The following is a 58,312-nucleotide window of genomic DNA, read 5'->3' as shown; positions in this document are numbered from 1 at the left end:
TGATACAGAATGACGTATCATGATATCAACAGATTTAATTCAAATTCAAATTTCCATTATTATTTTTAAAAATATCCAGTATAGAGTCTGTACACACACGTATACAGACGCGAAAAAGAGGACACGACCTTTACAACAATACAGACATGTCAGCACAACTAAAAAAAGAAACATAACAACTTTCCAAACACACGTAAGCATGTCATCAAACCCTAATGACCTAACCCAACCGTCTGCCAACACATCCCATGAAAGGACATGACTTTCTATATTATTTATAAAACATAACGGTACTGTAGAATAGTTCAGTCTCACCTACTGGCCAGGCTTCACTACAACACCATTCGGTGTGCCCCATGACATTTCTTACTTGAGTTTTTGTTTGGTTCATTTATGTTCAACCGTTTTCATATTGGTGGTAATGAACGTTTTGTCTGGTACAGGCAACATATCTTGGTGGCTATTTTGAATACGGTGACCGATAAGAAAATTCGTTTGCCACAGCGCTTTTTAGTTTTCAAAGATCTATCGAACGAGGTACTACTCGCCCCTTGTTTCCATTTAAAATTTTAAAGTTTGGCCCCGGGCCCCTATGAAGGACGGCCCTGGGTGGCACCGTGACATCACCATTCGATTTGTCTCATAGTATTTCCTATTTGAGTTTTTGTTCGGTTCATTTATGTTCAACCGTTTTCGAGATATTTCCGTGGAAATGATTAAAATGGGCCACCCTGTATAAAGGAAAATGAATCCCGTAAACGTCTCCCCAATGAAGAAGAAGGTGCTGTAAACACTGTCTCTTTACACAGCGATAAACAGATTGACTTTAGGGGAGTTTCTGAAGAACAGAACACATGGATTATAATTTCCTCAAATATGCACATTGTGTGTTTACTCTTTCACTTATACGGAATATCATCTCGCGTATAAAAACCAAGTTTTGGGAATAATTGTCATCCTCAGCCAACGACGGTTGTCGGATCTTAGCACCTGAGAAAAACTTATTTCTTTATGGTTTCATGGATAGATACTTAGACGAGGAATACGTCATAAAGTTGTGGGTCGAATTTGAAGTTTCCTGAATTTAACGGGAATTGATTTCTTCGAACTTCTTAAGTAGGTCGCGATAACTCGCTCCACATCTTCAAACATGAAGATCTACTATTGTCTTTGCCCTTCCAAATCCAACTCCTTACCTAGAACTGTGTGTATTACCTTATAATAGAATTGTCAGACGATGCATCTTCCACATAACGCATACGAAAATATCGTTACACAACAACTGTAAGGGAACTCGTTAAGTCTTTGTCTTGACATTCAAGGACACTAAAAAAAACCTTTCACTAACAATATCAGCGATACTGCACAGTTGCAGAACTACCACCCAGAGACAGAATGTGGAAACAGAGGTACCGAAACAAGTTACGAAACATGTATAGTTACGCTACAGTTGCATGCATTTCCATTAGCTGTTTCAATCAGCCATCTAACTCAACAATGAAAAAGCCATCAATCATTTTGGAAAACCCTGTATTTGGGATACTAAATTCATATCAGAAAACCATTTCCCGGCGGGAGCTCATGTAATTTGGATTCCACGTTAATTAAAAGGTTCCGTCTCATATAGCCTCGCTGCTGAAATTGACGTTAAACTCAAAATCCACTGAATTCAACTCGTTATGCCTTATCATTTTCGCCCTCTGATAACTGTTGGCAGTCAAACGGACGGACGTACATATCCATTGTATAAGGCTTCTTATACTTATGAACAGCAAGGAAAAATCCCTCCATAAATGAATGGATTGTAAAGCCAAAAGATGGTGAATTTTCTCAACCGTCTTATTTCGTTAGTTATAGCTTACGTATAGCATTAAATTGTGATTTTTTCTTTCTGAGACACTGGAACTCGGTTGTTGTGAGAAAAAGATCGTTTAGCTATGATGGCATTTGCAAATGGCTACTCTGGTCTGAAGCAATGTCCGCAGAAGTCGTTTACCTTAACGTTTCTGCACTACACGAAGGTTACTAACCATTTTTAAGACCGACAACTATGAATTTATGCTGATCATTTCTTGAAAGAGCATTAAGATACACATAAACACTTTTGGATGCATTCGAGGAGAAGTAAGATAAAATAATTCAGATGAACTTCAGCATTCTGCAAATTGCAAAGCGTTCCTTTGCACACAAGAAACAAGTTCAAAGTCTGTTCTGTATGTAAAACATCCATCGTCCGGTTAACGAACTTGTATCAAGGTTCTTGATTAATTGCTCCAAGTTAATCTTCAACGACTCCATTTATTAAGTAGTATGTCAGAGAAAGATTTAAAAACAATATGTCCGGTACAAATTAATTTAAGCTCGGAGATTAACGTTTTATGTAATGATTTGTCCCAACTTGTCGTTATAAATAACCATGAATGTATTGTGAATGGTCGTGGAAACGTTTTCCTTTAACAAATATGTAGAGTCTTGATAATAAAAAAAAATGCTTTTGAAACTACACTAAGTGAGGATTTTACATTATTATTATTATTATTATTATTATTATTATTATTATTATTATTAATGCGGGCAAAGTGGCTCAGTGGTAGAACGCTCGCCTCTGGTGCGTGAGGTTCCTAGTTCGACCCCAGCCAAATATTTTTGTGCTGAATAACATCGTGTCCGTGGATTTTCTCGAGATACTCCCGTTTCCTCCCACATTGTCATTCCACAAATTCTTCCATCATCATCATCATCATCATCCATTTGTCTTAATCATTCATCTCCCTTAGCTTAAAGCTCATAATCATGGGACGTTAAACTGAAAGATATTATTTCGTTTTTGTTATTATTATTATTATTATTATTATTATTATTATTATGAGGTAACTCAGGCTTATTCACGATGTAATAATTTCTAGGGTAAACCTAATTGAATATCTATATATTAGAGTTGTTGAGTTGATTTTAGTTTAGCGTCCCTTTCAGCAGCAAGGCTATATGAGACGTGGACCTACTGATTAACGTGGAATCCGAACCACATGAGCTCCCGCCGGGAATCGAACCCGGGTCTCCCACGCCAAAGGCGCGTACGCTTACCGCTTAGCCACAGGAGCTCTATCTATATATTAGAGTTTCTTCGCATAACCCCAAGCAAGGGCGCCGATTTCTCTGTAACTTTGGGGGAGCATTCATAAAATATATAATAACAATATATATAACAATAAAAATACATATAAAATATATATCCTTAAAAATACATGGGAGCCCACATGAGCTTTGGGGAGGCCCGGGCACCCTCGGCCCCCCAGGGTCGGCGCCCTCGACCCCCAGGGACTTGGTTCTCCGCTATTGAGAATTGATCTACTCAATGTAAATTTTGCACTACTTTAAAAAAAAAAACAATATTTAGAATGTATTATCAAGTAAATATATAAATTCACCGTTGTTCCGTCTGGTATATTGTCTATGAAATTCCAGTTGGCCGTTTATTTTTTATCTAATCATGCTCTTTGTTATATATATTTCTTAGAAATTTTATTTAATTTTATCATTGTTCATTATATTTTACTCTGTTATAGCTACATTACATCACAGTGTTCAATTTAATAGATATTTGAATGGATGGAGGTAATGTTGAAATTTTATTTTGTAATCTAAGCTTATATTAAGTTCATGTATAACGTATAATTTTGTACCTGGTTGAAATATTTTGATCTATCATTTCTTTTTTAATTTGTTTATTCTGTTTTATTTAGCATTTACTTTTTATGTAATCCTCCATTGCATATCCTTTGTATATTTGTGACCATTAATGGCATAGGCTGTGTGTGGTCACTACCATCAAGAAATTATTATTATTATTATTATTATTATTATTATTATTATTATTATTATTATTATTATTATTATTATTATTATTATTATTATTATTATCAGAGCAAGTGATGCAGTAATACACGGGCATCCAAGTATATTTCATATATCTCTATGTTTTCCGTTTACTCTAAACCTTGCAGGAAGTTTATTTCAATTCTGTATGCGTCTTATATTATGCTCTTCTGTATCTTTATGTTTGTTTTCTTCAATTCCAACTCTTTCAAGTGCCATCTTGTTCTCCACTCCGATACAAAATATTATTACTATTGGTATTATTTTTACATTTTTGGTCTTTCGTTTTCTCTTACGTTTGATTGTTCTAATTGTTTATATTTTTTCTTTACGTGATTACTATTATTATTATTATTATTATTATTATTATTATTATTATTATTATTATTATTATTATTATTTTACTTTCGTGTTAGTTTTACTCTTAGCTTAAGAATAATTAATTCCTAATCTAAATTATATTATTTTTCCTATCTTTTTTTTTTTTTTTTTTTTTTTTTTTTTTTTTTTTTTTTTTTTTTACAGGTAAATGGTATTTCTTAGTGGAAATCTAATAACGTCTTGAACTTGGATTTGTTCGCGATCTGGCTACACTATTGAACAATTGATTGCGTTAGTATCTCGTGCTTATGTAGCTGTGTATTTCGTGTCCTCAATTTGTGTCACGGCATGGGAGGAGGTAACACCTCTCATCATATACTTTTCTATTATATACTTTTAATATTTTATTATGTAGAACATTTTTATTAATTTATTATACGCTTAACACACTTAATAACTGACAACGATGTTTCTAGCCTAGGTCATTAAACTGGTGAAAAAGGAAAAGAATATATATATTTTTTTATTTCTGGTGTCAGCAAATATCTTGATGGAGAGGAAGTGCAGAATGTCCTCTGGAAATTGATATTTAGATTTGAGTGACGTTAAGGAAGATAACGAAAGTATTTCTTATCAGGAAAGCGAAAAATAAGCTAATTAGGAAAATAGTCTCATAAGTAGTGAATCCAGCGATAAATTTTATTCTAAAAATGGACTGTGTACAGTACCTACATCGCCAAGCCAACACGAAAGTTCAGATTGTAACATAACACATACTCGTGCTTTTAATATAAGCATTCTCATATGTATGTATACATAATTTATAATAAATGTAAAGTAAAACAACTTCATAGGTTTCTATTGTTTAGTTTAGTACAAAATATTATCCAAGGGCGCCGACTTTATGGTCCTACGGTCCTCGATCACCACCAAGAATTTTTATGGAGACCTCGGCACCAACGCAAAATAGAGAAAAGAGACAAAGGGGAAACTTCTAATTTTTCGCCATATTTCCTAAATGATAGTAGACCAATATCGTACCGTGGGGAAGAGGGGGCGTGCGGGGCGATGGCGCCGGGCGCCGAAGTAAGGGGGCCCAAAATTCGGGAGGAAAAAAGAAAAGAGATATATAAAATGGAAGAAAAGTAATAGAAAGTTATCAAAATCAAGGAAAAGCAGGGTTTAGTTTTAAAAATTTTCTTACGCTACACGTCAATCGTGATGGCGCTTCGCGGCTCGTTTATCGAACTCACTCATATGACAACAGATTCAATTGAAACGCCCTGACAAGCTGGAATAATGTGTTCTCTTCCTTTATAACAATGTGACATGCAACACTGCTCGCCAAACACTCCAGCAACTGGTAGCCCACGGCTTTGCATCGATCCAACATATTTTTTATTCACAAGACTTAGCATCTGTTTGCTGTAATGAAGACACATGTGAAGAGTAAACATTTCCGCAGGGACTAGACTGTTATGTAGCTGATTATTTTTCAGTTGGTTTGAGAAACTGGGACACCGATGAAAAAGATGCTTTCACGAACTGCAGAAGAGGACTATGTAAAAGATATAAATTTTCATCTCGTCTTCCCTCCATTTTCATCTGCACAACGTAATGAACAAAGAATATTTCTAGCACAATAATATTTAAGCAGCCTATGGAATTCTTTCAATATGAGTGATTTTATTTTAAAAAGGAAATATATCACTTGTTCTAAAGTTTATTTGAAGTGAGAGGGCAAATATTATTTTTTTTCAAAATTCCGTGGAAAAATGAGTTCTTATACATCCATTTGGTTCCTGGAGGGAGTTAATTTGGTTCGAGTTTCATGTTTATCTTCAGAAGTGCATATTGTGTAGCCTCAGTGTTGAGAATAGGAATTAAATTCCAGATCAACCAAGTTACGAACTACCGGTATTTATTTTCTAAGATGAACTGATAGATACGAGTACATAGATATTTTTTTAAAAAATTCAATTCTGTATTTTTTAAGTGAATTAGTTTCCTGGAAACTATTACGAACCTAAACACAACTTTAAATAATCAAAAGTTTACTAAATGTTACATAAAATTAGCTGAAAAGGTACAGATATATCAGTAAAGTAAAGAGAGAAATCCTGTATGCTGACAAGTAATATTTTCTTACGTGGTTGGATATACCACTAGTTTTTACTGTCGGCCTTTTACTACTCTCTCGCGGTTGTTTCTCATTGCTACGTGAACTCTAGTGCGAGTAACACGTATTTACAAAGGCTGCACCTATTTAGAATCCCGCCAAATATGAAGTGGGGTTCTTCGTAAAGCACAAGGTCCAGAGGACATTCAGAAAGCTCTTGTTCCCGTTTCTTGCTGGACAATGCTTCCACGACGATGAAGACATCAAGAAAAAAGTTGAAAGGTGGTTTCAGGAGCAGGTGCTAGAATTCTGACTGTGGGGTAGTACAGAAGCTATACCAACTTAGCTAGGAATGAGGAATGTGTGGTAATTTTAATATTTGGAGTTGGCAACTGTGCAGAGTTTCAGCAACAACGGCGCTAGTTGTAGATAAATACAAATGGCGACTTATTTGGGAAACTGGTCTCCGAAGAAGTCCTCTCAGTTATTTGATTTCTGTGGGGGAAACATTTAACCAAGGGTGGAATTCACCGGCAGCAGGTAGAGCTTTACGGAAAGACTGCAAATGTTTCTCGCAAAATAATCTAATGAATAAACTATTTGTTAGCTGTATTGATTATCACTGATCACTACTTTGTAGCAGAAATTTTGCCAAACATGTTTTTATTTTTAACGAATACTAGCCGGTCGGTGTAACCTTACTTTCCGGCCTGCCTTGTATAATCCATCCTTGTTGACTCGCTAAATATTTGCTAAAGGTACTTATTCTGACTATATGTAGTCTTCCTATATGAAATAAAAATAGCATAAAATAACCTGTTTTATAAAGTTTACAAAAAGTAAAAAAAAAAAAAAAAAAAAAAAAAAGGAAAGAAAAACATTAAAGCAGTTTTTCTTGTTGTTTTTGACGGAAAGAAAAATCAATTAATGCAAAAGTAGAGAGAGACAAAGACATAACTTTCTCTCTGAAGAAGAAACAAATATACTTCTCTTTTTATAAGTAAAATAATGAAAGTAAAACCGTCTGGAAAACAAAGTCTTTGTTTTCTCCATACATTTAGTATATTCGCAACTCTTTCCTTAACATCAATTGAAGTTTATTGTTTTGTAGTATGTATGTAGTAAATTTTAATCTAAAAATTAATGAAAATGACGGATAATGATAAAAGTTGATCGAAGAATCTCTGTTCTTGGAAGACTAACATCTAAGAGTTATCTGCCTGCTGTATATTTTTAAAAAGAGAAATGAGTTATGTCATACTATAGATTTGTTAATCAGGGTGTCTATCAGTCACGAAAGTCACGAATGTCACGAAAAAGTCACGAAATCAGAAAACGGTCACTAAAGTCACGAAAAAGTCACGAAATTTAGCTTTTGGGTCACGATTTTTTTTAACTGTACAAATGTAAGTACAGATTGGAAAATTTTGTTCTATAAAACGTCAAAATTCACCACCAAAAATCTCTATGGTCGGGTTTAGACGCTGCTAAATCGTAAGCAAAGTACGTTTCCATCGTATGAATGAAAATTCGGCCTAATTCGCACCCAAATTTGCTCTTCAAAATGTTAGAAAATTTTATGATTTGGTAAAGAAAAGGTCACGAAAAAGTCACGAAATTTCATTTTGGAATTTTAGTAGACACCCTGTTAATGAAATATTTATTTATAAGATATTGAAAAAGAATCGCCCGAAAGGAATTTACTCACAAAAGTAAACCACTTAACCTATATTTACCTACAAAAGTGTGTTATACACTTTATTATAATATTAATAATCGAATACTGATTTAGGAAATGTAAACAAGATCATTAGAGGCGTTTTCGACAATACTGTAAATTTTGATTTTCATCTTCCAGTTGACTTCCCTTACTTTTCGGAATAGAAAATTCAAAACTCTAACCGAAAAACTTTATAAAAATTCCAAGTTTAAATTTGCTTTATATACATTGAACAACGTGATCTCTAGCATGTGTATTCATAGTATCATGTATACACGACTCCAAAAGTGCATTACCGCTAGCAATTCTTCTTTTCCTGCAATAATAGGCAACAACAACAAATTGAGTCGTTGGGTTGGTTGAGAATTAGAAAGGCGTTGGACCAAACCTCAATTTTGTTACAAATATATTAGTGTGGCAAACTGCAAATTAGAGAACAAAATAAATTGTTAAGAATTACGGTTTATTATTGAGAGGGGAATAAATGACAAACAAGTTACAATATGATCTTACTTAAACAGTACAAATAAGATGAATGGTGAGATATAGATATAAGAGGAAAGCAATTTCTTTCCTTTTTCAAAAAAAAAAAAACTCGTAAAAAAGAGAAAGGTTAAATAATGTAAAGGTTTAATATAAAAGCCTAACAGCACAACAAACATCCACAAGAAACGGAAAGAGAAACAAACATAGCTAAGGGACACAATTGGCGTAGCAAACTTGCGGGCCTCCCATGCAAAATAAAGAGATGGGACCCAAGTCGTGAGCCCAATTCATTTATTATTATTATTATTATTATTATTATTGTTGTTGTTGTTGAAAACTCGTTTCCTTTCCAAATCTCTGATTCTGCCTAAGAGTATGTCTGCATATAGCGATCATGTACGCACTTTTTGTCAATGAGCGATCTTAAAGGCTAAATGGGATGGAAATCTCCGAGAAAGAGGAAAAAAGTTCTTATGATAAATTCTAGAACAAAGTTCGAAGCACTTGCTTTTTACAGATGCTTTTTTCTTTCTTTTTTCGGGAACAACATGTTTTGGCGCGTAAGAAATTACAGTATATAATATTGCAAATTTGCAAGTGGGTTTATTTACATTGGAATTTCTGGTAATAAAGAAATTGTCATTGGAAGACATTACTGTAAAAAATGTGGATTTATTTACATTGGAATGTGTGGTAATAAAGAAATTTTCATTGGAAAACTTTACTGTAAAAATTGTGGATTTATTTACATTAGAATTTGAGGTAATAAAGAAAGTGTAATTGGAAGACATTACAGTAAAAATTAAGTTTTGTTTCTTCATCCATCGCAAGTATTAGGGGCCCTATGCCTAACCCTCCGAAAGATGCCCTGAAAGATATTTTAGTATATGATGTTCTTCCATCTAATCGTCTGTTTGAAGGTGATCATACAACTAAAGCTGCCAAACATACTTTAATTTCTGAACTTGAGAAAAATCTAACAGTGGATGATTACAATAATTTAATCAGCATCCTGAATCAATGAAAACAGCGGTACTAGTGGATTTCATGTCTCAAATTCGAAAGCAGAAAATATCTCACACAGCATTTGGAGTGTCAGTGAAATCAACTATATACAACTCCAAGAAAGTATGATTGGCTGATAAAAATACTTTTCACATTCGATAGTTACATTGAACAATCCGTCAAACGAGAAGACTTAGGAAAGCTGGGCATTATGGAACCGTTGAACTAGCAAGCATTTCTTATAATACAAGAGTTCCACTTCAGTTAGACAATTCTGTTCCTCATCTCAAAACAAAACAAAACTTCAAGTATTTGCTTGCCAATTCATTCCGTCATTATTCAAAGAATCTCAACTACCTGTAATTCTATTTGGAAGTGTGGTTGATGATTACGTTTACCCTGTTGTTCTAACCCTGAATAATGACGACCAGATTAAGGAACTAAATAATAGCATTAACGAATTGTCACGCATACGAATTGGGCTATTGAAATGAAATGAAATTTTTGAGTTTTACGTCCCACGATTATGCCGACTAGGCTAAAGGAGACGGATGAATTGGTCTATTGAGCAAGGTAATAAACGTGTCGTCATTTTGTCCAATGACACAGACGTTATAACATTGTTACCCAGATGCATGATAACTTTCTGTAGCAAATGTGTTTATGAATATGTAGGTAACATTTGGAAGTGGAAATAAGAAAAGAACCATTCCTTTGCATAAACTCCTACATAAGCTTGGACCTCCACTCTGTATGTACACAGTAGTGTCATTATTAAATTCCACATTTTAACCGATAGTGATGCCTTAAGTAAGATCAGTACAAAACAAGCAACTATTAGAGCAGAACCAGTGAAGTATCTCGAGCAGTTTGCTGAAAACGATAATTTATCACAAGAAAAGATCGCTACAGTACGAAACTATCTTGAAAAAATTTCGTCACCAAAAGCAAACGTTGAAAGATTTGATGATCTCACATTTGATTTACATACCCAAAATCAGACAGTCCTTGATATACTTCCATCAACATTATCCTCAATTCTAGGGCACATTCACAAAGAGCGTTTCTATGCATAAGAAACTTCTTGACACTATTATCTCAAAATAAGGCATCATTAAATCCTGTGGACCATGGCTGGAAAGAAACAGACGGACATTTAATACCCTGAACATTTCTAAATCATTTGCAAGATGACGTTGTAAGAGTGTGTGGGTGCAAAATTAAGGCATGTAAATGCAGAAAAGTTAGAGTATTTGTACAGTGTTCTGTAAATGCAACAAAAAATGTGAAAATTCAGTGTAAAAATTTATTAGTGATATTCGTGCCAGTATATTGAAGACAATTTTTTTAAAAAATAAAATCATATCTGTAACACATGTAATTCTATTGAAAATGGTGAGAGTAAGATTAATTGAAAAATTACAAGTGATCCTATTAAACAATCGTATATTATTGTGTAAGTTAAAGTATTTCGTCAAGATTACTAATAAAACTCCAACTGACCAAAGCAGTATTTGCAGTTTCGGCTATGTAAAATAATCTTCCTCAGACAGATAATGTATCTGAGGAAGGTTATGTTACATACTGTAACACAAATATATAATTTTAAAATATATATATTGCTTTTGGTCAGTTGGAGTTTTATTAGTAATTTGAATTTTCCAAAGCTACAATGAATAATTTACAAGTATTTTGTCAACTAAAGTCATATTATCTTATTTAAAAAGAACCTCTAGAACTTGAAAAAGGGTTGAACACACTAGGTAAATTCCTTTGAAAGATTACCTTTTATGTTTTCCGTTTCAGATATACTCCGTTCAGACACGAACATCACTATTGTAGTGAAGTCATATGGTTCAATTTTTTATATGGGTATTTCGAAAATAATGAATATAGTACAAAAAAATATTGTCACGAAAAAATAGTCAATTTTTAATTATCTCCCCCAAAAAGATACATTTACGCAATAATTATGAGCACCAGTGGCGTATTTACGATTTTCTTTCGGGGGGGGCTTTGCTAACTTTCGGGGAGGGCTTTGCCTGAAAATGTGAAAATTCTGCAAGATATTTCATATACTTTACTATAGTAAGTAAGATTTCGGGGGGGGCTTAAGCCCGGAAGCCCCCCCCCTAAATACGCCACTGATGAGCACTGTCTGTGAATTTTCTACGTTCTATTTATCCTATCCGTCATTCTGAAGTAGCGAATATGACAAAAATGCTCTTATATAAACAGAATAACTTTGTATTTCAATTTGTGTGTCTCGTAAATATATAATTAGAGACTATGATCAGTATAATAAGTAAATTTGTAATTTCTCTAGTTTTGGGTTCCACCATTTTGGAAAATGGCAAATATCTTAAAAGCTACTACTCTGATTCGTAATTCCCAGCCTCAAAAACATACATTTCGACACCAAGATGGCCATTCTATGCCAATTTTCAAGTTTCATGTTTCGTGTCCACCATTTTGGAAAATGTCGAATATTATAAAAACTACTTTTCTGACTGATAAAAAATCATCTTTGTTTCGTATTCTACATCCTCGGAAACATATATTTCCACACTAAGATGATCATTTTAAGCCAATTTTTAAAATTTCATTTTCCGTGTCCGCCATTTTGAAAAATAGGATTTACTGGGAAAACGTCCCAAACCTGCAATGTCTACCCCCCCCAAAAAAATAATAATCGTGTATGTCCCTAAAATAAATTCCACAAATAAAATTCTCTGCATATATATATATATATATATATATATATATATATATATATATATAGATAGATAGATAGATAGATAGATAGATAGATAGATAGATAGATAGATAGATAGATATAGATATTTTACGGGACTATATGATGGTTCCTGGATTACGACACCCGTGGACACACATAGTAGCGATAACTGAAAATGTTATTGTCATCCATTACTTGTATTTTATCCCTAAAAACGTTTTAGCGCTATAATTTTTTAAAATTACCAGCGGAACCACTTATATTAATTCACCGTCTAAAATTTTGTTCACATTAATATTATTATCTATTGATTCGTATATATATCATTCTTACACAATATTATGGGAAACAAAGAATATTAGTAAGTTTAAGAATTAATTATAATTTTTAGCCAGGGGAGTAAATAAGGGCCCCACAGGCCACGCATTGCGGGGGGCCAAGCCATCACGGGGCTCCCAAATCGTGATGTAGGACGTAGAGAAGGGGCCCCATTCCACGTTGTCTGCGGGGTGGCTCCCAAGCCCTTACTTACACCACTGTTTTTAGCTGTGCCTCATTAAGAGTAATGTGTACTCTTTTCTTGCTGCACTGTGGCTCAGTGGTATAACGTTCATCTCTAGTGCATGAGGTCCTTGATTTGATCCTAGCTCGCGCTAAGTGAGCTTTGAGGTGGACAAACACCGTGTGCGTGGGTTTTCTCGAGGTTCTTCCATTTCCTCCCACTTTCTTCATTCCACCATTTCCTTCATTTCTGAATATCGCTGTCTCCTAGCCTAGACAGCATAAACGTGAAACGTAAAGCTTAAAGATTTCATTTCTTTTCTTGCTAGTGACGTCCCACATTTATGCCCGTTAGACTATAGGAGAGGAATGATTAAAGGAAGTGAATGATGATAGAAAAATAGGTGGAATGAGAAAGCAGGAATACTCCGATAAAACCCACGGACACAAGTTGTCCTTGGAACACAAATTTACTTGGTCGGAGATTCCTTTCTGATACATGTGTCAATTACTTAAATATGTGCATCATTTTATCTCCATATAGTCAATCAAAGGATCAAGTATTTTATATGTTATAGGCTATATAATCAAGATTGATTTCTTTGTCTCTCTCTCCTTGTATAGTTTAAGATGTCTTCAACATTGTTACTTGTTTATTTTAGTGTTTATTTTATATGTAATAAGTTTCATTTTCACCCTTCATGTTTTATTTTCTGTATTGTTCTGTATGTCTGTAACTTTTTAACGTGCCTAAGTGTATATCCTTTTTATTCTCATTGTAAAGAAAAAAAAACTATTATGAGATCCGACTGTAAAAGAAAAATGTAAATGGTTAAGTGGAAGAAAAGGTTATGCCTTAACTCCGCCATTTTAAATAAATAAATAAATAAATAATAATAATAATAATAATAATAATAATAATAATAATAATAATAATAATAATAATAATAATAATAATAATAATAATAATAATAATAACCAAGGACTACACAAACCAGAGATAAACGCTATACCACTGTGTGTCCTCTAATGATGTATTAAAAGGCTTGACGAGAGCATACTGAAAAATGAGTTTTTATCTTAATTTGTGGCATGGATGTCGTACATCAATTACTAGATTTACAAAAACTTTTTTTTTTTTAAATTATCCGTCGGTATTTACATTCACCCATATCATTTTGATTAGAACAATGAAATCTATTCATCGACGCAACTAAGCTAGTTGTCGCCCGGGCAAGAACTCGCCTTAGCACCCCTTCCCCTCCCCCTTCTTGGCCAACCAAACCAAAACGCTCCCCGACTACACTTGATATTGGCATCACATAGTAATTATCCTATTCCATTTTCTCTTGAAGTGGTAAAGCTTGATTTCAAAATTGCAGTACATAGTTTAATTTTTAGTACAAGATAAGACATCAAACTAATTAGTATCTGATTGCCACATAACCTGAGAGTAGCATGCTATATATTATAGTCTTATCATAATAACTCCAAATCTCAATGTTTTGGAATTCGGGATGTGCATATATGCAGAATGAATCAACAGTCTATTGCTTTACAATATAATATTAAATTATGACAGTCAAGCTGTTGTCTCGAGTATTATACTTGGACATTTTGCAAATCTTTTAAATCGATGTAAGTTAAATGAAAATACAAAAAGCTGGAACTAAAATTTAGCATTGTGACCTCTTCTCACTGCAAAGGTTTTACGTCCTCAAAAGATAATTTTGAAGTTAACTTGTGATTTATGGATATGATCCTAAGGTTTGTGAGTCGCTGTTGTCCTGTTAAGTTTCTGAGATAATTTTGTATGATTTTTAGTTTGCTAAAACTCTTTTGCTTGCCTTTTAGTGAAAAATATTTGCCAAGTTTTGAGGCCCCCAATCCGGCACCCGGGACACAAGCCCCGTTTGCCCCCCCCCCTAGTTATGTCACTGGATCTATCGCTAGTATATGTCTCATATTTGGATACTTTTTTCTTCTATTAAACGCTTCTAATATTGCATTTATTATCATTATCAAGATTTGAACTAGCTTTATGCTATCGTTTCGTTCACGTATTCTTTTCTTCTTGTTAATCCATAATGACGTTAGTGAATGGATAATGTAATATATAGACGTCATAAGAACATGCCTGCATGTACCCCCTGTGGAGAAAACCATTGAACCGTGTCCCCCACCTAGCAATTGCTTCATTGTGTGGAGTAGATACATGACTCATACTGGTAATACCTGAATATTAAGGGAGAGAAATGCTGGCAATCCATGTTTCCATTTATGCTTTCTCTTCTATCTATAAAGGACATCTGCTTCCAAGCAAGAGTTTTTGTTGCTACACATTTTTGCATATTATCCTACAGTTATTTCTTCTACATATTAAATGCAAATTCGAAACTATATAGTATAAAATGAATGCCTGTGCGTCCTGTTTCCAAAGCATATCTCTCTGTTTTAGCGCCTCAGAGTCAATTCTGTAGACTTGTATTCATTCAATGTATGGCTTAACACAGTGTTTCTCAAATTATGGTCCACGGACAAGAAGTGCTCCTCGATGTATCCTCTTAAATTGAACATCAGTCCTAAAAAAAAAAAAAAAAAGAAAAAGAAAGAAATACAGAAGCAAACAACAACATTCAGCTAAGTTGTGTATCACAAAATATATTGTGGTTGAAAATCTCAAACACATAATATAATAAAGTAATTACACAAATTCTAATAGCTTATATAGCTATATTTATTATGAAATCGCGGAACTAACGGAACTTTTGTAAGAACTAACAGGAATTAACGAGGAACTAACGATTTATGGCGAAAAATGTGGGAAAGCTTGTTGGGTACGTCAGCTTCACATGTGAAGTTGGCCTACCCATTGGTTTTTGTGTATAATTTGTTTAAAAACGCGGAACTAACGTAATTTTAGTAAGAACTAACAGGAACTAACAGGAACTAACGGGGAAGTAACGGCTCATGTAGATAAAAGTGGGTAAGCTAATTTGGGTAGGCCAAATTTACAGACCTCAGGAGACGATTTCTTCCTCTGTGGAGTTGGTTGCTACTAGCTACATTTTAATTCATTTCATGCTTAAAAAAAAAAAAAAAAAAAAAAAAAAAAAAGCCGAAAAGACGGCATCGGTGGATGAAGAAAGTGTTTGTAAATTAACACATCTACAGTTCATCTCAAAAAACATTTCACTTTATAAGCGGATTATATTAAGAATTGTCGATTGTCAGGATCTCTGCACTTCCAAGGAACACGTAACAATTGATCAACGCAAGTCCTTCTTCTCACGACCACTCCATGACTAAACTAGTGATGGGCAGTGGGAATATTCCCGGTGGGAAGGAATTTAAAAAATGGGAATATTCCCGGGTTTTTTCCCTGGCCTATAAATTCCCGGGAAGGAATTTATTTCCATTTCTTTACTTTATCTTCCAAATTATAAGAATATGACTAACTAATTTATTTTGATATATTATGATTTACTTCTAGGTTGTAAAGAATTTGGAGGTTAAAAAATTTAAAATTCTTTGACTACTTTATATAAGTAATATGATTTTTTAAGTTCCATTTCCATTTGCACTAAAAGTAGGGTAATTGTTTAGTATTGGGGGTCAAAACTAGCAAAAAGTAGGATGATTTACGGAAGAAATGAGTTGATAGTGGTGTTCAAGTAGTCAAGAAAGTATCGAACACAATTTTTTTTTTATGGCAGTAGGGAATTTGTACAAACCGTAAAGGTGAGTGGAAGTGATTTATGTGAGAAAAGAAAGTGAATTGTTGGTAACGAAGATAAACAGCGTGCCGTGCGGGGCTCTAACCCACCTTCACTCGCTTACGCTCATTCGGCAATGCTGTCTGAATTTAATGATGGTAATTTAATTTAACGTATGAAACCATAAAACAACCGCATGGGAATAGAATATCACAAAAAAGTAGGTGCAAAATCTTCCCCCACCCCGAAAGCTAAACAATAGCCTAAAGTAGCAAAGTACCGGTACTAATTTACAAATGATGAAAAGGATCCATTTTGTAAAGTAATGTAAAATTATGTAGAAATAGAGATGAACTACTATTAATAAACCCTGAAGCACTGTTAGTAATAGACGTAGGTCTGTCTCCTCTCTCTGACTCGAACTTCTGAAGAGGTACTCAGACTTCTTTTACATGTGAATTAACTCATGAAATTTCGAGAAATGGGCAGGAAGAAAGGTCATGTGTGGCAATGTTACATGCAAAATTATAAAGATAGGAAAGTATCTTACAAATATTGTGAACATACATATTTATGCGCAAATATTGACAAAATGGTAGGATGTGTCTTCTGGCAGTTATCCAACCTAATTTGTTTAATATTTAAAAAAAATAATATGTTTGTATTATCAGTAGTAGAGTCAAGTTAGAAAATCCACTTACATATAAATTTAAACTGTTTAGCGGTGTAAAAGTATGTGTACTTACTATACCATTTTTGAAACTTATTTACTTTCATAGAACATATTGGAAATAAATATCCATTTATGCATACTCTCTAAATATAATAAAATATTAATAAAATAACATCGTTCAGAATATACATTTTAAAGACTCCTCTGGAAACAACAGTAAGAGATGTGCGTCTACGCGTAAAAAACGATAGTTTACGTTTACGTGTCAACTATGCGTAGACAATGCAAACAACGTAGACTATGTAGAATATGTCAACAACACGTAATTTAATATGGCATCGCGGACAATAAAGGAGCTTTATTTTGTAGTTACCTTGCGAAATTGCATACAAAATAAAATACCTAGAGCAGCGAATAGTAACTTTCGAATACTTAGTTTCGTCTTGATGAAGGAAAATGAAAAATATTATGCATTTTGTAAAATATGCAAGAAAAAATTGGCAAATACAGCATAATCAAGACTGAAAGCTCCCAGGTGAGAATTAGTTTTGTAAATTTCATTATAAAAGCAGTGCTCGAAGTGGAAAATCTAAGGAAGTGGTATGTGCAGAGCAGAGTAAACATACAGATTAGATAATTCCCTCTACTTTTTATATGTTACTCGTTTCCCTAATCTTTCGCTGCACGCATATTTGCGGATCCCAAAAGTTTCAGATATCCTCTGATCTGATTGGTCGATACAGATACGATATCACAAGACATGACATACATATAGCACAAAGTAAAGGATAAATCGTGTCGGGTCTGGTAGCTGAGTGGGCTAGCGCAACATACTAATTAAGGAAATGTTTTTGCCTTGGGTTCAAATCCTGCCTACGGACAGCTTTTTTTTTTTTTACTACTTTCAAAAATTTTTATAACACTTCTTTCGTTAAAATAAGATTAAAAATAATATTCAAAAAGTGATTTAACGATCATTTTTTTAAAATTTTCATTAAACTTCTTTTATTAAAATAAGTTTGCCCTTGTACTATATAGATCCACAGCAAATGTAGTACTAGTAGTAATAGGAACTGGTTAGAAGCCCTGCAGGGGATGTTTGGGTTCTGTTCTCGACATCAATTTGGCAAGAATGCTGAAACTTTTGGGATCGGCAAAAATGCTCGCTGCACCGAAGCGAAACAACTGAATGAGGAAATATGAACAAACGAGCAACGAAATTGTTCCTTACATTTGATAGTGGTTGTCTACATAGTCTACACGGGAAAAGGTGTAATGTAGATTATGTATAGATTACAGTAGACAATCGCGTAGACGTAAAATTATAGTTTACGGCACATCACTGTAATATACTGTGATATAAAAACGAATTTAACTTTCAAATTATAATATAGTAATAGAATGCAATTTTCTTTGTGATTGTAAATAAATTCCCAGAAAATTTCCATTTTTTTGAATCTTCCCGCGAATATTTCCTGGGAATATTCCCGAAAAATATCTTCCCGGGAATTTACCCATCACTAGACTGAACACATAAATGATTGCATGTGTGGGTTGATATTACGTGTGCATGCGTGTATGTGCGGATAGTGTCAAGACTAGCAAAGCTTCTTAACACGTAACATTCTTTTGAGTGAGGGGAAAAGACCGATTCCACTCTGAACACAACAGCACAGATCATCGGAACTTGATTTGTTATGCGACAACTTATATAACTCAATATTATGTTTTACTTAATTGATTACAAGCAAGGCGCCGATTTCTTTGCAAATTTGGGGAGCTCATTCAGATGCAGAAAGCATATATGAGGATTTTTTTTAACACAAATTGCATTCAAATTATGCCAATTATAAATCTACAAATACAATGATCGAGCCCACATGAGTTTGGGGGGCCCGGGCCCCCTCGCCCCACCAGGATCGGCGCCCTTGATTAGAATGGTACGATGGCTCAGTGGTAGAGCGTTATCTCTGGTCCGTGGGGTACCTGGTTCGATCTCCGGCCATGTAAGTTCGTGGCGGATATTCTCGGGTACTTCAATTTCCTCCCCATTATCGTTTCACCAATTCTCCCATCATCATTCACTTGCCTTAATCATTGTTTCCCTTAGCTTAAGGGGCATAAACGTGAGATGTTAAACTGAAATATTTAATTTCATGTTTTCAATTGATTCAATCATTAACCAATGTTTACCAGGCATGTAATGGACTCTCGCTGCCCTCGTGAACCCACGGCATTGATTGATTACTTAGAAAATGAAACGAAAGATAAATCGATTTATCAATGTCATTGTGTGAGAGTATGACGCAACGGCTATTCAACGGAATGATGACTGATGATAGCTGGTGACATGATTTAACAAGGCTACAGTGCAGATGGAGAGGAATATATAAACACAAATATACTCTACTTACGTTACAGTGAGTGGGTTACTTACCTAATTACTTATTCGTTTTATGTTTCCCACCCTAAGCACGTGTACACAACATTCACAACTTTCACAAGGAAAAACTGCACTAAAATTCAGTTGCCCTTGGCTACCAGTTAGTTGTCATTTTGGATAAGTGTTCAGCATAAGTTACAGAGAGAGAGTGAAAATTAGAGAGAGCCACTTTAGATATAGCAGATTTCGGGCAACTTAATTACATATTTTTTTTATTAAGTTTATAAAGAAGATACATATTGACATATGCAAGGGCGCCAATTTCTCTGTAAATTTGGGAGGGGGATTTTTACATGAGGATTTTACGACAAATTATGCATTCAAATTATGTCAAATATTGTATATTCATAAATACAATGTGGGGGCCCACATGAGCTTTGGGGGGGGGGCGGACCCCTGAAATCGGCGCCCTTGGGAGGAGGACCGAGATTTATCCATCATCTTTCATCACCATTACATCGTTTTCATCTAAATTTTACATTAAAATTACTAAATTTCAAGACAATTATTGATAACAGAACTCATTGATATGGGACATAGTTCTGCACCTAAAGATATAAAACCTCAATTGGGGTTAGAAAAGGAAAAAAAGAATTTTTTAAAATAACATATATTATTAGCTTATGACTTTTTAAATATCAGATGAATGAGAGTAACACCTTGGTGATACTTGGGTTCAGATTTCAACACCCAGTTAAATTATTTGACTCGGTAAAATTTCACTACTGACTCGGATATCCCTTTCAGCAGTAGGTCCTGTCTGATACAGCTTAGCTACAGAAAAGAATGCTAAATGTCAATCAATTAATAATTCAGATAATGCAGGGTCTGTAGCTTAAAAGGCAACCAATTATTACTGGGAGTTTACGCGCATAACGCATTTGGGTAGACATATATTTAGGTTACGCGCGTAATGCGACCCATACACTGTGCGTAAATTTACGTCTGCAAACTAAGCAGCTACTTTCCAGTCTTTCGGTTGCTTTCTGAATAGATTGATATAAACAGAGTTGCCAACTTAGAAAACAAAATTATCGATTTTCGTATTTAAAATTATCGTAAATTACAAAAATTATTGTATATTCATTATGCATGTGATAATTGTAGAAACAAGATAATACTACTAATAATAGCAATAATACTTAATAAACTTATCCAGTAATCTTCAGTTTCGAACTCCATATCGGCGTTGCTCTCCTCACCATTTTCAAAGTCCTTATTAATCAGTACTGCGAACAACATTGTTATTTCCAAATTCTCGCAAGCGAAATTAAACTTAAGGAATGGATGCAGTGTTGCCATTTGCCAAAATTCTCAAATCGTATTGATTTATTTTAAACCAGCGTTTCCCAACCTTTTTCAACTTGTGGCACACTACGGGTGTTACTTGAATTCTCGTGGCACGCTTATATGTAAATATAATTATGTAAATATAAAATACAGTGATATTTTTTCTGTGATTATTGATCTTCTCACAGAGAAGAAAGCTCGAACACTTGTTTTTCCCCGTGGTAAATCATTATGCTTATTTTTCATTCTAATTTAAAAATAGAAAATAATTGCAATGACATATTGGACTCAGGCTTTTAAAAATACGCTTTTTAAAAACTGTATCCAACCTTTTTACTAAGAAGGGAGATCACTAAATAACGAACGAACAAACAAATTTCCTTTATTCTTAAAACACAAATGTAGGTAATTTGTCGAAAGGATTGAATGATATTTTAAATTTTCAAGTTACGAAATAGTCTGCAACAATAAAGAAGTAATAATGCTCATAACAATGATAACAAATACTTTTTTTCAACATTAGAAATGCACAGAACAGTAACACGGTATGAAACTTAAAATTGTAGATTCATAGTAATATGAAATACAAATATACATTTTCCCCCACGTTTTGCAATTTTATTGCTATAAAATCAATAATTTTGTTCGATTCCTCGCGGCACACCAGCGGCCTATTCACGGCACACCGGTTGGGAAACGCTGTTTTAGACTGTTAGAAACCTCAGTATGTGCAGTGTTTCTTCCATACATGATTTTTGAGGCACTGCCCCATTGAAGCCCCGAGAGTGTCCTACGGAGATCAAAATAATACGTCTATAATATAATAGTAAATAGAATAGTACCAGCAGTGCCCCCCTGAGATACTAAGTGTTCCCCCAGGAACACTATTTCTGAAAGAAACACTGAGCGTGTGTGTTTTGTGCACAGCTACAAATTGTTTACACTTTCACAAACTGAAAAAAAAAAACCTCTGCGTTCTAAAATTATCGTATAGGCCTATTCACCTACTATCTCAAGGGCATTATCGTATACGGCATTAATGCTTAAATTATCGTATATCACGATCAATTATCGTACGGTGGCCAAGCCTGGATATAAAGCAATGTTTTTATGTGAGGCGCTCTAAACGTTGTGTTGTTGAGAAAAATAATAAAGAAACGACGCAAAAAATTACGCGTACACTGAGAAAAAAGATTGTAAGTGGCGTACTTAAAAAGATAGGTTACATGCGTAATTACTGTAGTTTTTGGACAACGTACAGCAGACGTATAACTGAAAACGCGTTTTATAATACTTTCTGTATGAAACCATGTAGGTGGTCAGGATCTCACATACAAATGGACGTATATAACATATAGCTGACGAAGGTAACATAAGTATATGCATGTGATATACGGAAAACTGTTAGATGTCGGACATCCTGCAACGGCATAATGTAACATCTAAGGGCAGTGCCTATGTGGCATACGGATAACGTATGCTCCGTACTGATTTCTATAGTAAGCAAGAGGGTACCGTATATTTGTACAATATACCGCTGTTCCGAGAACGTATTTTTCTCTGTGTATGTGTACAAGAATATGGATTTTAGGGAGGGCACCACGAGCCCAAACAAGAATTTCGACTAATTAACATTAATGCAGATAGAAATTTCATCAGAATGGACGAAGAAGATTTTAAGATTTTATTCGTCCTTGTTAAATCCTAAAGTTCGAAAAAGAGGTATACTAATAAAAATTATTATTTAGCATTCAACAAGTTTTATTTTTATACATTTATTTAAATACATCCACTCAAAATTAATCTTGTACTGGATTTTTTAAAAATTATTTATACCTTACTCTTTCGAAGATTTTTTTTTTTTTTTTTTAACGTAGGCTTGTTAATTTTCCTCAATATTTATGAGAGGTTACAAATTTGCGGATACAAAATCAATCCTCACACTCACCACCGCACAATCTCAAGTTCAAGGAATGTAAGAAATGAGAGTACACCATGCCGTAAGCGTCGGTGGACCACTGATGAGCAACTAGCGATATCTCACCAAAAATTATACCACGACCGCTGGGGCCTCACTTTCGTTTAGAAAATTATACCACCAGCGGCAGAGATGCGACCAGACGCCAATGAACCACAAAATTACTCCTCCAAAATATGTTAAATTGCCTATATGAGTAATTTCTTTACATTAAGGTGAGTCTAAAAGACACGAAAAAAGTACCCAGGACTGGGCACGGACCACCAACTTTTTAATTATTAGGAGCGTGCTGTTCCGACTACCCCACGTAGGCGATAAAGAAAATGTCGCTTGTAAAGGGATAAATCACTGAGGTCTTTTTAATTTGGCTAATCAGAGTGCTCCTGTAACCGTGTATATTCGACGATAACCGTTTGGGATCAGATGAAATCCATTTGACATGTAATTATATAGCAAAACGATGCGCATATATTTACTTATTTCATAGTTCTCCCATATTCACTTTCAAATGATCGGCGACAGTTCCCATCTAAATTCATACAATTATACTCACTCATCTCAAGATCTTTCACTTCATGATGTAGAGGCAGGGGTTACATTTGACCCCTGGAGCTCACTTTAGAAACAATTCATTAGGAAAAAATAATATATACAAATAACCGCATGCACATGACAGGTGATAGTTTGTGTTGGTCACTCCGCGATTCTCCGCGACGAATCGAAGCAGCGCAGACCAAAATGAAGTCCTCCCTGCTACGTGGTGGTAGCTTTAACACCCCGAATCTAGATATCTCTTTCGACTAGACGAAACCCTGGTGCTAGTGGCACACTAGTGGCAATCCTTCGACGCGTTCGTATAGCAACGATCGACATTCACCATCAAGTGGGCCATTACGTGTTGGCGACGTTTATGGCATGGGGTAAGTAAGTCCAATGACCCGTACACTTTATTTATTTCAGATGAAGAAAACAACTGCTGGAAGAAGTTGGAGATGGAACGTACTCTTGGGCCGTTTAATAAATGCAGAAAATTTCTATTCGCTATAAATTATAGTTTTTGTTCCATTGTGGTAAATATTGAAACCCGAAATTCTTACCTTCTACCACTTCCATTTTGAATAGAATCTGAATGGAGGAATGGGGAACAATTCTTTAGGCGCTGAAACAATTCCAAAAGACCGTTTCTCACTATATCTGATCATTTTTGCTCTATTTTGATCAGCGTTAAAATCGGAAGTTACTTCTTAATTTCTACCACTTCCAGTTTAAAGTAGATGGTTAACGAAATAAACGGAACTTATCCTTGGGACACTGAATTGATTTTTATAAGAACAAATTTGTGCTGTGCAATTGACATCAATGTGTTCAAGTTCAGATTCTATTTATTCTGCTCTGCTCTCTGCTTTCCTAATTTGGTGATTATGTTTGTTGAATGAACCACAGCATTAAAATTATGAAAAAGTGTACCCTGAAAATGCATCAATGGCCTAGTAACACTTTCAAACTTTCTGTGTTAAGCATACCAGAAGCTTGCTCTATGTAAAAATACGTATGGAACAACAATAGAAGAGCTATGGGGAACAGACAGTGTCAGTTTCTTGGGCTGATGTTCAAATTGTTACCTTTAAGTTCTTATGTACACTAATGAAACTTAGAAATTCAGAAATTAGAAAAGTTCTTGTTGAATATGTGTCATATCTAAAATATGTGATGAACTGTATTCTGTGGATCATGTGTATCTAATACAAACGGGACGTACGCTAATATGCAGAGAAATTTAAAGCCCTATTCTATCTTTTGCAATTATACAAAGTACATAATTCTTGTTTAACACATCTTTTTTGACACATATAAGTTTTATGTGGAATGAAGCACATACCTGTATTCGAAATCAAATGAGATGGAGAAAAAATATATGTATTTGACTTGCTCGATTCGAGTTCCCAAATAGTTATTGTGCACAAGTAACTCCCCTAAGCTGAATAGGATGCCAATTTCTCCTCTCAACTGGAATACCATATCAAGTACAGTTTCGTGCACACCTAAACCAAGTATGCATACTCTTGACGAAATTAACTTTCCGGAACTAATATATAAGTTCCGTGTGAGAGTTGACAGTGGTAATAATCTTTCATCAGTTACTTCAAATAGATACATCTAGTAGTATTTTTACTTAAAAGACAGATAACTGCGATCATTATTCTCAGTTGTCGTTGTTCAATACAGCAAATATCAATGGATATCTTTGCATCTCATTCTACAAATCGAATGGAGAATATAACTGGTGAGCGATATGTTACTTCTTATATGTTTAATTTTATTGAGAGTGTTACTCAGATTTGCAATTTCACTGATTCTCAAGAGCAACATAACTTTCCTGATAAAAACGTAATACATCAAACCACACCACAGTCTATCGTTATACAGGTTGATAGCTTTTGAATATTGTCTATCGTGTAACACTGAAATAGTGTTTGAGATCTAAGATAAACTAGTGTTACCCACGAGACTCCAAAGCGTTTCTCGTGGAGGAAGGTCTCTACCTAGCATTGTTTCATCTCGTAATTTAAGGGTTTCTGTTTGGTTTGGTATATAAGCTTCGAATATTCAAACTCGCAGTCAACATGCAGAAAAGAACCTACTACACTCATTGCAAAACGTATCAAACCACTCAATTACAAAAATATTGGCCAGTGAGGGGATCGAACCCACGACCTTCGCGTTATTAGGACGACGCTCTAACCAACTGAGCTAACCGGCCTCGTTAAAAAGAAGTTGGACTTCCTTTTCTTAAAGTGGGAAAAATGTACTTATTCGATGAAATTGTATATTTGTTTTACTTTTTGTACAGCCTATTTAAATACCTACCATATTCAGTATAAAGAATGATTATTTGAATACCAGAAACAGTTAATCAGATTATTCAAAGCATTAATATTTGTCTTTTGAAGTAAAAACGAATACATTATCGCCCGAATAGGGACTCGAACCCTGGACCGTTAGGTTAAAAACCTAACGCTCTACCGACTTTTTTTTAAACAACTTTTTTATTAACTAATAGAGTTGGATACATACGATCATTAACACAACTGCAGAAAAATATAAATATATACAGCTAATAATGCACAATGTAACTCAAGGGAAGAGAAAAAAACTGCTTATGGAGCATAGATACAAGTTGTACATTTTGTGCGTTTTTTTTTTTTAAAGAACGTATGTAGCATATACACAATTTTACAAATGACTAAAAACTCATTGGAATAACAAAGGAGTACAAATTAATTACGCATATATGGTATTGTCGAGAAAACGAGCAAAAGTACAAGTTTTCATAATGGAGCTCATTTTGTCATAATTAGTTTGAAGATATTCAGTATAAAACGAAGAATTACCTGCAGTTTCCACTGAGAGTACATACGTAATTGTTTGCGCTATAAGCCAGGTAACAGTATTGTGTTTCGTTTTGGGATACAGAGAATATTCCGGTCGTAACAGGAGATTGACCTCGATTGAGCGACGAGGTTGGCGCATAATAAGACCCAAAAATCGCTGCAATTGGTACCAGATTTGTTTGCTGTTCACACAAGTTGTTAATCTATGACTCAAGGAATCAGCAGCACCGCAGAAAGAACATATTATATCAGCACTAAACCCACATTTATTTCGTTTTACTTTCGTATCTACAATGTCATTCACTACTATGTACCAGAAGGATTTATTTTCTGCTGTTAAATATTTTGAGTGTATATCACGAAATATTATATGCCAATTGTGTTCTGGTTCTCTTTCTATTAATTTGCATGGTGATAACTGTTGTAGGTGGTGCCTGTACCATTGTTTACTTGTTAAAGTCAAAACATCGGGAGTTCGCTGACATTGATAGATATAGGCACACAAGACATTAGTTAAGTAAGAGCAACTGGAGGGGAGGGAAGCGATCGCCAACGGCAGTGTTGGATCGATCGTATCCAATAAATATCGTAGCAAGTGTCTAGTGGGAGAGGGTACATCTTCAACTAAGGCAGTCAAGTTACGTCTTATAAACAAACTCTCAGCCTTGAACTGCACGTGAGTCATGTTAATGCCTCCGTTCGCTACCGATAAACAGATGTCATTATAGCGAACACGAAACACACAATTGTTCCACAAAAACCAACCACAAACACTTTGTAGTTTTTTGCCTGCTGTAGAAGGCAGGGCAAAGACGTTAGCAACATACCACAGTTTACTCAAAATATAAACGTTGAGAAGTCGAGCACGAGACAATAAACATAGTGACCTACATTTATGCAAGAGACTTAAATGCCTGATTTTATTAATGACAAGGTCATAATTATATTTTACTGTTTCAACAAGATTACTCATAAATGATATTTCTAGTATTTTAATCCTCGATTGAAATGCAATGTCCTGAATTTTACTATACTCCTCAGAATTATATATTATAAGACCGGTTGATTTTTTCTATTCAAGAGAGCTCCAGACACTTGTTGATAATTAGCAACACTTTGCATTAAAAGGTTATAGTCATGAACAGAATGCAGGAAAACATTGACATCATCAGCATATCCACACACACGTAGAGGACGTGCAATAACATCAAAAGCATGAATCTTGCGGTTTACATCATACAAGAAGGGTGCAATAACCAAGGTAAATAATTGTAAGCTTATAGGATCTCCTTGTCGAATACTACGAACTACTTTGATGGGAAGGGTAAGATGATCATTAATATTTAATTTAGTCGCAGCGTCTTTATAGAAGAATTTAAACCATTGTATAATGCGAGCATTAAAACCAAAACCAGTCAAAACTCTCCACAAATAGGAATGCTCAATGTTATCAAATGCATTCTGAAAATCTAAATTAACAATAGCTGTGGTAATCTCACAATCTTGACATATTGTAATACAATCTCTAACATTCATTAAAATCTGATATATAGTCTTACCCTTAACTGCAGCATATTGCAAATCACCCAGCAACTTATTCATATATGGAGCTAATCTAGAAGCCAAACAACGACTAATAATTTTAACATCAGTATTTAAAAGGGAAATAGGTCTGAAATGTTCAACCATTGTTGGTTGAGGCACTTTTGGTATAAAAATAGTGACAGCAGGATTGGGTCGACAGATATGTTCGGAAGCAAAAAACCAAGCATTGACCACATCAGTAAGTGTCGGACCTATGACGGGCCAAAGTTTTTGATACAATATACCCGATATTCCATCTTGTCCGGGCGATTTTCCTGGCTTTGCAGCAAATGTTGCCAACTTTACTTCTTCAAGTGTAAAGGGCGCCGTAAAAGACATATTATCATCATCTGTTATGACGTTAGGAATAACTTCAAAAATAAAATTGTCAACATCCAGTCCTCGTGATTCACCAAAAAGTTTTAAATAATGATCATAAAATACCTTTTGAATTGCAAAAACATTCTTGCAGGGTTCTCCATCCGGAGTAAGAACCGTCTTTATCAGGCGGCGCTTGCCACGCCGGTTTTCTTGCAAAACGTGAGTAAGAGAACACTGTTCAGTAACATCAAACATAAGAGCCTTACTCCTAATTTTTACACCTTGAACTTGAATCCTATGAAATTCTAAGAGTTTTGCTTTATATTTTTTAACAAGGGGCAACAATGTTCTGTCGGAAAGAGCATCTCGTTGAGCCTCTAATAAACATCCGTAATAAAAATTATACAATTTCAGGCGATCACGAGAGCGTTCACCAGAGTACCATTTACAGAAGCGTACTAGGTTAGGTTTAAAATAGGTAGTCCACCATACGAGGATATTTGGATACCGTTTTGCTTGCTGTCTCCAATAGTCCCATTTACTCTGAAACAATGTAAGAAATTCCTCATCTGTTAATAGTGTTTCATTCATATGATAGTAACCACGTCCACGCACAGTTTTATCACATGGAATCTTAACTTTCATCACTAAAGACAGATGATCACTAAAACAAACAGGATAACGGTATATATCAAAAAGCTGAGATTTAAGAGATTCCGTCAAATAGAATCTATCGATTCTCGAGGCACTATTCTGGCGAATCAGGGTGTACCCCAACAGATCACTGTTCCTTAGTTGCCACGCATCATACAAGGGATAATGAGAGATGAGTTCATCAAGAGAAGCACAATAATTAAACCCTGGGTCCATATCTGCTCTATTCAATACGCAATTCATATCACCCCCCAAAATGACATTGTCTGAGGCACAACTAAACGATGTCGCAACATCAGTCGCAAAAAATGTGTTGCGCGCACCACGATTATGACTTCCAGATGGGGAATACACATTGATCATAGTCATACCAAACAAATCACCTCGTATAATTCTACCACTGGGGTGACATTGTACATTCGTAAACGGTAACCCATCTTTAACCAAAATCGCAGTACCAAGACGATTATACGTTGAATTGTTATAAACGTTATATGAATCATGTACATTCACCACTTCCGGACCTACCTCTTGCAAAAAAGCCACCTCAATTTCAGATTTCAACAAAAAATCAGACAGAGCATGATACTGTGTGGGTAAAGATATTCCATTTAGATTAATACTAGCAATGGTAAGAACAATTGCCATGAAAAGGTAGGGAAGGAGACAGACTTGGTAGTACATGATGAGATGACGTAGATACGAAGTGGGAGGACTGACTCGGAAACACACTAGGAACATATCATGTCACACACACAAGAATCACTAGGTGACAGTGACACCAGAAAGTGGAGACTCTACAGATCCAGAAGCACTGTCTTCTACTGAAGTTGTTGCAACAAGCTGCAATTGTTTGGAAACATTAGCACTAGTTATCCTGTACAAAGCATCACTAGCTGGTTTATCAGGTTTTCTAGCAGATGAAGAAACTTTACCGTCTTTCACTGTTTTCCGTCTCTTCTTATCTTGAGAGGATCGCTCTTTAGAACTACTTTGCGAGGGAACTGAGGCTAAAACGAAGGTATGATTATAAGATGAAATGGATTTCTCACTCTCAGATGGACCACTGTCAATAGTAATAGGAACATCTGCCACATCACTTATATCGTCAGAAACACAGTCAGCAGCGTCAGCAATAGAAACCGCTGGAGGTATCGAGTCGGATACACTAATTATAACTGGAGATGAAACAGAACCTATTGCGGGAGGCAAAGAAACCTCGACAGGTGGCTGATTATCCGAAGTATGCTCAAGTACTGGATTAGATCTACATTCAGAAGTAGCCGAAGCTACCGATGGAACATTAGCAGTGTCAGTATTCACTATCTCCGCACAAGAAGGTGACACAACTTTATCACTGTCACTAGTTAATGGGGGAAAATCCTTGTCACTAAAAGACGAAGGTAATGAAACAACAGGTTGTACACTCGTAACTGAATTAAGTGTCCGGACTAGGTTAACTTCGGTTGAAGATTGCACTATAGGTTTAGAGTTTACATTACGTCTATCACATTGGTCATATCGATGTTGAGGGCTATTACAAGCAAAACAGGTACGTTCCTGACCAAAATAAGATACTAAGTATCGTTGACCTTGGATTTCAATAGACGATGGAATTGCCTTATCTAACTGTATGTACACCAGTTTCCGCCCAGTACGCACTCGGTATCGATGACTACTATCATAAAACTCGTCCTTGATATTTTTGACACTACCATATGGTGTCAACACTTTTAGTATTTCTTCATCGTCCAATTCACTTGGCACTAAAGATAATTTAACTAAAGTAATAGGCTTATCTGCAACTTCCACACTCACTTCATACACTCCATTTTCATCAGTATATCGTAATCCAGTACTATTATCTCGAATTATCTGTTCACACAAAAGCTGGGATATTAACTTAACGAACACACAACGTCGGTAATTGTCTAATTCAATACTCACAACTTGGTCATTGCTTAACTTGAATTGTCAAATATGAATTCATGTATTCTATAAGTAATTGGGCGAGTAGGCACATTAATAAAGTTTACACGCAAAGTATTAACTCGTTTCACTACCATTTAGACGATCAGAAGAAGTCTAACTTGAAATATGAAGGTATGCCGTATAAACAAGCAACAGCGCTTTCCGCAGGTCTGCTCGCCACCGCTGCTACAACACGACTTACCGACTGAGCTATCCGGGCTGATGATATTTGTCGTTATAGATAATTTGTGTTGAATGACATTTCAAAGATGGTATAAACAATGGGATGAAAAACTAATGGACGAAAGTAAGTTTCGTATGCTTTGTCACTCAGAAGTGGCATATATTGTTGCAACTTGTACAATTCATAGAATGTAGTTCTACACTATATGATTCAAGAATAACAGAAAGAAACACGTGATTGCACAAACAAAAAAATAAATAAATCGAATAACTTACGTAAAAGCACTGCAACTCGTAATGCATCTCTCACATCACAGGAGTATAATAGCTACTAGAAGAGAGTGTGATTAACACCGGACAGGAATAGAAGCAGTCCAACGTGCTTCCATACTGGTCACGTCCGATGTATTTGAACGTGTAATTCTCCACACAGCTTCTTGAATGTGCTCGATAGGATTCAAGTCGGAACAATAGGCAGGCCAGTCCATTCACCGAATATTCTCTCGCCTTAAGAGCTTTACCAGCTGTATTTTTCGATGCGGTCGCTCGTTATTATCCATAAAGAAGAAGTTGGGGCCGATTGCAGCTCTGAAAAGACGCACGTGGAGCACGAGTGCAGTGTCACAATAACGTTTACCGGTTAGTACACAGAGTTGAAACATTTGGAATTTAGTATGACAATGCGACACTATGCTTCCCCATATGAAGACACCGGGATAACAAAATAATCATATTCGACAATATTTCGAATTCCATTTCGTGCTCCAACCTCCTTCGAGATGAATGTACCTCCAGGGTTACTATTCAGAGTGAACGTGCTTGGAGAGGTAATTCGGAAAAGAGAATCCGAACTCAGTCTTCTTCGATCAACCTTCATATTGTTGGAACAACTGCCACCAATATGTGGCTGTCAACGAAATACAACGCAATAGCAGTCGCACAAACATACGATCCCTGTGCAGTCGATGTGCCATGTAAACTGTGGAATTGGGCGCCTCGCAGTCCTCTTATATGTGGTTACAACTCTGATCGCATTCCGGCAATTCAGTCGGTACAGCGTTATGTTTATAACCTTAGGATCCAGTGGTCGAATCTCTGTTTGACGATGTTGACTTCGTCTTTACTTCAACAAATACAAATATAAATGTGATGAGTAATCTGAAGACTATTTCTGCTATTATGACAATTGAAGAGGTCAATGGAAGAAGTTCCTATCCCATAATTTTGTGATTTAGATACAAATGCAGTTTTAATGTAGACAAAATCTAAGTAACATAGGTATTTTAATTTCTAGGAGTAAATACAGAACACTATTGCATATTCCACAACTAATTTAGTCCAATGAGTAACACTAGGTGACACTAGTTTACACTTCAGCCACAGAACTCATGTTTCATGGAGGAGTGGTATTGGCCCTTCTTCCACCAAGCCTTTCAGTTAATAATTGATCCTGAATATGATATGGTATTTAAATAGGTGTATCAAAGTATAAAACAGATGTTAATTTTTGATTGAATAAACATTTCCTTTTCCAGAAAAGAAAAGAAATTTCAACTTAGAATATGAGAAATGTCTGAAGGCCCGGAAGCAACACTAATCTACAAAAGTTTTGGATCTCAAATACTGTTTTAGTCCTACATGATTCATAGTAACTCTTCGTCTCTTGTCCCCTCTCGTCTTATTGGCAACACTCAGCTGCGTCGTGGCTATGTAAAAAACGTACGCAGCTTTGGTTTATAAGACGTGGGGTAGATTCACAGAGGGAGCTCACGCGGTAAATTCCATATAAACTGTAATCCCAACTCAATTATGGCTTCGTTGTTAAACGGAAGGCTAAACTAAAACAATTCTATTCAATTCCCTGGCCAATACTAACTGAATTTTAGTACGGTTACTTAAATTACCACCGAGACAAACGCCCCGGTTCCGACGATTCAAAAAGAGACAGGAAAGACGATAAAAGTAATATATTTTTACCAAAAGGTCTAGGAATAAAGTCCTTATTCAGGAGATGGTTTGTATTTCATATAAGGAACTTCTATATAAATAATGTTTTCATTTATATTGGTTCAGAAAGTAAAGTTCGTGGAAACGTGTCAGTGCCAACACAAACAGTGCTGCGACTAATTGAACCCATCAAAGGGACAAATCGAAATGTGACTGTTGACAATTAGTTCACCTCCATTGAACTTGCTGAAAAATTGAAAACAGAGAAGCTCACCATCCTGGGAACAGTGAGAGCCAACAAACGTGAAATACCAGAAGAACTCAAAGCTAGCCGGCCTAGACAACTTGGATCTACTCTCTTTGGACATACTGCAGACCTCACGCTTTTTTTTATATGTTCCGGAGAGGAACAAAAGCAGTTATCTTATTGTCTAGCATGCATGATGACAAGAAGATAACAGACTCTGGAAAACCTGAAATGATAACCAACTACAATGAGACAAAGGGTGGGGTGGATACCCTTGAGCAGCTGTGTGGTACGAATACTACTTCGAGACGCACAAGGAGAAGGCCTATGACAATTTTCTTCGCAATGTTGGATATTGCTAGGATGAACAGTACTATTGTGTCATACTCCAAGCCTAATTCAACAGCACAGAAGATGCCAAGAAGGAATTTTTTTACTTCATTATGCATTGCACTTATCAAAGAACATATGGATAGACGTGAAACCAGATATGTTCCAAAGGAGCTGAAGCAGGTTGTTGCAAAAATAGAGATGGAGACGAAGGAGTGGGGAGTCCAGAGCCACATGTAAGAAAAGGGTGTTGTCAGTTGTGCCCTCGAGAAAAAGACAGAAAGACAAAATTTTCTTGTGTGAAGTGTCATAAGTTGCTTTGTTTGGAACACAGTTTCTGTATTTGCCCAGACTGTGCAAAATAACATGGCATATTTTACATGCACAATTAAATTATGTAATCACACATAATTTATGTATGTATACATAGTTCGTGTATTACATATTCAGATGTAATAATATGTATCTTATTTGACACGTAAATGCAATTATTTGTGATTACATCTTGTTTCCATTCATTGGTGTTTCTCAGACCCCACTAGAGTTTTAAGGCATTTGTTTCACCTGACCAGTTAAGGGTTAAAGATTCTAAAGATGGTCTGGAATTTGAATGGATTTATCAAACACTTCAACAGATATTTTTGTTAATTTTGTGATAAAACAAGCCTTATGAGACTACAATAGGCTTCGGACTTATGGCAACTGAATGCTGAAACTGATCGTAGTAGATCTATCTATAACTTCCAGTTGGAATACAGGAATAAGATCAAAGATGAAACTTATTTTTGAAACGCTGAAGTTACATCGAAAAGCAATTTACTTTTATTCCTGTCATTTTACGATTTTCTGCTATATGAAGTGAAATATTCAAACTCGAAAAGATTCCGGTTCATATAACTTCCAACTGCAATAAAGGAATGGAGTCGGAGATGAAACGTACTCTTAGCATGTTTAATAAATGCAAAGAATTTCTATTCGCGGTCCATTACAGTTTTTTTCCCATTAGTATCAATATTGAAACCCGAAATTCTCAGTTTCCCAATTCCATTTTCAGTAGAATGTGAATGGAGGAATGGGGAACAATTCTTTAGATGATGAAACGATTCCAAAAGACCGCTTCTCACTCTCTTATCGTTTTTGCTCTATTTTGATCAGAGTTGAAATCGGAAGTTACTTCTTAATTTCTACCACTTCCAGTTTAAACTAGATGGTTAACGAAATAAACGGAACTTATCCTTGGGACACTGAATTGATTTTTATAAGAACATATTTGTGCTGTGCAATTGACATTAATATGTTCAAGTTTAGATTCTATTTATTTTGCTCTCTTCTTACTATTGTTTCTCCTAATTTGCTGATTGTGTGTGTTGAATGAACAACTGCATTAAAATTATGAAAAGTGTACCCTAAAAATGCATCAATGGCTTAGTGACATTTTCAAGCTTTCTGTTAATATGTTAAGCTTATCAAAAGCTTGCTCTATGTGAAATTACGTATAAAACAACTATAGAAGAGCTATGGGGAAGAGGTAGTGTCAGTTTCTTGGGCTGATGTTCAAATTGTTACCTTTAAGTTGTTACGTACATTAATGAAACTTAGAAATTCAGAAATTAAAAAAGTTCTTGTTGAATATGTGTCATATATAAAATGTAATGAACTGTATTCTATGGATCATGTGTATCTAATACAAACGGGACGTACGCCAATATGCAGAGAAATTTAAAGCCCTATTCTATCTTTTGCAATTATACAAAGTACAAAATTTTTGTGTAACACATCTTTTTTGACACATATAAATTTTACGTGGAATGAAGCACATACATGTGTTCGAAATCAAATGAGATGCAGAAAATAATATATATATATATATATATATATATATATATATATATATATATATATATATATATATATATATATATATATATATATATATATATATATTCGACTTGCCTGTTTCGAGTTCGCAAAAAGTTATTGTGGAGAAGTAACTCGCCTAATCTTAATAGCATGCCAATTTCTCCTCTCAACTGGAATACCATATCAAGTACAGTTTCGTGCACACCTAAACCAAGTATGCCTACTCTTGACGAAATTAACTTTCCGGAACTAATATATAAGTTCCGGGTGATAGTTGTTAGCAGAGATGTTCACCCTCGCGAGGGTGGCCCTCTCGAGGGCATCCTCACCCTCAAGTTCCCTCGCCGACAGTGACGCGAGGGCGAGGACAAGTTTTGGCCACGAGGGCGAGGGTGCGCGAGGGCGAGGACAAGCTCCGATGGCGAGGGTGAGGGTGCGCGAGAGCGAGGAAAAGCTTCGACGAAGAGGGCGAGGGTGAACGAGGGTGAGGGCCAAGTGTTACTGCGGGAGCGAGGGTGCACGATGGCTAGAGATAACTTCCTTCAGAAGAACGAGGGCACGCGAGGGAGGAGGACAAGCTTCCTTAAAAGCAACTGTTTTGGAGTTTGCTGTTTGACCTCTTTTGGAGAGAGGCAAACTTTAAAATATCATCTGCCATGTCCCCTAGATGAAAAGTTAGTGACATAGCAAGGTTATACATTAATCATATTTTTCCTTTCAATTAATTGCAGTAGACAATTTCTCGTGTGTACGTACATAATTATTAAAAATAATAATGCATATAAGAATAATATTTGATTTTTCCCATGAAAGTTTCCGGGTAGAAATAGCGCTACATTAAGAAGTAAGTGTGCCTCATTGTTGCCCTCCCTGTGCTGGAGACGTTTTAGATAAGAAGTGTCTACTACACTGACATGTTTAAAGAGTGTTGGTAGACAGACAGACAGTGACTCACGTCATTCAGCAGTAAATGACAAGAGCGCTGATATCTGAACAAACACAATCAATGAGAGAACCATCAGAATGCAGTAGATCAGATGGAAAAAGACTTGATGGAATGACTTTGTTTCATAGATGGCCATTTTGCTCTGGACTCTCTCGGACTCGGGCTCATTTTTTTCAACTGGGCTCTCGCTCATTTATTCCTTTGGGAATCGTGCTCGGGCTCACTTCCCTCAGTTGGACTCGCGCTGACTTATTTCATTGGCGCTCGGGGTAGCGCTGAATTATTGAACCCGAGAACGGTTGAGCGCGAATGCCGAGCTAGCGAGCGTTGGGCTCGTGAGTTTGGATGCCCATGAAATGGACTGATTAATAGCATACATCCTCCCCAATGTCCACCACTGATGAAGTTGTTACAATTAATCGGAATTTTTAACTTTTCATAGTTTTGTGACAGCCCAAACTATTATCTGAATCGATATTTGTTAAAATAATGTCAGTCACTATTGTATCGATTTTCATTGTTTCTGCTTTTATAATCTACGTGGGTAGAGTTATCATTTAGTTACAAAATAAATAATATGTTTTTTCTTGTCCTTAAATAGAAATATCTGACACGTTAATACTGAAATTTTGCTAAAGAGCTGCTTTAACAAAATAAATTTAATAAGTTCCACAAGACATAAGTTGTTTATGCAGCCGAAATTTGCAATGTTGACTGATTGCCGTTTAGCGTCCTCTTTCGTCAGCGAGGCTATATGAGAAGTGGACCTATAGGTTTAACACGGAATTCGATCCACTGTCGTTCAATGTTCTCCCACTCGGAATTGTCCCCAGGACCCCATGCACCAAAGGTTCGTGTGCAAGCCAGTGAGATAGGGTTTGTATGTTGTGTTGTTCAATGATTTTTATTAGGAATAAAATACGTTACAGGATGCTATACTGATTGTAAATATTATAGTGCAAGTATTGAATGATTGTGTGGTAAAAGGAGAAATATAAATTTGGACTAATTAAAAAAAAAAGGCCTGAAAAAAACTGTAGGATATATGAAACATATAAAACTTAGGAAAAGCCACTTCAGCAAAACGAGCAGGATTTTGTTGTGGGTAAACAGTTTAATCATATTATTATTAATTTTGCACAAATGTGCCACACATCATAGCATGGGCGGCGATTAGGGGGGAAAAGGGGGACAGTTACCCCACCACTCTTTTCAAATGACCCATTAATGTCGCTATATAGTTTCATTTTTAAATATAAAGTTTTTGTATGTATTAAGGTTCATAGAATGAAAATGGTGCCATAAAATATTTGCCGTTCCGTGAGTACGTATTAGTTGTCTTCCTGTGCAGTTAAGAAAGCTACAGGAGTTGCGTTTTAATTGCCACGAAAAATGGCTCAAAAATTAACCTATTAGAGTGTACTTTCATATTCATTTCTTCTTACAAGGGCTCGATATGTTAGTCAGCCGCTTTGGAACTAATTGAGATAACATTTCGCAGAAAAAGAAGTCCTTCATAAGCAATGTTTCTTTCAGAAACAATGTTCTGGGAGGGGAGGGGGCACACTTAGTATCCCGGGGCGGCACTGCAGGTACTATTCTATTCATTATTATATTATAGACGTATTATTTTGGTCTCCTTCGGGAGGAGGCTCTCAGAGCTTCGGGGGGCAGTACCCCCCAAAAAATACATGTCTGGAAGAAACACTCTTCACAACTTATTCTGTAATTGCACAAAAATCGACAGTTCCTGAAATGTCTTTTCTTCTTTCTAATAGTAAGGAATATTTGATTTGATTTTTTTTAAATATCCCTTCAGCAGTGAGACTATATGAGACGTGAACCTACCGATTAACGTAGAATACGAACTACATGAGCTCCCACCAGGAATCAAACCCGGGTCTCCCACGTCAAAGTTGCGGCATTGTTTTGCAGTGTAATATACGAGTTCAGGGGTGTACATATACAATTTTGTATATACAATTAAATTTAGTGAATTCAACATAATTCTAGGTTTTAGGATTATTTGGGATAACTGGAGTGATTCTAAGTATTATTGAAATGAAATGAAATGAAATCTTGAAGTTTAACGTCCCATGGTTATGACGGTTAGGCTAAAGGAGACAGTGATAATAAGAAATGAGTGAAATGGTGGAATGAATAAAGTGGGAGGAAACGGGAGAACCCTCAGAAAACCCACGAGCACGGCGTTTGTTCGCGAGCTGGGATCGAACCAGGGACCCCAAGCACCAGAGGTGAATTACTGAGCCACCGCGCCCCCTTAAATATTGTTGAGTTTTGATATATTCCAAGAAAGTGAAAACTGCACCTAATGGCAATAAACATGTTTCGGGAAGCTGCAAAAGTATTTCTTTAAATGTCGCAGCATATGCTTGTAGTGTTTACTGTCTTTCTACTCCGGTCTCCCGCACCACTTAGCCACGAGGGAGGGAGTTAGGCTGTATTTTGTGTAATTTAATATATCCATATTTAAAAACGTTCTATGTTTAGAAGGGAAAAAATGTAACTAACAGGTGAACAGAATAATTTTTTTTTCAAAGTGTAAAAAAATAAATCTGTTGGGTGTCACACTATTCTTTGTTCGTGGAATTTTCCAATGACTCGTTTGAGTTCAGAGGTACTTGTTTGTGTCGCTTCCCATCTCAGGTAGAAATATCTTAATAGTAGCTAGCAGGGATTTGCAGAGGTTTATTTATGCCTTTGTCGGAAATATTTTTAGCGATCTGATTCACATCTCTGCAATTCATTCTTCAATAGTGAGACTGAGACTACCAAATGTGTCACTTTGAGGATAATTCAATTCCTAGAATTTGCCAAGACCAAAGAATTCTGTGAATACAAGTGCTTCGTTTAAAAGTGCGTCCAAGCGTAAAATCATGTGATGCTTGTTTGAATACAGAAATTTCAACAATTAGATATTCATTTGATAAGAAAGCTCGTTCTTATTTTGTTGGATGGAAACAGATACGTTGACCATAAACCACAAAGCAATGCAGGAAAAGAAGGGTTATATTTAACTATGTGAAGCTGTCATACATAACAGAGTAAACCTTCGAAGAGGTCTCGCCTTCAATTCTGACTGATTTTTTTCCTAGTCCTACCAGTTTACCATTGTTTTAGGTACATCCGTCTTTTCAATTTCCATCTCATCCCCTTCTATTCTGAGAAGTGCAGCCAATGAGTTATTAATTGGATGGCACCAACACGGCATACAACGGCAAATTTTACAAACAGGCTGACAGATTAGGTTTATCTATTTAGAAATAGATCTTAATATTAAACCAGTTGAGAATGCTCGAATAGCATTGCCAGAACAAACTTGAATTATTTTTTTCGAAATTTATATGAAATAGTATATTAAGTGTATTTGATTAAATTCAATAGATAATACAATATATATAATTATATTAATATAAATTATAATCGTAATAAAGTAATTAGAAAAAAATCATACAAATTGTAGGCAATTAATTAAATGAAAAATATGAAAAATATGTAGTTATTTAAATTATTTAAAAGTTTAAATTGAAATAACTAATGACGCAATAATTTTTCGATCAATAACTAGTATTGGTATTAAAGTGACGCTAAAAATGCCTCACTTCTTTTAAATGTTTTTTGATGCTCTATCGAATGGGGGCTCAAAATTGAAAAATTCGCAAATAACACACACACCAGGGGCGATCGGGGCAGTCCCCCCGCAGAAGAGGAAACTTTCTTATTTTACATATATGAATAAAACCCATCCCAGAGTTTAGAGTCCTTAAAAGTAGCAGTATGACACCCCCCCCAGAAGTCGGTCCTGGATCCGCCCCTGACATAAACACACACACACACACACACAGAGAGAGAGAGAGAGAGAGAGAGAGAGAGAAAGACATATAGAATTCAATAACGAACTTTTTAAATGAATTAAATGTAGACTCCGTAAATTGATAACACAGTGTAATCCACTTCATCAAAGCCAGTTATTAGTTGATCAATAATTTTAATTGATCTTAAATTAGGATTATCTTATAAATCACTACCGGTACTGTTAATGGTTTAATTGAATTGTCAATTTTGTAAATAAAATCGCATTCTAAGATAATTACGTTAAGTGTAGATCGCAACTATCTAGGCCAGCCCACAAACTGTTTTTAGTTGAAATCCTATCCGTTTTCCAAGTACCCAGTTACAAAACTATTAAGTCAATACTGAAAACTAAAAACGAAAATATTTATTGTAATTAAACGATTAACACGATTGGTATTATTGGACGGGAGCACGTTGGCTCAGTGCTATAGCCAATCTCTGGTTTCAGGGGTCACTCGTTCGATCCCAGGCCAAGTGAGTTCGTGGAGGACGATAGCTTATACTTGGGATTTTCCCGTTTCCTCCCGTTTTCTCATTCCACCTATTCTTTCATCATCATTCACTTGCAATTCCACCAGTCTCCTTTAGCCATCGATGGCATAACCGTTGGATGTTAAACTAAAGATTTATTTATTTTATTTTATTTTATTTATTTATTTTTAAGGTTGGTATCTTTGAAAGCGTTTTTAATATAGTGTAGGAATATGCAGCGCACAGTCTTGAAAAGGGAGATTATTTTGGGCGTCCAGTAGGCTTCTTTCTGTGATCTGTTACATAGGAAAACTTAGAAATAAAGAAGCAAAACTACCTGAAGTATTCGGCTATGGTTCATCTAACCATGGGCGTCGTAACGAGGGGCTTGAGTGGTCGCGTTCCTCCCAGATTTTCGTCACACGTATGTAAGCAAACTAAGAAGATAAAAGCATATATTCAGGGGTGTAGTCGAGAGTATACGAAGGTGTATTGCTCAATCTTAGTCATTTGCCCATACTTTCTGCTTCAAGGCGTGTAGTACTATATTCAAAACTAGCATATATAACCTGTGAAATTTTTAAGACTAGCGTATACTCTGTGAAAATTTTAAGACTATGGTGTACGCCGTGTGAAATTTTAGGACTTGAGCAGGAAGTTCTTGATAGTCTATTATTGCAACACAGCCCCTGCCCGCTGCAGCCCCTAGTTATTCGCCTCTACTTTCTAAACATTTTCTATATATTTTACATCCCTGGAGTGGTGGCCCCGCATCGTGGAGGTTGTGGGGACATTATCTAAGCCTTTGGTCAAGTGACCTTACATTTGGACCTGTCAAGTGGCCTTACATTTACATAGATTACTATTGAGATAAGTGGGTAAAACTGCATTCAGGTTTACACCTATAATTTCATGATGCTTAGTGTTCATCCGCCCGAAGGGGAACTTTCGAAGATGCCCTCAATTCTAACTATAGAGAAACGTTCTCACACAACAGAATAAACATAAATTCAAACCCTTCATGATCTATATTTAGAAAAAAAAATAGCACTCTACTAACGTAATTTGCTGTTTTGGAAAATATAAGTTTTAATTATGAATATCTGGGAATCAGTCGATCTGTCTGTATTCTGACGTATTAGAGTTAATGTCCCTTTATAATTCATCACCGATGCCGATGCTAAATGGTACGTGAATCTATAGTTTATGGTAGGATCCGAACCACCATAATGCGTTCAAACTTTACTCAAGGGAATCGAACCTGAGACTTGCTGCAAAGCAGACATGCTTGCTAGACACTATACTAACTTCCTTTGTATATTTCAATATCATTAACTTTCAGTAATCACCGGTAATCGACCTATAACCAGAGTCGAAGTCTAAGAGGGAGTTATTGAAAATGTTTAATTATCCTAATTTTTATGTAAATTTTTCACTTTAGAATATTAGCGTTAAATACTCCTCTCCCCCATACAACCATTACACACGCTAATACTATGTAACAAGCAGTAACGACTACATATTATCAGGTGCAACATTTAATCAATCAACATATAACATATAAAGCTTATAAAATTTTAATTAGTCAGCTGAATTACATCTTATGAAAAAAGTTGAATAATTTCCACCTTATATGTTAGTTGTTTGGCGTAACGTAAGCATGAAGGTAAGCTTAGATCTTTGTTCGAAATTCACATTGAAATGATATTCGCAAAGAATCTTCAGTGGGCTGAATCTCTTTCGTTCCAGGTTGGCTACAAAACTGCGATAATCGTAGGACGTAAAAATGAAGATCTTATTCCCCAGTCAGAATTTTTAAACTATCCTATCTCTTCAAGTCAATAATTGTCTGTTTTGCATTATTACTTTTCAACCACAGAGCAAAATAATTCAGTCACTCTACTCCTGTTTTAATGATGTATGGCAGCGTGTAACAAATTGTTGCGAGGTCCTGGGCAAGAAAAGTTTGTGATCGCCCTTTCAGTTTTTAATTGCTAATTATAATAAAATTTCTGAAAATTAATTAATCTACAGTAGTAATGGGGACACCTGAGGACACTTTTTGGCCCCTGGGTCCCTGCCTCAGGATCCATGGTCCCTGGCCGGGGTCAATGACCTAGGGGTACATAGGACCACCCCCTCTAGATTTTGGCAGGGGTACCATGGCCCACCCCCTAAATTTTGGCAGGGGTACATAGGACCACCCCACTTAAATTTTGGAAATTGCCAAATCTAAAAATTTGGTATGGTAGCCTAGGACCATAGTATGTACCTCTATCAGTATTGGGTGTCTATATCGTTCCCTTTTATGGGTAAAAAATTGCCAAAAATTCAAATTTCGGGGGTTTTTGACCTAATTTATCCCCTTTGATGAGGTGTTATTACCTTATATAGTTATATGGGCGTATACAGGGGTCCATTACCTTTCATAAGACATGGGTATATTAATGCACCCCTTGAAAAATTTGGGAGGGGTACCTTGGCCCACCCCTTCAATTTTGGAAATTGCCCAATTTCAACATTGGGTATTATAGTATAGGACCCTAATATGTATTATGATAAATTTGGGTGGTCCACCTCATTCCCTTTTAGGGGTACAAAATTGCCAAAAATATAAACGTAAGCAATACGTTATACCACGTGTTTGGTTTTCGGCCTAATTTATGTGCTTGGATGAGGTCCTATTACCTTATATAGTTATATGATCATGTATAGGGGTCTATTACCTATCATAAGACATAGATACATTTGTGCACCCCGGGAGGGGTACCTTGGCCCACCCCTTAAATTTTGGAAATTGACCAATTTAAACATTTGGTATTAAGTACAAGACCCTAATATGTATTATGATAAATTTGGGTGGTCCACCTCGTTCCCTTCTAGGGGTACAAAATTGCCAAAAATATAAACGTAAGCAATACGTTATACCACGTGTTTGGTTTTTGGTCGATTTTATTCCCTTTGATGAGGTGTTATTACCTTATATGTTTACATGAGCGTATACAGGAGTCTATTACCTTTCATAAGACATGGGTATATTGATGCATCCCTTTAAATTTTTGGGAGGGGTACCTTGGCCCAACCCTTTAATTTTGGAAATTGCTTAATTTCAACATGTGGTGTCATAGTACTGGATCCTAATATGTATCATGATAAATTTGGGTGGTCCACCTCGTTCCCTTTTAGGGGTACAAAATTGCCAAATATAAACGTAAGCAATACGTTATTCCACGTGTTTGATTTTTGACCTAATTTATCTCCTTGATGAGGTCATATTACATCATATAGTTATATGGTCATGTATAGGGGTCCATTCCCTATCATAAGACATAGGTACATTTGTGCACCCCCGGGAGGGGTACAATGGCCCACCCCTTTAATTTGGAAATTGCTCAATTAAACATTTGGTATTACAGTATAGGACCCTAATATGGATCACTATAAATTTGGGTGGTCCACCTCGTTCCCTTTTAGGGGTACAAAATTGACAAAATATAAACGTAAACATTACGTTGTACCACGTGTTTGGTTTTTGACCTAATTTATTCCTTTGGATGAGGTCCTATTACCTTATATGGTTATATGGTAATGTATAGGTGTTGATTCCCTATCATAAGACATAGGTACATTGATGCACCCCGGGAGGGGATTCGGTATCATAGTACATGCCTCAACATGTATCATGATAAATTTGGGTGGTCCACATCGTTCTCTTTTAGGGGTACAAAATTGCTAAAATATAAACATAAGCAATATGTTGTACCATGTGTTTGGTTTTTGGCCCAATTTCTCCCCTTTGATGAGGTTTTATTACCTTATATGGTTATATGGTCATGTATATAGGTTCATTTCCTATCATAAGATATGGGTACATTGATGCATCCTTTAAAAAATTTGGGAGGGGTATCTTGGCTCATCCACTCGGTTTTAGAAATTGTTTAATATAAGCATTTGGTATCATAGTACAGGTCTTCAATATGTACCACTATAAATTTGGATGGTCCACATCGTTCCCTTTTCATAGGTAAAGAACTAGCAAAAATCAAATTTCGGAGGTTATTGACCCCTATTTAGCACGTTATATGGGTATGTACAGAGGTTTATTACCTTTATATGTTTATGTTCCCTTTTAAATTTGGGAATTATCAAATAACAAAATTCGGTAAACGTTTTCTAGGACCCATTGTAGATGTTGATGTTCCTCTTATGGCCAAATATTCAAAATTTAAATGTTATTGACTGGCTTTATTATTGAATAAGTACAGGATTTATTAATTTTTTTTCATAAGACACAGGTGTATTTGTGTACCAATCTTAAATTTTGGGAGGGGTACATTTCTTATTGTCATATCAATAATTGGTAATTGTTCATAGAATTGGGTGGTATATCTTTCTTTGGGTAAATCATTGTCAAATATTAGTATGATCACGTGATCAGTTATTGACCTATGATGGGATTAGGTGTTCAGGACATTGGTACATTGAAACTTTGTAGGATAATTTGAGAATTGTCAAATGAAATTACGTCATTGGTTTTGATTATTCCCGCCAAATATAAATGTAAGCAAGACGTTGTACCACGTGATTGTCCTTGATGAGGTAGTGTACAGGGATTCATTTCCTTTGTTGTGGTACTTCTTAAGTTTGAGTACACACACTTCTAGAAAACAGTTGGTTCTACTCAGGTAAACAATTGATGGATATTATTGACCTTACTGAACATATAATGATATGATTAACTCTAAGACTTAGGTATATCAAGAGAAGTATTCTTTAAATTTGGGAATGGTGATAAACAGAATTTTAACATAAGGTGCGAAATTTGAAACAATACATTGAACTTTAGTCACAGCTCATAGTCTAAGATCATTGGTGGTGATTGATTTGACCTTGAGCTTTAGAAATCTGATAGCTAACCTTATTGAATCTTATGACTCATAGACGAAAGGCAATACATGCTACAACAGTTTGAAATTTAATCATAAGGTGATGTAATCTGACACTAGCAAAGTTATTGTTAATGCAATTTGATTGGATGATCACTATCTTTTCTGCAATCTGATTGGTTGATCACTATCTTTCGTGCAATCTGATTGGTTGATGATTTTCAAATCTTTGCTGTATTCAGTTTTAAGTTTTGTTTAACATTTAAAAATCTTGGTTTCGTTCAACATTTTGCACTCACTGATAAATATGATCAAAACCGTTTATTTGTTAATCGAATAGTTAAAAACCGGATAAAGTTTGACGGTTAACCGTGAAACGTAAAATTTTTAGTTTGAAATTTTTTTGTTTGAAACTTTTTGTTTGAAAATTCTTGCTTTCAAATTTTTGTTTGAATTTTTTGTTTCAGAATTTTGTTTGAAATTTTTTTGACAACTTTTGTTTCAAAATTTTTTTGTTTAAAAATTTTTCGTTTGAAATTTTTAAAAATTTTTTCGTTTCAAAATTTTGTTTAAAATTTTTGTTTGAAATTTTTCGTTTCCAAATTTTTTGTTTGAATTTTTTTGTTTCAAAATTTTGTTTGAAATTTTTTTTCGTTCCAAAATTTTGTTTGAATTTTTTTCGTTTTAAAATTTTGTTTGAATTTTTCGTTTCCAAATTTTTTCGTTTCAAAAATTTTGTTTCAAAGTTTGGTTTGACATTTTTAAATGTTTGTGCACTCATTAGTAAAAACCGGAACTGTTTAGAACTAAAACCTCTGGCAACATTGTGGTGCAATAATACACGTCAGAACATGATGCAACGTCATCAGTTTTGCATCATATATAAGTATCGTTCGAGTTAGTATTCATGATAACATCATCATGGCTACTTGTCTGCAGTTTCTAAACACACGTGATGTGATGAAATCATTTACCAAGATTACTGATTTACAACAGAATGTACCTTATAAAATCTTAGCTAGCCAAATGATACCTACAAAGTTTGGATTAAGAATCGTAGTGAAGCTTGAAAATGATAAGAATATAATTTTACCAGCAAGATATTTACCCATGGAAGCATCAAAACAAGAAGAACTGCTGCGTTTCTTAAATACTGGATCTGTATCTTTATGTTACAAAGGATTCTTGGGTCAAAGTCATCAATTTGAATTTAGTACACAGCCAGATTCGTCAGCAATTGTGATGAAATCATGAATTCAAACGTCAGCACATTCCTTTGACGTCAGACATAGTTGTATGAATTTGGTTGGTCAGCATGACGTCAGCAACTGTGATGAAACCATGAATTCAAACGTCAGCACATTCCTTTCCAATGACGTCAGCAATAACTATAAACCAGCAAATACAGTGTCAGCTCATGAAATCATTTGAGCAAGTGCTTTTCAGGAGGAAAGATGTGTACTTCTAACGATAAAGAATTCATCTTCGCAAGCTATTATCCAATAAATATATTTCAAACAAAACATGTGATGATTGGTATCAGTGCTAGAACATTTGAACCAGTGATTCGATTGGGCAAAGCAGAACAATTTGGTGTACAACTGACCTGTGAAGAATGGCAAATATTATGTTCACGAATCGACCAAATGAATGATTATTTTCATGATGAGCTAAATGTGACCATAGTCAAATCATTAGGCTCAAATCATGAAGTGGTGCTGCGTACAGTCCTCGAAGAGAAGATGGTGCTGTTACGTAAAAAGAGTACATTTCATGTCCCTCGCAATATGGTGTATCTAACGCAAACGGAATGGAACAAATTCATCAGCGTATTTCAGTGTGTGAAACATGCAGTGGAAGTGTGCAACAAAACAAGTATATTCCTGAAAAAGTACTATTTTGAAAAATGTGTTATGCATATTGTACAACATGTATCTAGATGTTGTGATGGTTGTCAACATCGTTCATGGGTGCATACCTGTATTGATAAACAGTTTATTTGTGATCAAATGGACATTGAGTTTCCACCAATTGATATTGCATTAGACCTTAAAAGACTTCAACTGGAATTAAAATTATACGCTAAAGACAAACTAGTGCAAGAAGTTCAAAATACATTGTATCGACAATATCCAGAACCACTATCTCGTATGGATGTATGTGGAGTGTAATAAAATGATTCGTTTCAATGAATTGTGTTTTTTCATTTCAAGTACAACCCCATGCTCTGACGTGTACTATTGCACCACAATGTTGCCAGAGGTTTTAGTTCTAAACAGTTCCGGTTCTTTACTAATGAGTGCACAAACTTTAAAAATGTCAAACCAAACTTTGAAACAAAAATTTCAAACAAAAATCTTTGAAACAAAATTTTGAAACGAAAAAAATTCAAACAAAAAATTTCAAACGAAAAAAATTCAAACAAAATTTTGAAACGAAAAAAAATTTCAAACAAAATTTTGAAAAAAATTCAAACAAAAAATTTGGAAACGAAAAATTTCAAAGAAAAATTTTAAACAAAATTTTGAAACGAAAAAATTTTTAAAAATTTCAAACGAAAAATTTTTAAACAAAAAAATTTTGAAACAAAAGTTGTCAAAAAAATTTCAAACAAAATTCTGAAACAAAAAATTCAAACAAAAATTTGAAAGCAAGAATTTTCAAACAAAAAGTTTCAAACAAAAAAATTTCAAACTAAAAATTTTACGTTTCACGGTTAACCGTCAAACTTTATCCGGTTTTTAACTATTCGATTAACAAATAAACGGTTTTGATCATATTTATCAGTGAGTGCAAAATGTTGAACGAAACCAAGATTTTTAAATGTTAAACAAAACTTAAAACTGAATACAGCAAAGATTTGAAAATCATCAACCAATCAGATTGCACGAAAGATAGTGATCAACCAATCAGATTGCAGAAAAGATAGTGATCATCCAATCAAATTGCATTAACAATAACTTTGCTAGTGTCAGATTACATCACCTTATGATTAAATTTCAAACTGTTGTAGCATGTATTGCCTTTCGTCTATGAGTCATAAGATTCAATAAGGTTAGCTATCAGATTTCTAAAGCTCAAGGTCAAATCAATCACCACCAATGATCTTAGACTATGAGCTGTGACTAAAGTTCAATGTATTGTTTCAAATTTCGCACCTTATGTTAAAATTCTGTTTATCACCATTCCCAAATTTAAAGAATACTTCTCTTGATATACCTAAGTCTTAGAGTTAATCATATCATTATATGTTCAGTAAGGTCAATAATATCCATCAATTGTTTACCTGAGTAGAACCAACTGTTTTCTAGAAGTGTGTGTACTCAAACTTAAGAAGTACCACAACAAAGGAAATGAATCCCTGTACACTACCTCATCAAGGACAATCACGTGGTACAACGTCTTGCTTACATTTATATTTGGCGGGAATAATCAAAACCAATGACGTAATTTCATTTGACAATTCTCAAATTATCCTACAAAGTTTCAATGTACCAATGTCCTGAACACCTAATCCCATCATAGGTCAATAACTGATCACGTGATCATACTAATATTTGACAATGATTTACCCAAAGAAAGATATACCACCCAATTCTATGAACAATTACCAATTATTGATATGACAATAAGAAATGTACCCCTCCCAAAATTTAAGATTGGTACACAAATACACCTGTGTCTTATGAAAAAAAAATTAATAAATCCTGTACTTATTCAATAATAAAGCCAGTCAATAACATTTAAATTTTGAATATTTGGCCATAAGAGGAACATCAACATCTACAATGGGTCCTAGAAAACGTTTACCGAATTTTGTTATTTGATAATTCCCAAATTTAAAAGGGAACATAAACATATAAAGGTAATAAACCTCTGTACATACCCATATAACGTGCTAAATAGGGGTCAATAACCTCCGAAATTTGATTTTTGCTAGTTCTTTACCTATGAAAAGGGAACGATGTGGACCATCCAAATTTATAGTGGTACATATTGAAGACCTGTACTATGATACCAAATGCTTATATTAAACAATTTCTAAAACCGAGTGGATGAGCCAAGATACCCCTCCCAAATTTTTTAAAGGATGCATCAATGTACCCATATCTTATGATAGGAAATGAACCTATATACATGACCATATAACCATATAAGGTAATAAAACCTCATCAAAGGGGAGAAATTGGGCCAAAAACCAAACACATGGTACAACATATTGCTTATGTTTATATTTTAGCAATTTTGTACCCCTAAAAGAGAACGATGTGGACCACCCAAATTTATCATGATACATGTTGAGGCATGTACTATGATACCGAATCCCCTCCCGGGGTGCATCAATGTACCTATGTCTTATGATAGGGAATCAACACCTATACATTACCATATAACCATATAAGGTAATAGGACCTCATCCAAAGGAATAAATTAGGTCAAAAACCAAACACGTGGTACAACGTAATGTTTACGTTTATATTTTGTCAATTTTGTACCCCTAAAAGGGAACGAGGTGGACCACCCAAATTTATAGTGATCCATATTAGGGTCCTATACTGTAATACCAAATGTTTAATTGAGCAATTTCCAAATTAAAGGGGTGGGCCATTGTACCCCTCCCGGGGGTGCACAAATGTACCTATGTCTTATGATAGGGAATGGACCCCTATACATGACCATATAACTATATGATGTAATATGACCTCATCAAGGAGATAAATTAGGTCAAAAATCAAACACGTGGAATAACGTATTGCTTACGTTTATATTTGGCAATTTTGTACCCCTAAAAGGGAACGAGGTGGACCACCCAAATTTATCATGATACATATTAGGATCCAGTACTATGACACCACATGTTGAAATTAAGCAATTTCCAAAATTAAAGGGTTGGGCCAAGGTACCCCTCCCAAAAATTTAAAGGGATGCATCAATATACCCATGTCTTATGAAAGGTAATAGACTCCTGTATACGCTCATGTAAACATATAAGGTAATAACACCTCATCAAAGGGAATAAAATCGACCAAAAACCAAACACGTGGTATAACGTATTGCTTACGTTTATATTTTTGGCAATTTTGTACCCCTAGAAGGGAACGAGGTGGACCACCCAAATTTATCATAATACATATTAGGGTTTTGTACTTAATACCAAATGTTTAAGTTGGTCAATTTCCAAAATTTAAGGGGTGGGCCAAGGTACCCCTCCCGGGGTGCACAAATGTATCTATGTCTTATGATAGGTAATAGACCCCTATACATGATCATATAACTATATAAGGTAATAGGACCTCATCCAAGCACATAAATTAGGCCGAAAACCAAACACGTGGTATAACGTATTGCTTACGTTTGTATTTTTGGCAATTTTGTACCCCTAAAAGGGAATGAGGTAGACCACCCAAATTTATCATAATACATATTAGGGTCCTATACTATAATACCCAATGTTGAAATTGGGCAATTTCCAAAATTGAAGGGGTGGGCCAAGGTACCCCTCCCAAATTTTTCAAGGGGTGCATTAATATACCCATGTCTTATGAAAGGTAATGGACCCCTGTATACGCCCATATAACTATATAAGGTAATAACACCTCATCAAAGGGGATAAATTAGGTCAAAAACCCCCGAAATTTGAATTTTTGGCAATTTTTTACCCATAAAAGGGAACGACATAGACACCCAATACTGATAGAGGTACATACTATGGTCCTAGGCTACCATACCAAATTTTTAGATTTGGCAATTTCCAAAATTTAAGTGGGGTGGTCCTATGTACCCCTGCCAAAATTTAGGGGGTGGGCCATGGTACCCCTGCCAAAATCTAGAGGGGGTGGTCCTATGTACCCCTAGGTCATTGACCCCGGCCAGGGACCATGGGTCCTGAGGCAGGGACCCAGGGGCCAAAAAGTGTCCTCAGGTGTCCCCATTACTACTTCTACACATTTAATTATTTGTGCTAAAGAAAATAAAGGTTTGTTCTCTTACTTTCCCGTTCCACCATTTCTTTCATCATCATTCACTTGCAATTTCATTCAACTCCTTTAGCAGTTACATAACTCTGGGGCGCTAAACTAAAGATTTCATCTTTTCTTTCATTACTACAATCTTAAAGTTTGCACGACATTATTAATTGTTGAATTGGTGGATTTATAAAAGTCAGTGCTAAATCATTTTAGGCTCGATAATCTTTCCAAGGCACCTGGAGGTTGTAGCGCCCCAGAGGGCCCTAATCCCTGGCAGGCTACAGCTAAGATGGATGTTCAGTGCTGGAGCACTGAATTAATAGATATAAGAAAGGGGTCGCCACCTGTGAACTGCTTAGAACACAGGAAAGAAGTAAACAAGCACCAAAAACAGGATAAACCTGAGGTTAAATAATCTAAAAAAAAAAGTAACACAATTATACAACGGTAAGCGAATCCAACATGTGCGAGACTGCACCCTGCACACTCTACGAGTGTACAGAGAACAGCCCTTTCCTCGTGTAGTGGTTTCTTTACCTATAAATAATCCAAGAAAACTCAGCTACTAAAAATAAACATGTAAAATTTGATTTCATGGAATATAACACTTGGGATTATATGTGTTGTAATATTTATTTGGTTAGGTGTATTTTCATAAACAAGATTGTTCATTATTCATCATACATGACCAAATAGGACAATATAGTCTACTGACATTACGACTAGAATCAGTCAATGAACTTTCTGTGACATTTTTAACTTGCACAGTCGCATAACTAACTAGACTTATGCTGGATACAACAAATCACTAGTGATAAACTAGACATACTATATAATTAAACAAACACGCAAATAATATACGCTACAAGAAAACTGTTATGTTAATGAGTTCACCATGATTTTGACAAGTATTAGAACAAAATAGCTCGAACAAGTTAACTAACCACGACTAGTCGGGTGGACATAGAGTTAAGTAATGCATAAGTGTAACCATCACATACCAATGAATTATTACTAGAATGCTAATGAACCCCAAAAGAAACATCATGCTAGTTTGGTTTTAATTATAGTAAACGTCGCCGAAAAATGAACGAACGATTCTGACTGATTAAGGCTTTCTAAGGTGGACAGGAAGTAGACAAATCGGACAAACATGGCTATAAGTGCATCGTGACGAGCCATGATAGTCAATATTATGGCTTAATGTAATAATACAGACATTAGGACATGAATGACAAAAACCCATGTAGTCCATTGGCAGCGGAACACTGCTGTGGCTTAAACACTCTCAGGCAGAGATTAAGAAGAAAGAACTAGAGAGAGGCCAATATGAATTTGCAAAAGTGAAATCAGTTGTCACACAACCTCAATAAACTAAGAGGACAACACCCTTGACCAATCTGTGCTAGATGGCCAAGCAAACCTTAAACGTGAGAGACGTGCTTGTAGCTTAACAGCAATAATCTCGAAGGATGATAATGACTTGTGCATTTTATCTTACTCATAGGCTGCTTCTGACGTAACCAAGACTTCTAATAAGTACAAATAAATATATATGCAAACCAACATTCTTAATAGTGCACCAGCAAATCCACATAAGGGTGCGATATGCACACATCACGTCAACAAATCACGGAAAGTGAAGACAAAGATTCTGTGCAAGACAGAATTATTAGCCGGCTGCGAAGGCAGGCTCTTATAACACGGGGTACTTACCCTTATGGCAGGTATGGGATAAGTGTGACCCACCATAATGTTCACAAATGCACTTTCAACACAAGCGAGAAATATTTCTAAAAGAACACTAATTACACGAGATACATACGAATTACTGCACAACCACACAAATAACACTGAGGCTTGGATCACTAAACCAAACACTACTACTGGGTTGGTCCCCTGGATTATTCAGAGCTGGAGATTAAATGTAAGTAAACATCTTCATTTCAAACGGCCTATCCCGGGCAGGGAGGAACTGGAGGGACATCCACTTCCTGGAGGTCACTGGGCAGTCCCGACGATAAGGTGATGATACACCTATTTAAGATTATAAGCCTGAATCCAACAGGTGAATAGCACTAACATTGGGTTATTACAACAAACTAGAGACTGGTTGCCTTGTCAACATTCTGAAGAGACGACTGATAAAGTACGTGCAAATAAGTATCACTGACTGGAACTCCACATATATATATATTACAAGATTCCACTTCATCTACATAATGGGATGTTACATTTTCAACCTCGTGCGTAGCCAACTAAAATAACTGCTCACATTGACTAAAGGGTTGCATGAGCTTGAATTGCTGAATAATAAATTCAAAATGATTATGGAAATACGGTAATCTCGTAGCCATATGAACTGTTCATTCGGCATTCTGAGTTGGCTGCTTCCTGGAATACACTCACAGAAAGTTATTTTGCCCATGCTGGGTTTACTATACACTCCTGGAACTTCCATAGTAAATAACTGCACTGATGTAGTTTGATAAAACAGACGGAGAAGATGCTCAAATATTACCTTGCTTCATGGACGCTGTGAATGGGTTGGGGGCCCCGCTATTAAGAGCTTAGCTGTGCATGATACTATTCATTTAGAGCCATAATCTGAAAATGTGCGTTAATACTAACATGACGACTAAACCACTCCACAAGAATGTGCACTGGATATATAAATATGCTCTTATGAAGCTATAAAAGCAAGCTTGAGAAATTCACACACACAATGTCGACTCACGTGGTGAGCTAAGGCGGAGGCATGTTTCCCAACACCATCCAAAAATTGATGCTATTCAAACTAGTTGCACACGAAAAACTGTGAGAGATTGTTCGCTAGGTTGCAGAGTAAACTAAAACCATTTTGAACACTACGATGACCACTAATAAGTAAGATCTAACAAAATTATGTCAGCAGGCGAAGATTACTATCACCCATCACACCTTCATGTTCCTGGTTGAGTACCCGGAATCCTTTTCGCGAACCCGCGAACATGATGTTTCAGCAGGGTTGCCAAATGCATATAGTTACAAGAAGTACGTGGTACGTTATACTAGTAATACAATTGTAGACAAGTTATATAGGGGCGTTACAAGGTGCTAAGCTCTGAGCGTGCCATTTAGGGAGGAACGGTGGCTCAGCGATAGAGAAATTACCTTTGTTCGAAGGGTCGCATGTTCGATTCCCGTCCAAGTAAGTTCGTGGTGGAGGACATCGTGTTCGTGGGTTTTCTGGGGATTCTCCAGTTTCCTACCACATTCTCATTCAACTATTTCTTTCATCATTCACTTCTGTCTCCATTAGCATTTAGCTTGCATAATCGTGGGATCTTAAACTAAAGATTTCATTTTTCATTTGCCTTTACGTATTTGTAGTGTAAAGAATCCTTGAGACAACGTTTGAAAGATATCATTTCATAATTCTGGGAATTACTGAAAATAAACTTTCCAACAATGATAGCTGCCAAAAATGAACCAAGACCAAAGTGATAAAGTGCACAAATTGGTCCCTAGGGTAGTTTCTTAAGACAAAGTTTCATATTTATGGCAATTATTGAAAAAAAAAATTAACATTGTTAACAAATGTATCTCTATTAGTGATGAATATTAACAATATTTGAGCATCGAAATTAACCTTACAAGCACATTGACACATTTCAGTTTATATTTTAAAATACCAATTAACTTAGATTCACATTCAAATCAATGAAGTCATTCATGTTATAGGTTAGAGTGGGTATATATTTCCGAGTGATAATTCAACAATAGTGTTCTGAAGTATTTTATTTTTTTGCTGACGGAGTTTCAAAATTAAGCTTTTTAGATCTTTCCCTTTGAATTTGTTCAAATACCTCAGTTACGCTACATACATCAGGGATGGCCAACGTGTTGACTGTCAAATTCTGACAGACAGTCCGCGGCAGTCACTCTACCGCCACTCATCAAACCTTGATTTCACCCTCACCCTCATGAGAACCGCCCTTGTGTGGCTGAATACTTATGCTTGCATCGTAGTTCAAGGAAAGGAACATTTTGAAGTAAAGGCATTGGATACAGTAGTACGCCCCCCCGTATGCCCGATTTGACCTTGAACTCATTTTCGTGACGTCATAGGTCAAAGGTCAATGACCTTGGCCCGGGGTCAATGACCGAGGTGTACCTAGGACCACCCCCTCTAAATTTTGGCAGGGGTACCTTGGCCCACCCCCTAAATTTTGGCAGGGGTACATAGGACCACCCCCCTTAAATTTTGGAAATTGCCAAATCTAAAAATTGGGTATGGTAGCCTAGGACCATAGTATGTACCTCTATCAGTATTGGGTGTCTATGTCGTTCCCTTTCATGGGTAAAAAATTGCCAAAAATTCAAATTTCGGGGTTTTTTGACCTAATTTATCCCCTTGGATGAGGTGTTATTACCCTATATAGTTATATGGGCGTATACAGGGGTCCATTACCTTTCATAACATATGGGTATATTAATGCACCCCTTTAAATTTTTGGGAGGGGTACCTTGGCCCACCCCTTAAATTTTGGAAATTGCCCAATTTAAACATTGGGTATTATAGTATAGGACCCTAATATGTATCGTGATAAATTTGGGCGGTCCACCTTGTTTCCTTCTAGGGGTACAAAATTGCCAAAATATAAACGTAAGCAATACGTTATACCACGTGTTTGGTTTTCGACCTAATTTATCTCCTTGGATGAGGTCCTATTACCTTATATAGTTATATGGTCATGTATAGGGGTCCATTATCTATCATAAGACATGGGTACATTGGTGCACCCCTTGAAAAATTTGGGAAGAGTACCTTGGCCCACCCCTTAAATTTTGGAAATTGCCAAATCTAAAAATTTGGTGTGGTAGCCTAGGACCATAGTATGTACCTCTATCAGTATTGGGTGTCTATGTCGTTCCCTTTCATGGGTAAAAAATTGCCAAAAATTCAAATTTCGGGGTTTTTGACGTAATTTATCCCCTTTGATGAGGTGTTATTACCCTATATAGTTATATGAGCGTATACAGGGGTTCATTACCTTTCATAAGATATGGGTACATTGGTGCACCCCTTTAAAAATTTGGGAGGGGTACCTTGGCCCACCCCTTAAATTTTGGAAATTGCCCAATTTAAACATTTGGTATTATAGTACAGGACCCTAATATGTATTATGATAAATTTGGATGGTCCACCTCGTTCCCTTTTAGGGGTACAAAATTGCCAAAATATAAACGTAAGCAATACGTAGTACCACGTGTTTGGATTTTGGTCGATTTTATCCCCGTTGATGAGGTCCTATTACCTTATATGGTTATATGGGCGTATACAGGTGTCCATTACCTTTCATAAGACATGGGTACATTAATGCACCCCTTGAAAAATTTGGGAGGGGTACCTTGGCCCACCCCTTAAATTTTGGAAATTGACCAATTTAAACATTGGGTATTATAGTATAGGACCCTAATATGTATTATGATAAATTTGGATGGTCCACCTCGTTCCCTTTTAGGGGTATAAAATTGTCAAAAATATAAACGTAAGCAATACGTTGTACCACGTGTTTGTTCTTTTGGCCCATTTATCCCCTTGGATGAGGTCCTACTACATTATATAGTTATATGGTTATGTATAGGGGTCTATTTCCTATCATAAGACATGGGTATATTGGTGCACCCCTTGAAAAATTTGGGAGGGGTACCTTGGCCCACCCCTTCAATTTTAGAAATTGCCCATTTTACACATTTGGTATAATAGTATAGGACCCTAATATATATTACTATAAATTTGGGTGGTCCACCTCGTTCCCTTTTAGGGGTACCAAATTGCCAAAATTTTAGTACAACCACGTGTTTGGACTTTTGACCTAATTTATCGCCTTTGATGAGGTGTTATTATCCTATATGGTTATATGGGCGTATACAGGGTTCATTACCTTTCATAAAACATGGGTATATTAATGCACCCCGGGAGAGGTACCTTGGCCCACCCCTTAAATTTTGGAAATTGCCCAATTTAAACATTTGGTATAATAGTATAGGACCCTAATATATATTACTATAAACTCGTTCCCGTTTAGGGGTACAAAATTGCCAAAATATAAACGTAAGCAATACGTTGTACCACGTGTTTCGTTTTTTTTACCTAATTTATTCCATTGGATGAAGTCCTATTACCTTATATCGTTATATGGTCACGTATGGGGATTCATTTCCTATCATAAGACATAGGTACATTTGTGCACCCCGTTTAAATTTTTTGGGAGGGGTACTTTGGCCCACCCCTTTAATTTTGGAAATTGCCCCTTTTACATGTTTGGTATTATAGTATAGGACCCTAATATAGATTAGTATAAATTTGGATGATTCACCTCGTTTCCTTTCATGGGTACGAAATTGCCAAATTTTAGTACAACCACGTGTTTGGTTTTGGCTCAATTTATCCCCTTGGATGAGGTCCTATTACCTTATATGGTTATATGGCCATGTATGTATTGGTCCATTTCCTATTATAAGACATGTGTACATTGATGCACCCGAGGGAGGGGATTCGGTATCATAGTACATGCCTCAACATGTATCATGATAAATTTGGATGGTCCATCTTGTTCCCTTTCATGGGTAAAAAATTGCTAAAATATAAACATAAGCAATATGTTGTACCATGTGTTTGGTTTCTGGCCCAATTCTTCCCCTTTGATGATGTTCTATTACGTTATATGGTTATATGGACATGTATATGGGTTCATTTCCTATCATAAGACATGGGTACATTGACGCATACTTTAAAAATTTGGGAGGGGTATCTTGGCTCAT

General features: G+C 35.7%; 1 protein-coding gene and 1 non-coding gene across 2 annotated transcripts; one reads left to right on the top strand and one right to left on the bottom strand.

Moving 5' to 3' along the window:
* Positions 1 to 25,552: 25,552 nt before the first annotated feature.
* TRNAI-AAU (transfer RNA isoleucine (anticodon AAU)) lies at positions 25,553 to 25,626 on the bottom strand. Its single transcript has one exon. It is a non-coding gene; the product is annotated as a tRNA-Ile (tRNA).
* Positions 25,627 to 33,353: 7,727 nt separating this feature from the next.
* On the top strand, positions 33,354 to 33,734 carry LOC145671674 (uncharacterized). Its single transcript, XM_081740872.1, has one exon. It carries the CDS (start codon positions 33,354 to 33,356, stop codon positions 33,732 to 33,734), a length of 381 nt encoding a protein of 126 aa, XP_081596998.1.
* Positions 33,735 to 58,312: the final 24,578 nt, after the last annotated feature.

Source organism: Thermobia domestica, chromosome 15 (genome assembly GCF_964235325.1).
Source record: "Thermobia domestica chromosome 15, izTheDome1.hap1.1, whole genome shotgun sequence".
NCBI lineage: Eukaryota > Metazoa > Arthropoda > Insecta > Zygentoma > Lepismatidae > Thermobia > Thermobia domestica.
This window is presented reverse-complemented; position numbering and strand designations above follow the sequence as displayed.

What these genes read in the sequence shown, in the direction of transcription:
- LOC145671674 (XM_081740872.1), top strand. Translation starts at nt 33,354, where the DNA reads ATGCATGATGACAAGAAGATAACAGACTCTGGAAAACCTGAAATGATA.